The 63,952-nt window shown below is 41.1% G+C and overlaps 1 protein-coding gene across 1 annotated transcript; it reads left to right on the top strand.

The window, feature by feature from the left end:
* Positions 1–3,915: 3,915 nt before the first annotated feature.
* CPE (carboxypeptidase E) lies at positions 3,916–59,003 on the top strand. Its single transcript, XM_033159975.1, has 9 exons — positions 3,916–4,252; positions 45,339–45,535; positions 47,740–47,907; positions 49,378–49,495; positions 51,087–51,269; positions 54,302–54,441; positions 56,957–57,056; positions 57,698–57,816; positions 58,245–59,003. Exons 1-9 carry the CDS (start codon positions 3,931–3,933, stop codon positions 58,341–58,343), a joined length of 1,446 nt encoding a protein of 481 aa, XP_033015866.1. The 5' UTR covers positions 3,916–3,930; the 3' UTR covers positions 58,344–59,003.
* Positions 59,004–63,952: the final 4,949 nt, after the last annotated feature.

Here is a 63,952-nt window from a genome sequence, read left to right as displayed (position 1 = left end):
TGAATGATAACATTAGGCAGGTTGGCCACTTCTGATTTAATGATCATAATCTTTAAACACACACACACACACACACACACACACACACACACACACGAAAAACAAGGGAGAAATAATGTTTGGAAAGACAACAGGAAAATAAAACACAAACACGTGTCAATATCAAAATTTAAACTTGGAAAATTACAACCTATGTTTAAACCAAATTACAACAAGCAGTTTCTCTCTACTGCAGAAGTACTAGCAGGAAAGTATGCTTTAGGGAGCTTAAATCTAAAGGTTCAAGAAGGTCTGGTGTACCTCATGTTCCAGAAGATGATTTGCTCTTGTGGCAGGTAGAAGTCTGGCAACTGCTTCAAGTAGCTGATCTGTTGTGGAGGCTGTGAACGCCGCATGGCTGCACATCTCCTACCTGCCCCGCAGAATCCTACTGTTTGTGAAATGAGTAGTGGCTCTACTTAGCATAAGTGATGGCTTCATTCCATCTGAGTCATGGTTGCCAGTAAAAGCTGAAAATCATTAGTTCCAATCTGAAATCAGGGTGGGTGTGTGATCCTTTGCCTCGTTACAGTCCAGATATATTAAACCACTAAATGCTGCTGTATGTTGGAATAAATACTAGTGGTCATGGAAAACCAATACCATGTGGCTGAAAGCATGCATTTAGCTTCATCTCCTTAAAAAAAACACACAAAAAACTAACTACAACACAAGTGATACTGCCTGCTTGTAGACTGGAGTGTGTGGTTTCTAACAGCTTGGTTATGCCTTGCACGCCTCGAATAGCCCTGTGTAAGCCAGGCTCTCACATTTGAGAAGTCTGAAGGTTGTCATGAGGAACAACTAGTCCATCATCAGTGCCAGATTTACGTATAAGCTGAACAAGCTATAGTTTAGGGCCCCACTCTCTTGGGGGCTTCCCACAAAACTAAAAGAAAAAACAACTGGATGTACATTTCCAAAATATAAGATAAAAAAACAAATAAAATAAAACCTACATAAAGCAACAGTGTTTTGTGTTGTGTAGGCTCCTATGATGTAAGTAATGGTCTCTGCCTGCTCGCCTGCTCCCTAAAATATCACTGGTTTACTCATTTCTATATCAATTACTTTTATAAAATATATATTTTGTTATGTGCAAATGGCGTTAGATACCTATTAGTTCCATAAATTACCATATAGGATATATTCAACACAAAAAAACAGTGACAATTTTTCTTTTTGTTGTTGTTGTTGTTTTACAAGTTTCCTACATGTCTGGAATTTTATTACTTGGAAAAAATTTCCCAGGTAGGACCGAGGCATCTAGTCAACTGCAAAGACAATATTTACTCAACAACTGAGAGCTGCAAACATGCTTCAGTTACTGCGCCTTGGACCATTAAGTAGTCTTTCATGTCAAAAGTCACTTCTGCAGTAACTCAGACCAAACCTAGTTATGACAATTTGTTGTTGACAAAGAACAGCTAGACATATAAAGGGCCCCATTACCTTCAGTAGCTTAGGGCCTCATCAAACCTAAATCCAGCCCTGTCCATCATCCTGTTCTCACGCTGGCCAACCAGATGTCTGTGGGAAACCCACAAGCAGGAAGCAAGCACAAGATTGCTCTCCCCTCCTGAGGTTTCCAGAAACGGGTTTTCAGAAGCATTACTGCCTCTGAAAGAAAGGCAAAGCAAGCATGAGGGGATTGTGGTCTCCATCTACATTTCATAACACAAGCACCGGAAAGACCCACAAATAAATAAAAAAGAGGCAATGAACAATACGCAAAGGACCTCTTTGTTCCTCTTTAATATGTTTTTAGAGTATTTTTCATATTTTCTGTGGTCTGTGTTCTGATACATAAGGGTCCCTTATTGCTCATTGTATGGCATTAAATGCTTTGCTTTAGCTACCTCAGGGTTTCTGTTTTTAATGAAAGCCAAGCACAGGAGCAGCCTAATCTAGATTAGGACCACATTCCACAGGAAGGAGAAGTTTAGCTCTTCCTTCTCCCACCGCAATCCCTATATTGACCTTTTAGGTTGCAAACCTGTACCTGCTTACCAGGGAATAAGCACCATTAATCTCTGTGAAATGTATAGAATTGTGCTGTTTTTAAAGATGGTTGCTGGTTCACTGATATCTTACAATTATTTATTAAAATTGTGAACTGCTGTTCATATTTTATAGAAACAGAGCGATTGAGTGCCTGCCTTGCATGTAGAACGCTCCACATTCAATAGTTGTCATTGTGTAGACAGTAATGAGATTGATGGACTAGTTTTTCCAGTCCATTAATATTTCTGGGTGGGAAATTCAGCTTTGCTTTGCTACAGTTGCTTTGAAGCTCTTGCACAACAAACCACCTTTCCCCGCAAAATTGAATATGTATGTATGTATATATGTATGTATGTATATGTGTGTATATATATATATATATATATATATATATATGTATGAATATGCTTGTGTGTGTGTGTGTGTGTGTGTGTGTGTATTCAATAAGGATGGGAAAATGCAGCAGAAAGGGCAGGATAACGCAATGTCATCTCATTTGTTTTAACTCTTCGAAATATTGCATTTTTAAAATTGTTGAAACTTGCCCTGAAACTGCATGGCAAAGGATGGGCAACAATTCAAGTAAGTAATAACAAACAAAAAAACCCTGCAAACTTCCTATGAACAAACCAGAATGCTCAGTAACCAGGTAGTCTGGGAGTGACCTTGGAGAGTAGGGCAGTTTCCTATGGGTGTAAATATAGGCTGAATTGACACATGTATAAAAAAGCTGTGAAAATGCTTTTTTAAAAAAAGTTTTAAAATATACCGGTATATGTAACCTTGTGGGATATTAAAGCCCAGTTGCACCCTGATTGTGGCCCGCATGGCCAACTTGAATAAAAAAAATTTTTTTGGGGGGGGGGTCTGCATAATCGATCACATGATGCAGTGCATTTGAATAGCAATGGTTATTAACTGGGGGGGGGGGGCAGATCTCCTCAAATATATTTGGGGAAGTTGCAAAGTGACCTCTGCCTCTAGGAGTTGGCTCCTATGGTGACACGCGTTTTGGCAGGCAGGCATACACTCAGTGCCAGATTTACGTATAAGCTAAACAAGCTATAGCTTAGGGCCCCACTCTCTTGGGGCCCCCCAAAAAATGTAAAGGGGGAAAAAACTGGATGTACACTTTCAAAATATATAATAAAAAACAAATAAAATAAAACCTACATACAGCAAGTGTTTTGTGTTGTGTAGGCTCCTATGATGTAAGTAATGGGCCCCACCTGCTAGCCTGCTCCCTAAAATATCACTGGTTTGCTCATTTCTATATATAGGGTTCCTACATTCTGCATGTGCTTTAGATACCTATTAGGTCCATAAATTGCCATATATTCAACACAAAAAAAACAGAGACAATTTGTTGTTGACAAAGGACAGCTGGACATATAAAGGGCCCCATTACCTTCAGTAGCTTAGGGCCTCATCAAACCTAAATCCAGCCCTGCATACACTTCATGCTAAGGAGAGTGTTGGGGCATGTGCAGAGTGTCCTGAGAGGCACCCTCCCTCAACTGATGGCACCTGCGCTCGAAGGGACAGGCCAACCTTCCTCTTGGAGCGAAGCCCCCCGGGCGCCTCCACGGCGCTACCAGGTCGACGGGGCGGCGCGCGCGTGGCGGAACGTCACACCTTCGCATCCCCCGCCCGCGCGCGGCAGTGGTACATCCTGCGTCTCCCCCCGGCGGCTGCGGCGCGAGTAGTGCAGTCTGCGGAGCGAGCACTCTTCCTGGACAGAGCAGGTTTCTCCGCCTGCGGGAGGTGGAGGCGAGCGCAGAGGGAGCGCAGCCCGCGTCGACGCAGCACGTCAAGGCAGCAGCTGAGCGAAGAAGAAGAAGCCCGCATTGCCACCCGCCGCTCGCCCGTCGTTCTTCTTCGTGAGGCATGGCGCGGCGAGGTGGGCTCTGGGCGCTGCTGCTGGCGGCGCTCTGCGGCGCGCTGGGCGCCTTCGCCTTGCGGCAGGGCTCCGAGGCGGAGCAGCCCGAAGCGGTGGCGGGCGGCGGCTCGGCGAACCGGCGGCGCCGCCTCAGCCAGGAGGACGGCATCTCCTTCGAGTACCACCGCTACCCGGAGATGCGCGAGGCGATGGTGTCGGTGTGGCTGCAGTGCTCGTCCATCAGCAGGATCTACACCGTGGGCCGCAGCTCCGAGGGCAGGGAGCTGCTGGTCATCGAGCTCTCCGACAACCCGGGCGAGCACGAGCCTGGTAAGGGAAGCCCCCCTGGCCCCTGACGCAGCCCCCCGGTAGTGCTGGGGTGGGGGTGTCCTGGGTGCCTCCTCTTTTCTCCACTCCACCGTCCCCATTTTTTCCTTTGCTTTCTCAGGTGGAATAAACAACCTCTCTCCCTTGCAAATTCACACTCGGCATTGAGGTCAGCGTGACCCCCTTGGGTCTATTTCGGGGATCATGACCTCATGCAGGAAGGAGAGTTAGGAGACCTTTGAAATCCCGGCCATGGTGACCCCCTTTTATGGCAGCGAGGGTACAATGTGCTGTGTTCCCAGTACGGTTACGTGTGTGCGCAGACCTGGAAACGCAGAGCATGCAACGGATGCTATGGTGATAATGATAATCTTTCCTGGTAACCGGGCTTTGAGGATCTCTGCCTACACCTTCACAGCCATGATTTTGACTCGGCTTAGTGGGCTGGCTGAGCTGCTTGTGTGATGGCAGAGGCCACGTGCAGCGCATTTCACCGTACAATGGCTTTGGACGGACAACTGAAACCTTCCTGGTTTAAGGGAATTAGTTGGGAAAAGGATTCATCTGTGCGGGCCTTATTGGAGTGGGAAGAGAAGCAGGTAGAGAGCCATTTGGCGGGATGGTTTCTTATAGACTTGACTCTCCAGATGCCATTGAAGTGCAGCTCCCATAATCTTCCACCACTGGCCATGCTAGTTGGGATTGGTGGGAACTGGAGTCTTAACTGCACCTGGATAGCCACAGGTTCCCCATCACTGTTATAGATCAAGGTACCAGCCACATGTCAGGTTGCATAGGAAGGCCTCTGTCTTCAATCTTTAAAGAGCCAGTAGCCATTGATGGAAAGCCATATATGTACCATGACTTGTTGGAGACTAGCTCCATCTCTTTCTGTCTCTCTCTTCACACACACACACACACACACACACACACAATGTTAAAAGTGTAACACAGGTCCTCCTATTCAGAGAAATGCTTCTCCACTGCAGCTGCTTGATGCAATAACAGTAGTAGCTAAAATTTCTCTGAATACATGAATCGGTCAAATAATACCCATGCTGGTGCTGCCAGGTTCCATGGTGGCGCACACAGTGGCTAACAATATTTACCATACAGTCTGGCTGGTAAGGAAATAAGGTAAAGGGACCCCTGACCATTAGGTCCAGTCATGAACGACTCTGGGGTTGCGGCACTCATCTCACTTTACTGGCCGAGGGAGCCGGTGTACAGCTTCCGGGTCATGTGGCCAGCATGACTAAGCCACTTCTGGCGAACCAGAGCAACGCACGGAAACGCCGTTTACCTTCCCACCGGAGCGGTACCTATTTATCTACTTGCACTTTGACGTCCTTTCAAACTGCTAGGTTGGCAGGAGCAGGGACCGAGCAATGGGAGCTCACCCCATCGCGGGGATTCGAACTGCCGACCTTCTGATCAGCAAGCCTTAGGCTCTGTGGTTTAACCCACAGCGCCACCCGCATCCCATCACTCCACAGTAATGGCTCCCAAATGCATCCTTAGCAGTCTTCCAAATCAAAGCCTCACATTTGTGCATTCCAACCAAGCATACAGATAATTAATCCCCAGTCAAACAGTTATTAAAAAGTGAATGTTTGGTCTACAAAAATATATGGCAGCATTAAGCCTAATTTACAACCGGCTCATTCATTCTAGGGCAATGTGGTGTCATAACCAGCAACAAAACTACTTCCATCTAGACTCTCACCCTCATAGGGTTGTATTCTATACCGGTTCAGTCAGTGTCTCACACTGAGTGGTACTGAACACCTTTGAAACGAACAAAAACATTACAACTCAGATTCTCACTTCGGACAGCAAAAACTACCCAACAAGGCTGCTCAAGACATTTTGGTGTTTGGGGAAAACCACAAAATGGCACCTCCCTCCCCACAGGGAAGAAGTGGGGAGTAAAGATCTACATCTGAATCTGCTACCCCTATGGGTCCTGCCACTCACCTCACCTTGCCTCATGGGTGGGCCAATCCTGCTACCCAATATTATATCACTTATTTCTCCTACTTGGATAATACATCCCACAGCACAAACTTAAAAGAGGTTGGTGCCCTCATGCAAACTCCAAAAGGTTTGCACTCTAGTGTGGCAGCAAGCCAGATAGCCATAGATGTTTCTACTATCCTTCTTCTGGAATCAGCAATGAAGTGTTGGCTGGTTGGCATCTAGGAACAGAGTGGGCAAGCAGATGGAATGGCCTACAAGCTCTCACTAGCAGCAGCAGTAAAAAAAAAATCAGGAAAAAAATCAGAGCAGGTCAGCATCCTATTGTTGAAAACAGAGATCCCTGCAAATATCAAAGCTGCATGAATCAACACATTGGGCAACAGGCACGATAAACAGGAAGCCAGTTTTTGTTTTAGGTGAATCTCGTAGTAATTCTCATTGATATAGCAATAGAAATATAATGATGAGATACCATTTGAATGAAAACATTTCCATTCACCATAGCCTTTGCTGTCTATTACTGTCTGCCACAGTAGAATGTGGACTTTTTGACCACTTGATTGTTATTTATTGTATTTAATGTTTTCAGTGGTGTTACATATTCTGCATTGTATTTTATTATTTGCTTTGAGGTGCCAGCATAACAGGTGGGATATAATTATTTAATCAGTAAATAATGAACATAAGATTGTCATAAGTCAGATCTGCCAAACGAATATCTAGACCTTTGACAGTAGATTCTGATGATAGATGCATATACCAGGCAACAGTGATGATGAATTCTAGAATATCTCTCTTACTGCAAGATAGGACAAATGATAGAATGACACACAGGATTATACATTGACTGATGAGCACCAGTTGTATAAGAATAAATCGAGTTAATTAGGAAATTATTGAATAATAATGGCACTAGTTTGCATAAATTAGAGCAAGACTCAGAGGTTGCTCTGCTGCTTTTTGTGTGTGGTAAAGCTGCAGAATGTACCAATTGTCCTTCATTGCCTGGAGAACCCAAGTCTTCAAAAGTTTTCTTTTTGTTCTTCCTAGGAAAACTCTGGCTTGCCTTAAGATTCAGCCACATGTTCTGTCAAGCCAAAATAGTTCTTAGCTGCTAGCACAGCTTAATCTTTGTTTGGTTGTGTGTGTCTTTGAAAATTCCCAAAGCTGTACCCCTTCTAAGCTGAGCAAGAGAATGATTTGACTTTTTAATTTGCCAAAGCTTTATTTTTATTAGAAACTCAATGTCTTTATACCAAGAGATCAGTGAATTAACCTTGGGTTTTGTGAATAGAGGCTTGATTGTGAGAACTCCAGAATCTATTGGGAGAACAGTGTGGGAGTGATGAATACTGCAAGTGTCAAGAGCTGAGGAAGACACTGAAGGGAAGGAAAAGATCAGGAAGAAAACCTGTTTGGGACTATATGTTTGTTTAACATGCACACCATGTAAGGACGAAAGGGGGTGGGGAGCCAGTTTCAAGTATGTGTTTATTTGCACACACATATTTAAAGGGAAATATTCCACAAAACAGCTTATAACACGTTTAAAAATACAAATCCAGGCTTATAAAACTGTTTAAAAACATACAGCAAAACTAAAATCAAAGTTCAGCAACAGCAGCAATGACTCATCCACACTCCACTAAACAGCCTCCATTTAGGATCCTTCCCTGCCCATTTTATCTCCCTCCCCCCCAAAAAATTCATTAGTATTTCAAATATACATTCCAAGATGTCACTGGTATCTAGTCTGGATGTTATACAAAACAGAAAAGGCAGTGGTCTGTGACTCATATTTCTGCTATTCCCATCCCTGCTGAAATTATATGAAGCATGAACTTGTGGGTCTTGTCTCCGAGGAGTTCTATAGGGGCTGGACCCATGAAGGTTGGAGCTCCCCCCCCAAAAAATAATAATAATTGAGAAAGGTATCATAACAAGGCACTACTTCATTACAGGCTGAATGCAGTTTATGCATTGGACTTAGCTGCATTGAAATAGGTTTTGTACATTAAAGTGTTTCAGCTTGTAAATGAACCACCATACAATCATATTAAAAACCTGTGTCGTTTTGGGTTGCTCATTCTACTCAACATTTCCAGGTTTCTTGTTCTACATGATTTTGCAATTTAGGGGTATCGCGCCATATTTTGGAGCTTAAGAAGTGGCTGAGAATTATGTTACATGGTAAGAGCCTAGCAATCTCTTTGCTAGCACAAACCATGGCAGTTTCAATAGATTTCTGGCAGCACAAGAACTGGGTCAGCCTAGGTCTCCATCCAAAACCATGGAAATGGCATTTGAACCTGTGGGGAAATTGCCACTTTGAAGGTAAGATTTGAACTTGGGACTGTCACTTACCAGAAAAGATAGCTTGTAGATGCAGCTATGGATGTTTTTAGATTCTTGCACCAGGCTCAGCTATTTCAAGAGATGCTGAAGTCAGATTAGAAGGTCAGTTTCCACAAAGCTTCTTCTAGTTGCGTTTTTAAAAGTGGTTTTAAAAAGCAGTTACTTCCCACCTTGTTCCTAGAATAACAATAGCCACACTTAGAACATACATTTAAAGCATTGTGATACCACTTTAAACATTCATGGCTTCCCCCAAAGGATTCTGAGTGTTTGCTAAGGGTGCTGAGAGTTGTTAGGAAACCATCTATTCCCTTAGAGTTCCCTGTGAAGTGGGACTGGTCATTATACCACTCTGGGAATTGCATTTCTGTGAGGGGAACAGGGGTCTTCCACCAGCCCTCAGCACCCTTATCAAACTAAAGCTCCCGTAATTCTTTGGGGGAACCAATGACTATTTAAATGGTACCATAGTGCTTTCAGTGTTTGATGTAAATATGGCCAATAGGTTAAGTACTCTGTGGAAGGCCGGTAAGTTTGTTAGACTGATAAGATAACAAATCTGGCCAGCTGTTGCAGTCATATATAATGCACATGTCTTCTGTCTGAGTGCGTACTTCAGGGAGCTTAGATTTCATAAATAAGCTACACACACACACACACATATGGGTTTATGTTGTTGCAAAACTTAGAAAGCACAAATTAATACAGTTGTTGCTCTTCTGTTTGATTTATTGAATGACACTGAATAAGAATGCTGCTTGTTAAATATTGTGACCTATGCTGATTTTTGGAGGAGGTCTGGAAAAGGAAGAGGCTCAGCCTGCCTGCTAAAACATATTTCGTATGGATCTATGCCTCACTTTGTGAATATGCACACGAGCATATTTTGTATCATGTATATCAAGCTGAACTTCGAGAGGATCATTTAGGCACCAGAAGCTTGCTATCACTGTGCCAAGCAGCTGATTGCACTACAAAGTTCCCCAGTAGGGACTCCATTGTGCAGCCAACCTCCCACCAAAAGCAGATCTTGAAGTCGGCATGAATCAGTTGGTTGGCGGTGACTTCAAGCAACACTTGAATCAGCGTGGCTCTTCCTTTCGTGCAAGGGAAAAATGAATCACCTCACATCATGGTGAAGTCTGACAGGTGGGTGCCTACCCCCACCCCACCTGAAAGAGGGGTCCACTGTGGGTGAAGGAACCCAGGAACTCAGGAACCCATGATCTGGCTGCTGGATGGAAAAGGTTCAAAGATAAAAATTGCACTGCATTGAGCTGCAGTTTATACGTGGGATTTTTTTTTTAAAAAAAGAAGCAATCTTTGACATATATGAAAGGTAATATTGCATCATATTATAGTGTGACCAAGAAATTGAACCCTGAATGAGACTGTGCAAATGAAAGGGCAGGACCATACATATAGGGCCATAGAGTAAATTTCAGTGACTGCAGTCACTAGGGGTGAAGAAAGCAGATGGAGAGAAACATGTTGAGGTATTGATTAGATTGCACAAGCAACTAATCTGATTTCCAGAAGGCATCCCAATCCCAGGAAAACAAGAAATTGCCTTATACAGACCACTGGACTATCTAGCTCAGAGTTGTCAATATTATAGTAATTGTCAGCAGCTCTCAAGGGTTGCAGGCAGGAGTCTCTCCCAGCTACACCCAGAGATGCTGGGGATTGAACCTTGGACATTCTGCATGTAAAGCCGATGCTCTGCTACTGAACCATGGCCCTTCCCTAAACATTTCTACCAGTGGTTTGTGTGCCAGCATTAAGTCACTTTAGGGTTGGCACATTTGGACGTATTGTCACATGGCTCTAGAATATTGCTGTTGAAACACCATATTCTCCTGAGGACTAATAGACTGGTGTCATTCATGTGTGTGTGTGTGTGTGTGTGTGTGTGTATCTGCTACCAACATGAGTCTGACCAAACTGTGGGAGGCAGTGGAAGACAGGAGTGCCTGGCGTGCTCTGGTCCATGGGGTTACGAATAGTCGGACACGACTAAATGACTAAACAACAACAACATCATATATATTTCTCACATTTTCCATAACATCTATATTTTGTATCTTTTTTTTTTTTACAACATCAATTTAACCTTCAGACCTCCTCCCTTCCCTCCATGGATTTCTAAAATAATGGGGTCAAGTACGCTTCCCAACTTTAATTCTGACCACCCTTTTAATATACTCCATGGTGGTCTTTTAGCTCGCCACTGCTTGTTAGTTAATAGAAGTTAACTCAGCAGATATTAAAATAAAATACAGTGTATTCACATTCTTTGTAGCTTGTAGAAAACTTCCTGCAGATCAGCTCACCACAGCCGGGACGGACCTAATGGACTGGTGTCTTGAATTAGTTATAAGAAAAGTTTCTATTTCTAAAACAAAACAAAAACAAACAAACCAACAACATAAAACCCTTTATTTAAATACCCTACAATGTATACATTAGATACAAGAATAGTTCTCCAGGAACAGATCTGGCTTATTGTGTCATTCTTTTAAAAGTATCTTGGCAAATCTTGAAAACCAATTATGCACTTTAAAAAAACATACAGAGTGGCTTTTTTCCTAGACTCTTCTCCTAGAGCTGCTAAATGTTAAAAATGGGAGAGTGCCAGCTTTTGCTTGGCCAAAAGTCTTTGATGGTTTATTGAATGCTAGCAAAGGATAATAGATTTTTTGTGTGTGAAAAATGTAACTGGAGTACAGAGTTCCTATTTAAAACCTATTTACTGTGCCCTTTCTCAGAGATAAGTAAAACAAAAATGTAGACCTCAGGAACAAGTTGCCCCACAACACCTTGTCTGAAGAACTTACACGATCACAGGCTATATCTTGATTGGAATTTGCTAAATGTAGTTTTGATGCTGCAGCTCATTTTGACCAATGATATAAAGGGGTCATATAAGATGTAGTTTCCATTGCCTCACAAAAAAGTAATAAGTAATAAGCTGCCTTACTCCTATGTATCGATGTTGCTTTTCTGTAATAAATGGTTTGTGTCTTCCTTTTGCTAATTGGATCAAAGCATGACTGATGACTTAAATTATCTCATCTGGATTCTTCACAGCATTGCATTTCACACCAGCAACATGAATCACAGCAATTCAGGCAGATGTGCAAGAAAAGAGGAGAGTGACTTATCTATAGCATACTGCATTGCCTAGATAATGTAAGGCTCCTCATGGCAGACGACCCAGAAATTGTAGGGATATGCATCTAGGGACTTTCCATGTCCTAGTGCTTCAAAAGTCAAATGCTGCCTTAGTTTGGGGGGGGGGGTTGTTATTTTTGGCAGTTTTCCATGGGATGCCTGGATTAAGTTATGATTCTGAAAACCTACAACATAAAGTGGCTTGGGACTATTTTGTCTGAAACAATTGCATCTTCTCTGTGGCCTTTCCTTGGCATCATTCTCACATACTGAAGTACTATGCTGAAATTATATTAAGTTGTCATGCACAAGGCACGAGAGGCTCAAGGCAATTTATTTATTTTAAAATTATTTTTATTTGCCATTCTCTGGAGGTTTGTGGTACCACTACATTTTCCATGTTGTTCATTATTGTTATCTCTGATTACTTTTTATTCCGACTTCCTCTAGTGGTAATTGACAAGAGCCCTGTTGGATCAGTCCAGCATCCTGTTTCATACTGTAGCCAACCAGAGGCCTTTGGGAAGCCCATATAAAACAGAACATGAAAGCAATAGCTCTTGCCTGGTGTTCCCAGCAAATAGTAATTTGTAGGCATACTGCCCAGGAATCAGAGCCAGGCATTGACTTTAACTAGAGTTGTAGAATCTGATTACATTTAGGTCAGTCCTGGCCCTTGTACCATGGATGGTTCCATCCTGAGTTGCTTTTTTTGGTGAGAAAACAGAGGTGATGACTGTATACACATTCTCCTTCTTTTGACAGATTCTGCTGTAATCTACAGCCTTCTCCCACTCCAAAGCCCAAGCGTGGGGGAATGGAACATAGCAGCAGTCAAACAGCATCATTCCTGATACAGCTGTTGTGGCTCAGATATTTCTTGGTACTTATAAATAGTGGCATTCAGTTGAATGTCATTTTTCTTCACCTAGCTACAGAAATTCCATGTGCATACAACAATGTTTCGTTCTGCTGTAGTTATCTGGCTTGCACATCAGTGAAAATTAAACATGCCTGAAGCTAGTGTGTGTTTTAAAAACTAGAATCTAGTTACTAGGTGTTGGCTTATTTAGCATTCTTCAGTGTTTGAAATGAGTTGATCTCACTTGGTGCAGAGCACAAGGGGTCGGCTTTCTATTAAATGTAGCACTTAAGCATGGGGCTAAAGTTAACTTTGGCATAAATATAGGACAAATACAATTTCACTGAAAACCGGAACCCAAGTAAAATGCTTTGGAGGATCTTCAGCAAAGGGGGGTGGGGGGGGGGAGAGAGATTCTGCAGGCTGAAAGCCACATGCTTTGCAATTGGTTGATCAACATGTCCACCAGTAGTTTTTCATCATCATCTTCTACTTTTAACATGTCGGCACTGTCTGACTTCCCCATCATAATTCTGAGCACCTTACCTGACTTGCATTTGTATTGCTCTATCTCTAGCTGAACCAATCACTGGAATGTGGCCCTCAAGCTAAAAAAGGTCCCCCCCCCCAGTATGTGATGGAAGGCATTTCCATATCAACATATCTTCATTGTAAGGGTAGCTGCATGCAAGGTTTTTGAAATAAAGGATCTGTATGTGCTGTGGAGCTTTAATGCCAAAAGAGGCACCTAAAGTAAGGAACACTTGGCAACTCTCTTAGTAAGTCAGCTGGTGCAGGAGGACAAAGAATGAGTCCTTTGGGGATATCTTAAAATGTCTGAAAATTACATGTGAGTAAAATTTAAACATGACTCAAGAAGATATATTCCAAAGGTCTATATGGGATGTTACAACAGCTGAGGGGCTTGAATATTCATGCACTATTATTGTGCTCTCCATTGTGGGCTTTGGGGCTGCACTTTGACCGTTTCTGCTACAATACCCAATCAAAGCACTTAAGCAAACTCACTTTCCCCCAAATCTCTTGTAATATCTAAATAATCTTTTACTCACTTAAACTCCCCAGCGATTCAAAGGGCCTTGTTGAGTTCAGCTTACAGCAACATTTTCCTTTCTCTCTGGTGAAGCCATAAAAATGTACACCCTGAGTACTTTTTAATGAAGTTTTTTTTTTAAGGGAATGGGTGTATTTCCTGCATTTGGCAATAAATGCCAGTTTAATTTACAAAAAGTTGTAAAATGTTTTGGAAGTGAACTGGAATCTCTATCTTTAATAGGTGCTTTTTCAAAACATAAAAGATGTTAGCAAATAATTGGCTCGAAGAAGAAGAAAGGCTGCCATTTTAAGAAAGTGCTTTAACATCATTTTTAAAGATGCTTGTGGGTTCATCCAAAGGTTTTATCTTTTGCGGTTATTTTTTAAATTGATGGAAAACAGAGATACTTGGATCTGTGAAAATTCCAAGGCTAAAGCATGTATACAGATGTTCACGCAAACGTTTTCATTAAACAAGACAAGATATAGTGAACATATTTCTTGTTTATAGTGGCTTCAAAAAGCAGTGCTTCAAATATGACCATGTTGCTATTTTACAGACTACCATTCACGCTAACAGAAGAGGTAAGCATGGTTATATGCATCCATTTGAGTTGACTTCTGTGGCCTCTTGTAATTGTAGGAATGTTGATGCTACAGTGTAATATCTTGTTTTGGTGTGTTACAATATGCTGGATTGTTCCTCCAATAGATAGTAAACTTAATAGAGGCTAATAAAGGAATCACTTTAAATTAAAAGAAATCTGTGCCAAAGAGAGATAAGTACCTTACTTGGAAAATTCCTCCTTGTGTGCTAAATGCCACCCATGCAGAGCTACACTAGACCTATACAGAAAGTAATCATTTGTTCTAGTGAAGCACTTGGCTCTTAGGCTAAGCTTGTTGCACTGGAGAGATTCTCTAGAGAAGTTTCTGACCTTGCCAGAAGGATTGGATTCAAAGACCTTATAATATATACTCTTTTCATATTTCCTATGGTTTCCCCAAGCAGCATGTTGTAAAAACATTATTGAACCTCTTCAAACATTGCGAGTATCAGTGCTAGAAGGAAACGGGTGGGATTAAGAGAAGACGGAGAGCAACATGAAGGGTTGTGTGTGTGTGTGTGTGTGTGTGTGTGTGTGTGCACGCACACGCGTTCAGGTGAAGGTGAAAGGAGAGGACTGGAAATTTTCCTGTTGAAAGCTTTCACACTTTCCCAAGAATCCTGGAGCCTTTCTCCTTCAAACTGATAGCGAAATGAGAGCCTTGGAAGGTGGTAGATGACAGAGATGGGTGGCCACCTCTCAGGGGTGATGTAGTTGTGGATTTTGTCCTTTGGCACAGGTTTGACTAGATTGGGTTCCCAAGCTATGGTCTCATAGCTTATGCGTTAAGTATTCACATATATTTTTAACTGTATTTTTATTACTTCTTTGATTTATTATATTGTATTTTATTGCATTATAATTTGAATTCTATGGGATTGTGATACAATAAAATACAATATGTAAGAAATAAAAGAAGCAATAAAACCATTAACAATCATAAAGCATACAGCACAGTACACTACAATGTTCATTTCCCTGAGGCTTCTAAGGCTGCAGCTCAAAAAGATGTAAAAGATGGTTTCATAATAATAGTTAAACTTGGTGGATTGTGTCCAGTGTTTACTCACTGACTTTTCACTTTTGCAACTCCATTCCAGTTGCATTTAATAAAATTTGAGGCTCCGCTAATTTGGGAGAATGTGGTTGTACTTGTATACTATAATATGTTGTGGGACTTTTGTCCAGGTAATAAAGGTGAGCTATTTCCAGATGGACCTAGGGGCCAAATGAGACATGACATTACAGTTTTGTGACTGGATCCTCTCATGTTGTGAGGCTTTGCTTCTGTAACTCCTAGTAATTGAATGTGCACCCTTCCAAGTTTAATTTTTGTTTTAGCTTTTCTGTACCTCTGGTGTGTTGCTGGAGAGCAATATTCTGCCACTATTTTATGTGTTCCCTAGCATCTTGACTCTAAAACAGGAGTGGGAACTCTGTAGCCCTCCAGATGTAGTTTGACTCTTAACTTCCATCTGCTGCAACCAACATGACCAATAGCCAGGGTTGGGAGTTGTAGTCCTGCAGCATATGAAGGGCCAAAGTTTCACTACTCCTGCTGTAAAGGTTTCCTTTTGCCTGAGAAAAGGAGCAAGTGTGGATTAAGAGCACAGGGCAGATCAGCTTGTAAGCGTCTCACCAAAACTCTCTCTTGGAAATGGACATGGGAGTAGCCCTTGATCGCTATTCAACTGGCATGGGATCTTATATAAGCATGCAACCTTCCTCAGGCTCTCTATTCAGCTGTATATATTGTGGACATTTTGTTCTTTGTTAACGGCATTAGTTGTGAGATTTTCATACCTGGGAGTAGGTGTTCTTGGAGCCAAGTCATGGAGGGTTAGGAGTCTGATTTCTTTGTATGGTGTACTGTGTTGCTGCCTGCGTTTCCCTCTGCAAACAGACTCTTTCTGTCTCTTTCTGATAGATGGAGCAAATAGTTTTTTTTCCCTGTGGAAAAATTGTGGCACTTGCAGAATCCTTCTCTTCTTCCGCTGCCCTCCCAAGTTTGAGAAGCCCCATTTAAGCCACTCAGAATGTTCTTTCCCTGATTTATGATTTTGCAACAGCTGATATCATTTCAGCCTCATGTCATAAGGCGTGCCATGTGGAAACTGATAACTGCATAAATCTGCATATGGAAAAACGAATTCAGGCTTTCCTCTGAGTAAAATCTCCTGAAATGTAGTTTCCTAACACAGGAGAAAATATACCTAGTTGCATTAGTAGTGTTGGAAAAGAGGTACTTGGACTCACGCAGGCCCATATGACTTGAAAATCGTGGAACTGTCTGAAATAGAAGTTGCTATGGTTACAGAGAGGATTAGCCGGCTGAGGCTGCTTCCATTGGTCTGCGACTAGCACAAGTTGCTTGTTCGAGTAGCATTAAAATGTTGTCTCCTGCTGCTTTTATGTCGAGACCATCTGGTGTAGGCAGTAGTTAAAGGTGCAGCCCTGCTCTGAAAAATGCTGGGCAGCATGTTGTCGTTGTTGTTTTTAATTTGTTGTAAATGGAGCTTATGAGGTTCACAGGTTTTCAGAAGAGGGCAATGGCACCTTAAAAGATTCTCAGTGCATGTATAATAGCAAAACATGCTATTGGCACAGCAAGCTGCCACAGTGCCTATTATATTGATTGCACATATATGTACTCCTGTTTATTTCTTGGAGGTGCCACCTGTTTAATAACCAGTATTTAAAATGCCTTTACATGTCGGAAATCTCTGTATATAAATTATTCTGGTACGTGAAATTTGCTGACAGTTGAGGAGACAATTTTCACTGTTGGAGGCAGTATATCTCTGAATGCCAGTTGCTAGAAATAGCAGGTTGGGAGTGTGCTGTGGTGCTTAGATTCTGCTTGCAGGCTTCCCATGGGCAAATGGCTGGTGTGAACAGAACGCCAGAGTAGGTGGGCTCTTCTTATAGTTTCAGGATTTTGCTTTAACTGATTCCTTTAGTGTGAGAGATGTTACCTCTTCGTGTTTATTTATAAAGGTCATGCAATTCTTCAACTCTGATTTGCATCAGGTGCTTTTGGATTTCCACAGATTCCACCCCCCCCTTGCTTTAGTGATTTATGCTATAGCATTTCATTATTCCCAAGTATGTAAAAATAGACGATTGGTTCCAGTAATATCCCATTCTAAACAAAAGCAGATCCCATCAGATTGCACAGAAGAAATGTGCTCTTGGGGCCAAACATTGTGTTATATCTCTTGCACTAGGTGATTTTCAGGAGGTTAGCATGAGTGTAAGACAATAGAGAATTCAGCCCTCTGCATTGAAATTCAGCCAATTTAAATTCAAATCTTGATGAGAGCAGTACTAGGAAACTGTTATGTAGGGAAGCAGGAATGTGCTTCTTATTTTAATTTTGCTAATGCTATACATTGCACATGCACACAAGATTTTGTCCTAGGTGGTTCAAGTGCGTTGCAGAATGTAAAGTGTTTTCCTGCAGAGGATAAGCTGCAGCATTGAACAATATCAGATCATGAGCTGGGGGTGGGGGGAGAGATGGTTTTCTTCTGGGCACTTCTTCTCTCCTTCATACCTACTTCATTTATATGCTTTCATGGTTGCCAGGCCCATTTATTTTTGTTAAACTTTTTTTTTTTGGCTTGGGCAGTTGTGCAAATGAAGAGGAAAGGGGGTTCCCCTCCCACAAGGGCAACCCACTCTTTAACTGAATAATCCTGCCCGGTGTGGGTGGCAACCCATCCTAGGACCCACTCCATCTCCTGCAGAAAAAAACACACCTTATCATGGGTTAGTTCAACATTCCGTTTAACTATGTGACAGGGCAGTTGCGTAATGAAGAGGGGTTTTTATCTGCTAAACTAATCCACAGATTTCTAAGCCTTCCTATTAGAGCTTTGGCTTCAGTGCAGTTTTATTTTTAATTATTTAGAAACACAAGAGTTGCATTCAACACTGTATGAGCAGCATTCCACTCATGCAATGGGACTTCCTCTTCCTTACCCTTAACACCCCTAAGATCTGCTGCAGAGGGTCTCCCGCAGCAGACTTTGAAGGTGTACAGAAGGCTGCAGAGGAGTGTTGTGCAAGCAGAACAGCAGTGTTGGATGCAACTCATGATTTTTAGTCTGCCCATTATCTTCATTGTGAAGATGATTGCATGAAGAAAATAAACTTGTTTGTATGTATACACCAGGGGTAGGAAACCTAAAGCCCGTGGGCCGGATGTGGCCCAATCCGGCCCATGGACGGTCCGGGAATCAGCATGTTTTTACATGAGTAAAATGTGTTCTTTTATTTACAACGCATCTCTGGGTTATTTGTGGGGCATATAGTCTAGTTGTGGGGCATATATGGTCTGAGGGATGGTAGACCGGCCCACGACTGAAAAAGGTTGCTGACCCCATACACTCTTTAGGAAGGAGGGGACCCTCTTGAACAAGTTGGTCCTGGACCCAATGGATTGTGACAACTATTGCCCATTTGAAACAACTGCAGACATTCAAGGATAAAATTGAAAATCTGGATTCATTGCAGCCTTGGGACTCAGCTACATTAGTAAAGAAAAAGTATTGTACAGTATATGCGTTATAACACTGTGACAACAGATGACGCTGCGGAGTCCCGACTTTAGCCAGCATGTTTTCCCATTATGAAGTTTACAATGCGTTTTCCTGAAATGCTTTTTTGATGTGTCTAGATCCAGCCTTGGTCACCTTGATGGATGACCTTTATAAAGAGCAGCTTAGGGAGAATGCAGCCCTCCTCCTTTTGCTCAATGTCTTAGTCACTTTTGGTCCCATTAGTCATGGTATCCTTCTGAAATGATTTTGCGGGATGGGTATTGGTGGCAATGTTTTTCAGTGGCTGTATTCCTACCTGCTATCTCCAAATAACAGCATTGTGAGTGTTCTTCAGCTGCTTGACATTTGTGCTGTGGAGCGCAGTGGGGCACTTTATTGTCCCTAGTGCTGTTCAACATTCTATATGAACCTGTTGGGAGGAGTTATTGTGAGTTTTGGAGTGAGAAGACATCAGTGTACTGATGATACCAAACTCCATTTGCACATTACATCTGAGTCAGGCTGTGCAAGCCCTGGACTGATGACTGGATGCAGTGTGTGTAATTCCTGTTTCTGGGAGATATGTCAGCTACCTTTTCTGTATGGGGTTGCAGGTGTGCAGCTTAAAGATACCCCTTGATTCATCTTTGTCACTAGAGGCCCAAATGACCTTTGTGGCTAAGAATACATTTTACTAGCTTCTTCATCCACGCCAGCTGCTCACTTCCATCTCTAGACTGGAATAGAGAGACCACAGTGGTCCATGCATTGGTAACTGCCCTGGACTCATTTTGGAGGATGGGTGGGATAGAAATTTAATTTTAAAAAATAAAATAAATTTCAAGACTTAATTACTGTAATGTCCTTCATATATGAGACTGCTCTTGTATCTGGGCCAAAAGTTGTGGCTACTGGCAACAGGCTACTCCTTGGCTAAGAGAACTGCTCTGATTGCCAATTTGCTACTCAGCCAGGTTCAAGGTTATTGTGTTAATTCACAAAACTCAACACAACCTGGGCCCAAAGAACCTTAAGGACCTCATATTTAACCTCAGATCTTCTGGTAGGGCACTTTTTGCAGTCCCCAGTCAGTCTTCATGATGGACTACTGGTAATCCTTTAGTGTGAAGCTCTTTTCAAATATAAGGAGTCATCCCTGGTTTCTTTTAGATGCCTTTCAGAAGCTGAATTGTTCAAATTGGTCTTTGTAATTTGAAGTTTTGCACCCACCAATGTATTGACATGCTGTTGATGTTTTTTTTGAGATATTACAATAGCCTTGTATTTTTTGAGTCTGTTCTGTACTCTTTTATGTTATATACCGCCTTGTTATATTTCTAATGAGAAGGCAGTCTATAAATATTTTAAGGAATAAAAATAAACATAAAGTATCCTGTTGCACAGAAAATACAAGTGCCAGATGCAGAAGTATATAAAGTGGGCGAGTGGGGGGGGTGTCCTTGGCTATGCAGGAATAAATGTAAGAACAGTACAGAGTTCATAGTGCTCTTTCTATTTCAGCTGGCATCTTCATCTGCAGGCTATGAATTTGCTGTGGATGAAGGAAGAATGCCAGAGTGCTGTGTAAAAAAATAACCTTGATATTTGATTAAACCACATAATTGCATCAACTTGTCAACAAGTAAATTGGGCCAAGTGAACTGGAAAAGTAGGGGCAGGAACTGCAGTTTGCCTGGAACTGTAGACATAATCCACAGAGAATATCACTTCTGTGATTTAACAAGGCCATTTCTCTTTACTTTGTATGGGGTGGCTGTCTTTTAAGTTATGAAAATACATGTGAAAATGTTTATATGCAAGTGCCTATTTAACCAGTATAACCCCCTTTCTCTCTCTTACATGTCCATATCCCCCCTCCCCTGCAATTTTGATCTGTCTGTATTGCCCAAGGGCTCTTAGTCTTGATGAGACTTGCCTTCCTGATGCTTTTAAGCAACATGCTGGTCCATCAACCTCATATAGATGCCCCTTAAGCCCTTAAAATTACCTCCTAGATAAGACTAAGACTTCAGTCCTATATCCACTGCCTGTGAGTAAGTCCCATTGAACTCTGTGGGATTTACTGCTGAGCAGACAGTGTAGGCTTGTGCTGTAAGTAGGATTTGAAGCCAGGCTTGATTGATTGAATGATTAAGCAGCACACTGCGTACTTGAGCAGACTCAGTAAATCTAGCTGCACTACTCATGCCATGTCCTTATTTATAGACATAGATATATACAGACATAGATAAATAGACTCTATTTATTAATGAAGGCCCCACTGGGGGATGAAGCCATGGCTCAGTGCTAGAGCCCATTGCTTTCATGTAGATTCAGCCTGCAGTCCTACACACACATAGGAATACGTCCCATCAGTCTCAAGTAAACGTACATAGGGGTGTACTGTAAATTTCTAGCATCTCCAAGTAGAGTTGTGGAAGACTCCAGTGTGTCTTGCAGCATATCTCCAGCATTTCAGCATAAGTAATACAGAACTATGGGAACCAAAGATCCAATTTCATACGTTCAAATAAATGTCCCAACAAATAACTTTTAGTCAAATATTGATTTCAATTTGCATCATTTTCTGTACAGGTAAAATCAATACAACTGAAGAAAGGAAGTATTGTCTTTGTTTTTAAATGATGCACAAATGTGTCTATAAGAGGCGTCATCTTATTGTTGTTCAGTCGTTCAGTCATGTCCGACTCTTCGTGACCCCATGGACCAGAGCACACCAGGCATGCCTATCCTTCACTGCCTCCCGCAGTTTGGCCAAACTCATGTTAGTAGCTTCAAGAACACTGTCCAACCATCTCATCCTCTGTCATCCCCTTCTCCTTGTGCCCCCCATCTTTCCCAACATCAGGGTCTTTTCCAGGGAGTCTTCTCTTCTCATGAGGTGGCCAAAGTACTGGAGCCTCAACTCATCTTAGGAGAGACAATATTCCTGTGTGCAGCAGCAGAAGAACAAAGGTATCTTTCAAGATGATGCTTGCCCATCTGCAGCTTTTACAAGAGCCAGTGTGGTGTAGTGGTTAAGAGCGGTAGACTCGTAATCTGGTGAACCAGGTTCGATTCCCCGCTCCTCCACATGCAGCTGCTGGGTGACCTTGGGTCAGTCACACTTCTCTGAAGTCTCTCAGCCCCACTCACCTCACAGAGTGTTTGTTGTGGGGGAGGAAGGGAAAGGAGAATGTTAGCCGCTTTGAGACTCCTTCGGGTAGTGATAAAGCGGGATATCAAATCCAAACTCTTCTTCTCTTCTTCTTCTCTTCTTCTTGTATTAAAACATACTATCTGAAAACAAAAATCGAGGACACCTCTACCATTGATTTGAAGAGGATTCCTATGGCCAAGAAATTCTGCAGTGGAGCAATAGCCATAGCAGAAGCCTTGCCAGCTGGCAGAAGGTTTGGTGGTGATGGAGGTGGGGAGTTTTGATTCCAACAGGAAGGAAATTACTCACCAGCTCCAGGGCTGACATTGTACTGTGCCCTTTGGGGGTCATGTCCAGGCAATGAAGGTCCTTAGGATCCTATATATCCATGCCCTCCCCTGACATTCCACTCCTCCCACCAATGTTTGGTGCACACATAGCTTTCTGTGGATATTCAGCGGTGCATGTTCTGGCATCATGAGGGCTTCCCACTGATAGGCTTCTCTCTCCTGCAGAGTGGCATTTATGCTGCAGTCAGAGGAAGCATACTTCTGAATATCAGTTCTGGAAACCACAAGAGAGAGAGTGGCTGTTTTACTCAGATTCGCCTTGTATGCTTTCTCAAGGCATCTGGTTGGCCACTGTGAGAACAGATGCTGGATCAGATGGATCACTGGCATCCTCCTGGTTCTTATGCACCAACAGCCTCTCAGCTGCCCTTTGGTCAGCTTTAGGATTGCTCTGCCCAAAGTTGTTTTTTTTACAAAATAATTTGTGGAGAACCTTTGACCCCTCCCAAGATGTTGAAATACAATTCCTATAATCCCTGGCTATTCACTCTGCTTGCTACAGCTGATGGGAGCTGTAGTTCAACAACCTCACCTTATTTAATGTAACCAAATAGACAGTTAACTTGCAACTTTTATCTATAGCTATGTCTCTGGTGCCAAGATCCAAAAACTAAGCAATTTGTTTAGAGAGCTCAAGGGGAAGATGTGTTTTCTCTTTCTGTAGCATTTGCCCTTCTCTGCCCTGCAGAAGTAAGGAGAATGACTTTTCTCTGTGTGTGGTCAGACTACAGAACTGTCTGCTGACAGAAACTCCCTTTTTCTACTGTGTATAGATGCTGAGTGAAGTCTGTTCTCTGATTCTTGTGTTTTGAGTTCTTGGCCATTGTGATTATTTAACTGCTGCATCTTCTGTCCTGATACTTTTATCTGCTGCTTTGGATTTTTATTATGACTGATTGTTAAGCTACCTTGAATGCCATTTATAGCAGAAAGGCAGCATGCTGCATTTTCAAAATCAATCGGTCACATCGCTTTTAACTGTTAGTATTGAATGATAATAAACACATGACTTTCCTGCTACTTTACTAACTTCCCCTTCTTGAAGAAAATTGCTTTAGGAGCTGTCTCTCCTTCCTGGATTCCTGCCAGTCTGGACAAATCCTAAGGGTAGACTTGGGCCACAGTCTTTTATGCAGGCCACTTAAACCCCATTAGTGTGTAGCGAAGTATTTGCATAGCAAAGCAAATTATCATTTCTTTTGATGGCTTCCTAAGTCTTGATTTTCAGTGCTGACAAGCATTTTTAACGTGCCACAGCACAACATCTTTGAGTAGAAATACCTGCCAGCATTTAATAAAACAGGGGATTTGAGCAAGGAACAGAGCAACTGCACAAACTGTTTCCCTGTGCACCCAAGCAATTAACATGTCATCTTTCCTGTGGCAACGCCCCAAGAAAGGAGGCAGCAATGTCTGGACTCATTGCAGCTAACCTAGCTGAGTCTCAGTCCCAAGTATACAGACATCCTGCTAGAACTACTAAATCAGAAGCACTGCTGTAGTATGGTAAAATACCAGTAGCAGGGTGAACCCAAAGGAGTGAAACTCATTTAGGGAGCAATAAGGGTGTGGGTGCCATCCTTTGACATGTCATTCCTGAGTGAGAGGCAGGACCACAGCAACCCATTCTGTTCATGATGTCAGAGGGATCCTGGTCAGGGATAGTTAGCCACTATGACTCACGCACTGGTAACCTGACATTTAGATTACTGCAATGTGCTTGATGTGTGGCTTCCTTTATGGATGGTCTGGAGGCTGTAGCTGGTGCAGAATCCCACAGCCTGGGCAGTGAGTGATGCCCTTTACTGGGTACATATCATGCCACCAACCTTCTCTTGCCGGGTAACCACAAGGAGCTTAAGGAGTAGGAATAGGAATAATTTTATTGGCCAAGTATCAATCATACTTGGAATTTTGCTTCAACTACATTGCAATGTAAAGAAAACGTACCCCATACAAACACTATTCCCTTCACGATACAACAGCCCAACAAAGGAACCCCATACCACCAACTGACCTCCCTTCCGCACACAAATTCAACAGTTTAATGGCACAAGGAAAAAAAGTATTCCTGTGCCTAGACATTTTTGTGTATAGTCTCATCATTGTTCCTTTGGAGCAATTCTATTTACCTGCCCTATACCTGATGCCACATACAACATCAGGTGTGGGCAGGAGGGCATTGTTTAGGGAAAACTTCTTCATGGGTGGGCCAAATTAGGATTCTTGTTGGGCCTAATTTGGCCTGCAGGTAGGAGGTTGGCTTACACTTTTCATTGGGAGTGGAGCATGACAGATTGGATACGGAAATTTCAAGCAGTTTGTTTCCTTTTGTAGGAACTGCAAAAAAGAAGAAGCAAAAAGCAAAAAAACACCTGCATCTTCCCTTGACCTGAATATGAGGCATTCATAATGTGCAAGATAAAATGCATGAACTCTAAGGTGCAAATTGTGGAAGAAAGGACAGCCTAGTTACTATTGATTTAGCATTTTTAAATGTCAGTAAAATGACACTGATTTGTGTGTGTTTGTGAATCTCAGAGGGAATGTGAAATGAGAGGGAACCGAACCACTTTGATCTTTTGTAAATGAGGAGCTGTGTGATGTTGCATACAGTGATCCTAGTCCCCTTTCATCCTTCCTCAACTTTCAATAGGGAACTTCTCCCATCAGATCTAAAGTTAGACTGTCACGGAATCCTGAGATTCTTCCCCCCAGCCCTGCCTCTCAGTTCAGAACCAGGATTTTGGGGCTAAAGCAAAATTGGCAGGGGAGGAGGGAGAGAAAGGGAGTGAAGAAGAAATCTAACAACTCTCCTGGGACTGCTCCACCCCAAAATGCATGTGAATGACCACATTTCATTTCTTCACTGCAAAACTCCCTGTATATGGAAAGCTAATGGATTAGGCAGAAGCATGGGTGTAGCCAGGATTTTTGTTAGAGGGGCAGGCCTTTTGTTGGGCGGGGGGCAGAACCTCTGTTACCTATGTATTTTTATTGAGTTTTGTTGCTGGGGGGGGGGCTGCTGCCCTTCCCTGCCCCCCTTGGCTACGCCCATGGGCAGAAGGCTTGGGTAGAACTCTTCTTCCTGAATTGTTAGCTTTCCACAGGCAAAAAGTCTAGACTGGATGCAGTCCCAAGATCCTCTCACGTGCATTCTAAGGTAGCACAGTCCCATGAGGTCTGAGCCATATGTTTAACTTTCTCATGATGAAATGCTTGATTTCCACAATAATCTTTAACCTGCTAAATTTTCTATTTAACTTCCAAATGGACTAAAATAATAATTTTGCTCGAGACTGGAAGGAAAACTAAACGATCATTTAGACGAAGGCAGAGGACTGACCTGGAATGGTTAAAATTATTGATCGTGCAAGGGGTGTGTGAGAATTGGATTGACATAGAGTGGTACTTACTAGAAATATTATGGAAATCTTTATTCAAAGTAATGTAAGTATCTCTTCTCACATGAAGAGGTCTTTCTGAGCAATAGCAGATGGATGGTTTTTAATTAGAGAAGAAAATGGAATATCCTGTGCTAACCAAACTGAAGTTTGCCAAATAAATAGCTTGCTGACCTTGAGATACAGTACATCAAAACCTGATAAGGAGAGGCCATATCTGAGACTCTGCCAGACAGAGTAGACGATGATAGATCAATGTATGAGGAAGCTTTGTATGTTCATACTGTGGGTGTGCTCAACACAGTGGAGAAGATAGCCATATATAGTGGAATTCTAAGAAGCACTTCAAAGTAGTGAAATGAGGTGCTTACCTGAGTGACTCAGTAGAAGGATGACATTTACTGTCTGTTATATGCCTTGGGAAATGAGCTCATGCAAAAATATGCTCAGCTGATTGACTGGATAAAACATGAAGAGCTTCTGATTCAGAGATCTTGAAAGTGGTTATATGAATAAAAATCAGCGTGTTTTCTACAACTTTAAAGCATTTTTTTTAATGACAGTGCTTTAAATGTGAGAAGACTTCTTTTTTATCTTGCTAAAAAGCAACATGCATTAAAGGCTTAGTAAAGTTTAAGGTTTCTGGAGTGAGTTTTTGATTCAAGATTGATTCTTTAGACTATGCTGATAATCAAAATGCCACTGTGAATCATTATAACCTTCAGAAGCACTATTATTCTGGGTCTGCACTTCTCAGCAGTTCATTTCGAATAAGGAAAGAAAAAGCCAGACACAACGTTTCTCCCTCACCCCCTTCATCTGTGAACCCCCTTTGTATTGCAGAATATTATGGAGAATAGTCTAGGAGGCATTTTCAGTTCAAATTTTTCATTATTTCATTAGATTCATTTCCTTCCCTTCTCCATGAGATCCCAGAACAAATTACAACAATTCAACAATATGGGATTTGCTGGGCCACTGTTTATGGAGAGTGAGATCTTGCAGCGTGGATCGCAGAAAAAGAAGCTTCACTGCCATTAGAGGTCTTACTTATGAATGAAGACATGTTTCTCGCGAAGCAGGAAAATGTTACTATGGTTTGAAGAAGACTAGAGCTGCAAAATTAGGAACTTGGAGATATTGGGGCCAGGCAGACCACAGAGGCTGGGAATCTAGAGAAATCAATAAAACTGAAGCAATGCATCAATTTAATTACACCTAAAAAAACCAAAAACAACAAACTGTTGCATATGGAACAGGTATTAACTAAAGGTTTTGTAAGGCTCATACGCAAAATGAATTCTATCCTACACACAGCTTTTGTGTCTGATCTTTGTTAGGACTAGCGGAAAGAAGAACAAAAATGATCCAAATCTTTCCACAGTAAAACAAACAAGCAACAAACAAACAAACAAAAATAATAAACTGAATACTTCAGCAGGAGGATATGCACTTAGTTGATTTTCAAAGGAGGACTGTGACTAATTGCTGGAAAATAACAAAATAGTCACCTCTCTTGAGAAACAGAATGCCAGGTCTGTTTCTAAAGCTTTCTTGTATATTGAGACACAAAGTGTGGAAATCTTAAAGGCTTGCTGTGCATCTTAAATACGTCTTACTGCAAAATGAATGGCCACACAACTTTAGCTCTGTGAAAAATCTCTTGGATTAAAATAAAAGAGAGAGGAGGAATTCTGAAAAGAGTGTTAATGTGTTGCTATGAGTACAGTTGTAATTTAAGTGATTGGAAGTGTTTACGAAGTACTTTCTATCATAATAGGTGTTTTCTGAAAGGAGGATCAGGGGACTCCAAATGTTTTCTGTCTGTCTTGGGAAAAGAGCTGCCTTCTGAAGAATATGTTGTCTAGCGTTTGCTTCAAAGGAAAAAAGAATGTGTACATGGCCTCTAAACAGTCTTTCAGCTGTGTGGGTGCCATTTGTCCATGAGCAGCTCCTGAGCTGCTGGGAGAACTTTAAAATGAACCCCCTCCCCAGGAGTTTGTAGGGCTTCACCAGTGTTGGCATTCTCTTCCTTAGTGCAGTGCTGATTTTGTAGGAAATACACAGTCATTCATTCATTCATTCATTCATTCATTCATTCATTCATTCATTCAGTATCCCACATTTATCCCTGACAAGGACTCCTGATCACTTGGCTGGGGAATTTATTTATTATTTTATATTTATTTAATTGATTTGGATGCCATAGGTCAGGGGTCAGCAACCTTTTTCAGCCGTGGGTCAGTCCACCATCCCTCAGACCATGTGGTGGGCCAGAATATATATATATATGTGTGTGTGTGTGTGTGTGTGTGTGTGTGTATTTGGGGGGGATGAATGAATTCCTATGCCCCACAAATAACCCAGAGATGTATTTTAAATAAAAGCACACAATTTACTCATGTAAAAACATGCTGATTCGCGGACCGTCCGTGGGCCGGATTGAGAAGGCGATTGGGCCGGATTGAGAAGGCGATTGGGCCGTATCTGGCCCACGGGCCTTAGGTTGCCTACCCCTGCCATAGGTAAAGGTAAAGGGACCCCTGTCCATTAAGTCCAGTCACAGATGACTCTGGGGTTGTGGCGCTCATCTCGCTTTACTGGCCTTCCGGGTCATGGGGCCAGCATGACTAGGCTGTTTCTGGCGAGCCAGAGCAGCACACGGAAACGCCATTTACCTTCCCGCCGGAGCGGTACCTATTTATCTACTTGCACTTTGACTTGCTTTCAAACTGATAGGTTGGCAGGAGCAGGGACTGAGCAATGGGGGCTCACCCCGTCGCAGGGATTCGTACCACTGACCTTTATTTATTATTTTATATTTATTTAATTAATTTTGATGCCGCACATGACCCCAAAAAGGGATATATATCCCTACCCTCAGATTTACAATGTAAAAAGACATGGCACAAAAGGAGAATGGGTTGGGACTGAGGAGGAAATAAGCACTCTCAGGCACCAATTATTAGTTGCAGATTCTTCTAATGACCAGCTGTGGAGGAAAATTTCAATGAGAGGAGGAGATAAATGTTGCTGGTCTCTCAGTTATGATGACTGAGTTTTCCTGCATCCCATCGGCTGCTACCAGGTGACATTTACTTGTTCTCCTAGCCATGCAGCAGGTACTGATGGTGCAGTAAGCAGGGAGTTTTGACTAGATGACATCCAGGGTCCCTTCCAATCCATGATTCTGTGGTTCTAAATTTGAATTGATTTATTAAACTTGTACTTCACTTTGTATGAAAGAAGTCTCAAAGAGATTTACAACATGTATTAGGCAACAAAACGCATCGAAACAACGACCAGTATCAGTATAGTAACAATGATAAGAACACATCCTGATGCTCAGTCACCTGGGGAGGCTTATGGCCAAATGGAGCTGGGCTTCTGTATCCATGTCTAACCACTACACCATACTACCTGCTGTCTTCTAGAAGGCATAGCCAAACAAAACGCAAAAAATGTGTCGTGCAGATGGGATACTTATCTGAAGGTGATGATGTTTACCCAAAACGACTGGAGTATTGTCCGCCTTTAAAATTACGTAATACTTTTATTTCATTACTGGGGGAAATTGCTAAAAGAGAGAACAGAAATTGCTAAAAGAGAGTGGCAGCTAAAAGTTCACATCACCTTTATTTCCCCAAGGAGCCAGAATTCAGAAGCTGCATTTGTACTTGATGCTCCAGGGAATAGCAGTTGCCTGACAAGTTGGTTTTATATGGTGAATTACTGAGTTTGCGGTTTATTGTTAGCCATTCTGCACTATGCCTAATACATTGGAATGTCCTATAAATGTACCTCGTAGGCTAGAAGTAAACCAGCTTCTTTCTTTGGGGGGGGGGAGCAAATCTGAGAAATTTGTTAATATAAACCGAGTTTATACATTTTGAAAGTTGCGTTCCTTGGCCCCATGAACAAATTTGTGGAATCTTAACCTATATGGATGTGCAGCAAGGAGATGCAAATGATAGGACTAAGCTGAGGATTCTTTTGAGAGCCTCTTGGTGCTATAAAGTGTTGTGTGTCCTCTAACACATTTCCCACCTGGAGTGTCTACATGCACAAATCTAGTTTACTAATAGAGGAAATGAGAGAATGTTCACCCTTGTACTGTAATAAGGCCCACTAATTTCAATGTGTAAATGTAAAATACGTTTCAAGGGTAACTTGTCCCGTTCATCATCATTTTGAAATATTAATGTAACTAGAGATGAGGAGCTTAGTTTTTCAATAAATTATTCATGTAGAAAACACCATCTACGCTGTGTTAATTTTAGTACATTAGCAAACCAGCCTGAATTAGCATCGGTTGTCCCTTGGGCTATTACTTCACATTTCTCTTGTGATATAATAGAAGGTAGGGTGAAATTTCTAGAATGAATGTAGCCCATACATTTTTTGTTACCAATGCCGAAAAATTGGAAATTGCCATTTTTGTTGGTTTCTTCTTTTTTTACATTGTTCTGCTTTGCACTTTACACCTTTATACTGAAATGAATGGTGTGGAGGTAATTACGTCATTAATTCGTAGCTTACATAAGTAATGCTAAGTAGTGGACAGGAAACATATAATGTAATATTTGGGGAAAACCAAATTGCAGCAGAACAGAGACCATGCTGATTGTGACAAAGACATGTTGGAATATTGAATTCATTCTATGTTGATTGAATTGTTTATTGTCTTGTTGAACGTGAGCCATTTTGGACACAGTTCCCTGTAGAAAATGTGACACACACACACACACACACACAAAAAAAAAAAAATACACAAGAACGTGGTTTGACTTTGCATTATGAACATAGGTACCATGAAAGATACTGTGTATTGTGTGCAGCCGAGATCCCAATAAAGCAAAGCAATCATGTTTCCTGGTTTAGCTCGAATGCAAATTATACTACAATATTTTAAGTTCATTGGTGCCCATTACACGGAGCCTCGGCCAACTGGAAGTTTACTGTAGCAGGTACCACTGTCAAATTAGTATCAAAAACATGTTTAAACCCATAAATTCAACGTACTTAATGTTTAGCATATAGGCTTGTGGTATAAATTATAAATACCACATTGTGGTCCTCATTCTGTTACTTTTGATTGAAAGCCATTATTTCTCACATTTCCTCTCCGGTGCCCTGTGGGTACAGTTGTGTGGCAATCCTAAAATAACCTTACTTGGGATAACACCTTTTGCTGTTTTCCTTACAGAGCATTGCTATTTCAGTTTGGAACTGTAATTGCAAGTAACAAAGACGTACATGCTTTCTATATATATCACTCACCACCCCAGCTGCATAGCTCAATTGGTTAGAGTGTGGTGCTGATAATGCCAAGGTTGTGAGTTCGACCCCCATAAGGGACAGCTGCATATTCCTACTTTGTAGGGGGTTGGAATTGATGATCCTCAGGGTCCCTTTCCATTCTATGATTCTATGAATCTATGTGAGCACCTGCACACTCTCTTTGCCCCAAAGAAGCAGCAACTGAATTATCATATGCTATTTTCTCCCTCACCCTGCCTGTTATTCATAGAAAAATATATTGCTATTGATTTTTGCAAATATGTAATGAACCTTTGTCAATTACAATGTGGACTGAGGGGGCTTAGTAGGTCTTGTACTTTCTGTGAGCATGACTAAATATCTCCCTGGGGTGCTTTAGGTTTTTGGTGATTACTTCTGCGTTGCAGAGGAAAACAGGGGTGAGGAAGAGAGATGTGAAGGCCCTGGGGCAGGAGGAAATCTGGGGGAAATGTGTTTTCCCCCTGAAAATTTTGGCTTATGGGGTTTGTTTGTTTTTTTGGAGAATGATGAGTGGAATGTTTAAGACAAGGTGTTCATATATTTACGGTACTTCGCCAAGATAACTTCTAAAACTTTTATGTTAGACTGTGTACGGTATTAGATCATTACAATTCCAAACCAAGTTATACAAAATCCACTTTATGCTTCTAAAGTAACAAAGTGACTTTTGATCTGTAAAGGGTACTAAAATAAATTGCCCATTTTTCACATTTCCCCATATTCACATATTGTTTTGGCAAGTGCAAATTAAACAGATTCAGCTTTAAATGTGTACTGGATCAAAAAAAAATTAAATGTTTTTTATTGCTTTTGTTTGTTACAGCAACGAATCCACATATAGATAAGAAAAATGATTCCAAAACTTATTACAAATTACTGTACATCCATATATTTTCTTTATGTATCCCTATACTCTGCCGAGTATTATGACTTCCCTCCCTTCCATCACTGGTTTTCAATCTTCTCATCATTCTCTCGCTTTAATTATTGTCCATTTACCTTTAACATGTACATTCTTATTTTGTTCTTGTCTAAATCTATTATCTAATATTCTCACATTGCAAGTATTTTGTCAAATCCTGTTGGTGTTATCATTTTGTTACCATACTTTTTAAAATACTCAATAAATTTACTCCAATCTGTTATAACCTTTTGATCTCTCTGGTTTCTTATCCTTCCTGTTAATCTAGCCAGTGTACTGGATCAAATTTATCCTCCATCTATAGTCTGTACCCTCCCTAAGGCTCACATCAGAAATATGAAGGGCTGCCCCACCCAATATGAGCCACCATGGAAAAAAAAAGAAGCTAGACCAGTTTATAGGTGTAATTCAGAGGCACAATTCTATTTCTCTTCCAGCCCATCAGTGATTTCCTCCCTGCTCATTCATGTGCTGCTCTCATATGGTAATGTGTTCTAATATCTGAATAAAGAGCTCTGCAGAGGAAAGGCAGGTGTAGTGTGCCAGCTTTGTACTGCCTATGTAGGACACAGACTATGTACGAAAATGAAAATCTCAATTTACACTAGCCTTGCAAACCTCTCATATTCATACGGTGCTCCCAGTAATCTCTTTCTTTTACTTAGTCACAAAGCACAACCAAGGAGCAGCAATATGCACTCCTTTTAAGTTAATAAGAAAAAAAGAAATGTGGAATTTACGATTTCGCCTTTGAAGCCAACCTAGGATTTGAACCAAACTTCTTTAGATAACATATTTCCTTAGATATGGGACATTAATCCCTAAAACAGGCATTTTTTTGAAACCTCTCCTCCTTGTTCTTTAATTGAATATGTACGTTCTATGAAACCAACTCCCCCACCCCATATAATCTGACAGTCAGTGAGAAGGAAAGCATACCCTTTTAAACATTATTTTTGGCAGCTGTTATAGAACAGACCGTAAAATATAATCTTGAATTGTCATTCATTTAGCCTGTATGCCTGAACTGGGAAAGGTGTAAGGCCACATGAAGAATAACATTCCGTTTTTATTTGAAAACTAAAAATGTGTCACTCACTAAAACTGTAGGTTGATTTTTAGTGTGGCCTCTATACTCATCGCTTACAAAAATGCATCACCGAAAAGAGAACGGAGGAGGACTTGCATATGCTAATGCATATGTGCAGATGCAAATTGAGAAGTAATGACTCTAATTTCAACAGCTTACCAAAGTGGGGAACACTGTGACCTTGTAACTTGCTCAGGTTGCTGTCCAGGTGCTGGCCTTTGACAGACAAATTCAGGGTGTCCCTTGCTCTCACCTTTTGTGGTTCTTTAAACTGGACTTGGACCAGACAGGTAGAGGACTGTCCTCTGTAAAGTAGTCCACATATCCACATTTTATGATTTTGAGATGTTTCTTTGGGAGGGGTTTGAATGCGTGTTTAGTAAAAATGTTCCTGGATCAGAAGGCATTGGAACCTTGGCGAAGCTGACTTCTGTTGCTTCAGTAGCCTCTCCCCTCTGAACAAGCCACTGGTTTTCATTTGTAATTTTTGAATCCTTGTCAGAATTCAGTGAATCCATTTAATTATTTGAGCGTTTGTTGCCAGGGCATATTACAACTGTAATTTGTAGTGTTCACAGGGCATAACCAATTGAACTATGAGGGGGTATTCATTTCATGTATTTCTGTGCAACATGGGATTTTTATTTAGGAATGTAAATACGGCTTGATAAGAAAGGCGATATGAAGGGACTTAGTGAGATGATGGGATAGTTATAAAATACATTAGATAATGACAAGAGCACAGATATCATGACACTGTATAGGTCCAAGGAAATTCCCCCCCAAAGAGAGAAAGGGATAGGCCCCAGAATGAACAAAGGGGAACTGAGCTTTTGGGACTATACTGTACAACCACCCCCCCCCCAAAAAAATGGGAAATTTTGATAGCAAGACTAGTTCTACTTTATAAGAAAATAAAACAAATGAAGGCCAGTTAATTGTTAGAGGCAAAAGCTCACAAGGTGAGTAGAAATAGGGCAGGTAGATCTTCGAGTTTGAAAGCTTTGGTACCATGACAGAAAAGGCCTGTGTCAGTATTACCCCCACCCTTAGATGGTGAGGGAACACAAACCAGAACTCAGTGTTTGGTTGGTTTTATATGATGCCACAATGGTTCTGTACATTTCTGATAATGATGAACAGATGTGATGGAAGAGGAATAAAGTGCTTAATGCAGGAAGCAGACAATTAAAAAAGCAGGGGGGTGGGATTTCAGAGGGAATAAGAAGAGGCAGGTGAGAAGTTCAGTAAACCTGAAGATGGATGTGACATGACATGCAAATACATAAACAGCAGCTGACTTTTAGGCTCCAGGTTCCCTGAGCAACAGGTATGGGAGAAGGTAAACTAGGAATTCCTGTGCAATGTGGCTTCCTGACCGTAGGGATGGAGACGCAGGGGTAAGGAAGTTCTTGAGTCTGTGGGATTGATGAGGCACAACTGAAAACCAAAAATCCTTTGGGATCAGAAAGCTGGGGAGCGGAGGGGTGCCACTTTAATATTTCACTTAGTCATAGAGAAATGTTATTTGTGGCCTTTTATGTTTCTAAGTTGGTTCTATCTCTTTCAATTACCTTTGACCTGAACGTTGTTAGTTTGTTACTGAATTCAGCTGTTTGGTAAATAATGACTTGGGGTTGCTATTATTGTTATTATTATTATTTGGTTGTGGGTGGTTGTGTTGCACAACCTTCAAATCTTATAATTTGTCTTCTGCTGGTTATGTCTTCTGTATTGCTTGAGAAAACAGTAATAAAGTGTATGGAAACATGCTACTAGTAAAAAAATGTATAATACCAATCAGATATTCACATATATAATTTTCCAACCCTTCAAAATGTTTCCTTCAGAATCTTTTTTGGGCAGCAACCATGTTACTTACAAAGAAGTTCAACATACACTGCTCTGCACCCATACATTATCTGGTCATGGCATACACAGAAGTTTACACTTCTGTGGTCTTTGCCTTCTGGTCCTGTTTTCCACCCACACAGTCTCCGGAGATGAGTCACACAGATTAGCTCTCTGCTTCTGTTCTGTGCTAAAGTATAATCGACAAAATTCTGTTCAGAAGGGGCTGAACTTTGATGGATTTTTCTTCTCTAGCAATAAAATGTATCTTATTGATCTTGTTATATCTTCTAAATGTCTCTTTAAAATCAGGTGGGGTGGGGAACCTTTGACCTGAGTGCCTTCTTAGCACTTGCACATACAGCTGCCTTTGCTGATGTCCCCCTTTCAGGTGAGGGCAGGAGAGTTTTTATAGCCAAAGAAGGAGACGAGGAAGATGAGATGAGAATGCACACTGAATGTGCACCAAGTACAGCAGCTTCCACCTTCCCTTCTCCTTGCTCTGCTGAGCAAGGAGGAGCAGCTGCATCTGCTTCTGCACCCAGAGAAAGCAGTTTTGCCAATTCCTACCCATGCCAGTCCCCCCCAATCCAGAATTCCCCTGCAGTGTAAGGACAACAGAATTTCTTTCCTGGGGGGTGGGGGTGGGGTATGGCTTCCAGCAAAGAATGGCATAGGCTAAGCAGTAAGTCAAGAAAGATGGGGTGAAGGGAAAGGGGGAGCTTTGTGTTAGTGGCATTTTGAAGGTCTTGGCCCCAAGAAGCTGAGAAAGCTGAGAGGTACTCAAGCAAGATCAATTTCACCTAGCGATTGGAGCTTTATCAGCCAAATCTTTGGCTACAGGCCACTAGTTCTTAAGTCAACACACATCCTTCACAATTATGCTCCAGCCATGATGATGTTTGCTTTTGCTCTGACTACTTTTTTTGCACGCTTAGCAACTCTGGGTGGGGAATGTCATTTCATTTTTGCTCTTGTTAATTAGGAAGTAGGCTACCAATTGTAAGAAAGATGTCATGATAGCTGACATGTACATTCCTGGCATTTCTTTCTTCTTTTTAAAGGCAGGAGGTCCAAGACTTCTCATTATCTTAAACTTGCCTTTTCTGACCCAGAATCCCTGCTTCCTAAACCAAGCATTATGGGTTGGAAGTGGGTTAAAGTTACTTAGCACTGGGTGGGGAAATACACTGAGTTGCGCTTTCCTGCTTTACTTCAATAGATGTTTCCATCCTGAGTCCTAGCATCAGCATGCTAAAAGGGTTTTGGAGTTGGACACTAAGCCTCCACAGCAGAGAGATTTTTACAGTGTTTTGTTTCTGGTCTTCATGTTGGCTTCCCATGTTGTCTGCTTCCTAGCTATCCATTCTTAACAGCTGCTATTTTGGGAACTGTTCATTGGAAGCCAGTGTTTCACATTTCCTGAGGCTTTCTAGCACCCATCTTTCAAGCATCATAGCAGCCTACATAAAAGTTGTGAATGTTAACTGAAGCCATCATGACGCAGCTGCAACTGAAGTGAAGAGAAAAAGGCAAGAACGTGACAACAGTCTGATGTTTAGAAGAGGGAGGGAAGGAGGGAGTGGCTTTTTGGGTGTTGGCTTAACTTTTTACTGTGTTCTCCTGCAGATGGTTTGATTCCATCTATATATGGAAGACTGAATTAACAGTTGCAAATATCCTTTAGCATTTTAAAAGAGAAGTTGGGGGAGTGGCAGTGGGTATGTTGTGAGGGGAAAGATGACAAAGTTGAAAATGCACTTACTAAAATGCTCGAAAGCTAGAAACTTGCTTAAGAGCAAGTGTTCCTTGCTCCATAATACATGTTTCCTGTTCCAGACTTGCACATGCCACATTGAGGTATAGCTGATCAGAAGTCCCCTGCAGAACAGAGACACCCAACTTTTGGGGACCAGTGGGAACATTTAGAATATTGAGAAAGGGTTATGGGTGCCAATAACAAAATGGCTGCCAAGGGATGTGGCATAACACAAAATGGCTGCCTCATCTAAAAGAGCAGAAGAGACAGGACCACAGAATGGTGCAGGTATATAGGCATCCCCCATCAGCAGGAAAAAGGTGCCTACATCAGCCACTAATGCACTCGCCCTTCATACCTCTGTTCAGAACAGAAGGAGGGGAGGGTGTCCACTTCTGGCATCCAGGGACAGGTCAGCATAAGTATGTGTCCAGTGCAGAGAGAAATTGAACAGGAAGAGCAAACAGCCTCATGGCATGCTGCTTTGGGGTCACTGCTGTGTTGTCTATGTGTGTGTGTGTACACACACACACACACACACACACACACACACACTATTCTCTTAAGAAATTTCCTCAACTTTCTTGCAGGCAGTGTTAAATAGTGCAGCTTTTAATCTTTTCTCTCTTTCTCACTCACTGTGATCATCAAATTGCATTTCATCCCCCTAACATATTTATCTTCACCTGTTTATTTTGGCAAGACTGCATAAGGGGATAAAGTGATGCATCAGTGTTAATCTGCTGTGTTCTTCCTGTGTTTGTTTTTCCTTGAATCAATCAAACAAAAAGTCACATGTTACGTTATGGAAGTCTTCTGTGAGCACCGTGTTTATCCATAAAGGGCAATGGCTAAAGCTAATGAGCATTAAGTATTAGTCATTCTTACCTTTGATAATGGGCATATAATATTATTAAAAGAAAACATCACACCCTATTGAACAAGGGAGGGCAGCTCATATTTAGCCTGTTTATACAACGTTGTCTTCTTACTATAGTTCTGATACTAATCATATGCTTCTGGTGGTGTTCATTGCTGTTGGAACTACACCCACTACAGTATTCATTCAAGATAGTTTTAAATGCTGCTCCGGGTTGCTAAAAGAGGCTTAGCGAAGGCCTGAAGGTGTTCTGGCGGGGAGTAGGTTGAAGAAGCTGGGCAGCATCTTCAGCCACACATGGGACCTGCTATGTTCAGGGGTTATTCCTGAAGCCAAGAAACCCATCTGGTTCGATGTTTACTTTGCTTTTCCTCCACTGAGGGAGCCTCTCTATCGGGAACTTTGTCCACAATATGACAAGATCCAAGATGTGGTCCCCCCCCCCATCCTGTGCAAAGAGGACGAGATTAGAGCAAAATTTTATAAATCATATGGAAATGGTCCAAGAGCCTTTGAACTGTCCAGATTAAACTTCAAATCCACCTGCCAAAGGTTTGTTGAGAAATACATTGAACTGCAGAAACACGGAGAAATAGATGACAACAAACTGTTTGAAGAAACAGGGAAAGCAGTCTTGGCCGAGGGACTTCTCTTACGCAGAAAGGTGACAGAGAATGTAGCCCAGCAGGCTTCTCCAGAAGCCAGAACCAGGGACCCGATGTTAGAGATGTGACTCCAGAGTATGCTGCAGGAGATGCAGGATTGCAAGCAGGAGCAAATACGACGAACCTGAACTATTTTAAGGGGAAATATTTGGATAGAGAAAGGAGAAATGAAACCAAGTTATGAAAGTAATGCCACTATCATATTTTTCCTCTACACTGAGCTTATGTTTGTTCACCTAGTTCCTGATTGTTTCTGGGCCCCTGCAGTCTTACTAGTGCCAAAGTGACATTTTCACTGTGGGCCTCCCCAGACATCCTTTTATTGTTCATTCATGATGATTTGTGCTCATGGTGGTATTGGGGTGGTTGTATGCAATCCTGCTTTCAATACGTGGCACCTGCAAATGTTTTGGGGCAGACATTTCCAGTAAGTGTGTTTCCTGTAACTTTCTCAAATTTTCTAACTTTCTTGGACCTGCTTTTTTTGCACTAAGGCACAAGGGTGCCCCTCCAGGTGGCAATAATGTGCTAACAGTAGAGTGATGTGTGGATGGTCCATTATAAATCCACCACTAATACACTATTTTTGTGTCAATAACATGTTGCAGAATACATCTGCAACAAGCAAGAGGCTCCAGTACTTTGGCCACCTCATGAGAAGGGAAGACTCCCTGGAAAAGACCCTGATGTTGGGAAAGATGGAGGGCACAAGGAGAAGGGGACGACAGAGGATGAGATGGTTGGACAGTGTTCTCGAAGCATGAGTTTGGCCAAACTGCGAGAGGCAGTGAAGGATAGGCGTGCCTGGCATGCTCTGGTCCATGGGGTCACGAAGAGTCGGACACGACTGAACGACTGAACAACAACAACAACAACAACATAAAGTGTTGAATGCATTTCTTATTGGGAGCAGCTGCACTGTCATCTGCTATGTGCTGCTGGAATTTCAATTTCCCATTTATTCATATAGTAAACAAAGAATGAAATGGAATTGTCAAACCGAATCCTATTGACTTGATGGCAGTTGGCAGAAATAAAACGACACATCTTCTGCAGTCTGCAAAAGATATTTTAAAAATGTCAAATATACCTCACAATGCCTCACAATGAACTATCTTACACAGATTACAAATAGCATAATTATTATCATAGCATACATATATGATATGCTAGCTGGTCAGAGAACTATATTTGCTCATAATGCACAAAACAAACAGAGGAATCTACTCAGCCCATTGCTGTATATGAATAAAGCAGCTGTAACCAACCTGGTGTCCTACTGACGTATTGAAATGCAACTCCCATCAGCCCAGTCAGCATAGGCGATGGTCAGGGCTGAGGAAAGTTGTAGTCCAGCAACATCAAAAGGGCACTAGATTGGGAAGGCTGTAATATCTAAGTCAGGCATAGGAGGACACCTTGAACAACAATGAAAGTCACTTCCCCAGGATGACAGGGGCAGGAACAAAGATGCTGCTTTCTCTCCTGGAAGAGCACTTCTACTTTCAGATTGGTTTGTTTGCTGCATTTTTGGAGATAACAAGTTCCATCTTCAGCTCTCATTGAGCCAAGTCTTGTGATACAAAAGGAGAAGAGCTAAAGAACAGCAGTGAATATATAACCTCTCCCTAAACCATGTGATAGTGGATGAGAAGGCTAGGCTTGTTGCAGAGGAGTTATGCCATTCTTTACACCCCCTTAAAAAGGAAATGAACTAATGGCTAAGTCGGAGAAGTGAAATGCATAGTTTCAAAGAATTAAATGGTCCTCAAAGGAAAGTTCCAAAAGTAACTCAACCATATTGGGGAGGAGGGGTTATGTCACTGAATTGCATAAGAGACCCAGTCAGTATATGTGACAATGGTGTGAATCCATTCCATGCTGTGTGTTCACTGTTAGTATGCTTTCTGTTCCAGTTACAGGTGGGTAGCCGTGTTGGTCTGCCATAGTCGAAACAAAATAGAAAATTCTTTCCAGTAGCACCTTAGAGACCAACTGAGTTTGTTCTTGGTATGAGCTTTCGTGTGCATGCACACTTCTTCAGATACATATATACATATATGCTTTCTGTATCAGGGAAAAGTATGAAATTATGTGCTTTAAATGCATGGGAAATGCAATATCCTCACAATGGAAGGAAAGACATGTGCACTGTGTTCAAAATCCTCTGAAGCTTGGTATAAGCCATCTGGTATGAAATTTGTCCCACTTACTGGCCAAGAAATTGCAAGAAGGAAAACGATAACTGTTCATGGCCCGTTATTTGGGAGAAAGCATTAACACTAGCTTTGATCGCCGCTCCAACAGACTGAGTGAGTTCTGGCATGAGTAGCTTTCCACAAAAACACTTAAATACTTCAGAGCCCCTGCAGCATCATTAACAAGCCTGCTCGAGTAACAGCCAGCAAGTAAAGGAAAGTGAACAAAAGAGCCAAATAATTCTTAGGTCAAGGAAGATCTAATGGGGCAGGGAAGACCACTGTGAAAACTCACAGTGTTCCAAAAAAGTGCAATGGCAACATTCAGCCAAGAACCTCGGTGACCTTGACATTGAAGCCTAACACTCTCTGTCTCCCTAGTTTGGCCATAAAATTTGTTGATATCAGGTCTGGAAGCCTTCAAGCTGAGCTCATCATGTTCATCACACGGTTATCTCCTTTTCCCCAACCCCAATGGAAAGTTCACAGCTTTTAAGGAGCAGTTTGGTAGAGGAGTAGAGAAAACGACTCTATTTGAATTCAAGACTGCTCCGTGGTTGCAGTAACTTGTGCATCAGACAATAGTGCGAATTAGACAGCTTTCCGGTCAAACAAATACATCTTATATGGCTTACAGTAGTTGATGGTTCCCAGATGAAGAACTCAACACTTTGTAGCACTTATCTGACAAAGGACATGAACAAGATGTTCAAGTGTTAGGGAAGCAAGGCCTATGGTCTATTGTCTCAATGGAAGAGGTCTAGGACTGTGACTTTTTTGCTGTGTAGATTCTTGCAGCCCAGCTTCATTCTTTTGTTCCTGCTGTTTTTGTCCTTGGAATAGTTCCTTCCAGGATAGTACAAAGGTTTTGAGGAATGAATTCCAAAAAGCTCTCACACCCACCTTCTGCTGCCATTAAAGTAAATACTGATGTAATGCTCCAGTTAACATTAGTGGAAATAGCTCTGGAATTGTCCTGAATGCTTCTGGAAATTGTTGCATGGAATGCTAATATATAACCAGGTACATAGTTGATTAAACCTAATTTAACCCAGCAGATGTCGCTGAGACCACATTAGACTTAAGGAGAAGCTGTTCTGTCTCACTTGATTGTGAACTAAGCTGTGTACAAGCTGCATGACTTCTCCTCCTACACATTCAGTATTAAAACTGCACAAATCACAGATTTCCTGTATGGCAGATAATACTTTAAAAACCTGTTCCCCAGATGCCTTGAAAACAGACTGAGCTTTACTTTTCCCATAATTGTCATTTTCCTGTGAGCAGAATGATCAATTTCTTTATTGCAAAATTGTCTTTTAAAGTGATTTCTGGATAATTTCACTGTAATTGAAGGCAAAAACATGACAGAATTCTGACTTCAAATACATTTAGATTATTTAATTTCCAGTTTCTTACGGTGTTTATATTTCAAAAAATGTATGGCTGCAAAAATTGTGTACATGTTTTAATATTTAAAGCTGACAGGCAAATAGATATAATCAGAAACACCAAGCTTAGTAACACACAAGTCACACTGGATTTTCCCTAATGTTTAGTAGAGAATGGAAATAAAATTAGAAAGTACAATTTTATTCTAAGTTTTGGACAAAATGCTGCTCACAAAGACGTCTAAGCCTCAAATTTTACTCTGTAGTCTGTGAGGTTCTATTTACATAAAATTGTTAGAAAAACTGTTCAGGATTTGTTTCTGATATTGAGATAAGAAGTAAACTTGTATCTTCCTCCATGCCCTGTATTTTTTGGACTTTCTATGAGTCTATTTATAATTTTAAACAATTAAAAGATCCAGGAATCTTATAGAAGGTTCTCATGCTTCTTCCTTTACAAACATGCTTTCTATGTAGCCGTAATATAAGGCCCGAGCTTTCAAAAGCAGATTCTAACCTTTGGTTGTATCAAAAACAAATGTAGATCAAAGAGCATTTTTCCAAGTAATTTGTCACTCTACTCTAGCCTTCTCCAACCAGATGATGTTGGACTCCCAATTCCAGTCAGTCCCAAACAGCATAGCACAATGAACTGGGAAGATCAGAATTGTGGACCAAAACATCTGGAGGGAACCAGGTTGGGGAAGGCCACTCTTCTCTACTATGAGGTTGCTAGTGTTATGGGGAGCCCACAAGCTCCAAATCAGAGATATGTTGCTAGCAGCCTTCTGTTGCCTCTAAGGTGAGGTGAGGTCAATTCCCATGGCTATGAGATAGCACTAGGCTCACACCAGGACTTATCAGATACGAAGTAGTTGCTATTATTGCAGACACATATAGCTGACAGATTAATAGAACTTCCCAACATTAATTTATGGAGATTATGATCTTGTATCACCAAAATTATATTTTAGGGCACTTGTCAGATGGGATTCCTGCATTGGAGGAGGTTGGATTTGGGTTCCTTCTGTTATCCTATTATTCTTTTTTCCCTTGTTCCAAATGTCAACTAACTTACTATTTATTATTCTGGTACTTAGAAAACTGCATTTCTTAATAGACTGAATGAAGGGGAAAGGCATTTGCAATGGGCAAAACAAAACATTAGATGCTATTGTGGTTTGAGGGGATTAGAGACAGATTGAAAAGCATTTTTTGTAATCTCAACATAAAGCTCCTTTTTTGGACAAAAGTGAAGCCTTGTTTACTAAAACTGTGACCACATAAATGGAACACAAACATTTTTCAATTACTTAGTTATCTTTATTAGTTAATTATTTAGCTATTTTAAAATGGGAGGCTGTATGCAGGTACCAGCCCTTAGAAACCTTGGTGTTAAGCAGTATATATATTGTTGAGATAAATATTAAGATGCTTCCAGTGAAAACCTTCTGATTAATCATTTCACTAAGAGCTAATTAATCAGCTCACTAAGAGGTACACCATCTCTGTAATGCATGTTTGATTGTCACCAGGGAGCAATGCAATCTCTATGGTGCCCGGGAAGGCCCAACTCACCTCACGTTTCCACTGGAAAGCAAGAGCTTTTAGCAGGAACACTTGCTCTATCCAATGGAAAATCCCCCAGAGCCACCAGAAATACCTCAGAATCCATCAGCTTCTGATGGCGGACCATCCAGCTTGTTCCCCCAATCCTGCAGACAGGAGTAGTTGATGCTAGATTAAACTTCACCAGAAAGTGGACCATAACAATGGGATAATATCTACCCTGTCTACTTCCAGACCACTCCCCTCCTCACAAATGCGCAAAGATCAAATCAAGGGTATGTCCTGCTCTGTGTGTCAGGTGAGTGACCATCTGAGACAGTCCCATGGTCACCAGACTATGAAATCCCAAGTCATGGATGTTGAAGTCACTCAGAGAGGCTGTTGGGCAGCAGGGTGGATGGTACACCAACAGCATTCCTAGTCTGCCTCTTTGTCCCAGCACCAGATGCAGCCCCCCAAGTCCTGTTCCAAGGATGAGAGGGTTCCTGGCAGTGGAGAAAGAACTTCATTGGCCCACCGCAGTTCCCCCACCTTGTCCCTGCAGTCTGGCTCGGTACCTTACCAAATACCCAGGCAGGCAGAACTGTGTTACGCCTGGCCCATCTTGCTCCCCCACCTAGGTTTTAATAATAAGTGCCTGGTCATACCATGTTTGTTTAAATATAACTCATATTATGGTTTTCTCATATGCCTAATGTATTTTGACTCTTGGTCTGAATTAATGTTTAGAATGATACTTTCTGGTGCAATCTTGAAGCGTATTTTAATATTGAAAATGGTTGTTATCCAACTCTTTTGCCCTTTAGACAAAACAGCTTATATGAATCAGAGACTATATTATGATTTTGTTGCCAGACATTAAAAGAAAAGTCACATTACCAGATGCTCAGATTGTATTTCTCAGCACCAGCATTGCAGCTGTAGATGTTGAAGAGACCCATTATAGGGTTTTAATAGCTCTACTTGCTGCTCCAGCAAAGTAATGGAACAATATTGTTAATATTGACAATTTGTTTATGTATATGTATAATGTATATAAATTAGTGTACACTTATATATTCAAAGACTGTGGATTGGTTCCGCTGGATTGGTGGCACAGAGCCCCAGCCCTGGTGCCACCTCACCCTTCTCCCTCCCAGTAAATGCCAGATATGCCTCTGGAAAGCTAGCATTGCATATCCCACCCCACCAGGTGAGTCATTTTGAAGTATAGTCATACCTTGGATCTTGAACGCCTTGGTACTCAGACGTTTTGGCTCATGAACGCCGCAAACCCGGAAGTGAGTGTTCCAGTTTGTGAACGTTCTTTGGAACCCAAACGTCCGATGGGGCTTCCGTGACTTCCGATTGGCTGCAGGAGGTTCCTGCAGCCAATGAGAAGCTGTACTTTGGTTTCTGAATGTTTTGAAAGTTGAATGGACTTCCAGAACAGATTCTGTTCGACTTCTAAGGTACGACTGTATAGCATACATGCCAGTTTTACAGAGTTCACTGGAAATTCTGTTACTGTAGACAAAGGCAAGCGCTTTCCCAAATAACTGCATTTTTTAAAATAAGAAGTCTGAATTGGAATCTTAGAAAATCAAATACAACAACAACAATAATCCAGAATGCAAGACATGCTTGCATTATTATTTCAATTGGACATCACTCCTTGTTACACTGTACAGGACTTTAGCCCGTAAGTGTGATCTGATACATGTTGGCTTGGATCCTAGGTTGTCATGATCTGGTATGCATTAACTTGAGTCCTGACTTTCCTTACATGAATACAAGAAGGGGAGCCTTAGATGTAGGTGGGAGATGATGGAAATCACCCCCTGAATTGAGAAGCAAACTAGGATCTGGGTGATTTTATTACTGTATATGATTGTATGATCTCTCTCTGCGTGTGATCTGATGCGTACATTATTCATTTTGATTATTGTTATGTGTATATGCCCAACACCACATTTTCCTTTGTGTTTTAGGGGAGCCAGAATTCAAATACGTTGGCAACATGCATGGAAATGAAGCCGTGGGAAGGGAGCTCCTCATCTTCTTAGCTCAGTACCTCTGCAACGAATATCAGAAAGGCAATGAGACTATCATCAACTTGATTCACAGCACACGTATCCATATCATGCCATCGCTGAATCCAGATGGCTTTGAGAAGGCAGCTTCACAGGTATGCAAGCAGTAGCCACATAAGCAAATATTTGCATTAATAGAATTTGTCGAATGCATTTACCAGTGGTATTATTGCTCAGTGCAGCAGGTTTGAAATGAGGAGTTTACAATGGTAGCTAAAATCATCATTTATATTTATATTACGTCCTTGTGGATGACATACAGGATGGAGTGATGGCCACCAACATGGCCTCAGCTCAGTATACCTGAAGGAGTGTCTCCACCCCCATCGTTCAGCCTGGACACTGAGGTCCAGCTTTAAGGGCCTTCTGGCAGTTCCCTCACTGCGAGAAGCCAAGTTACAGGGAACCAGGCAGATGGCTTTCTCGGTAGTGACGCCTGCCCTGTGGAATGCCCTCCCATCAGATGTCAAGGAAATAAACAACTTTTAGAAGCCATCTGAAGGCAGCTCTGTTTAGGGAAGTTTTTAATATTTTGTTGGAAGCCGCCCAGAGTGGCTGGGGAAACCCAGCCAGATTGGCAGGGTATAAATTATTATTATTATTATTATTATTAAGGATTGGACCAGGGGTCAGCAAACTTTTTCAGGGCTGGTCCACCGTCCCTCAGACCATGTGGTGGGCCGAACTATTTTTTTTTGGGGGGGGGGGAGGAAATGAACGAATTCCTATGCCCCCAAAATAACCCAGAGATGCATTTTAAATAAAAGCACACATTCTACTCATGTAAAAACACGCTGATTCCTGGACCATCCACGTTCCGGATTGAGAAGGTGATTGGGCCGCATCTGGCCCCCAGGCCTTAGTTTGGGGACCCCTGGATTAGACAAATCCATGTAGGATGAGGCTGTCCATTGCTACTAGCCACATAGGCTATGTTCTAGCTCCATTGCCTGTGGCAATATGGTGTGGTTAAGGTTCCCAATCATAAGTACAGATCCAGAACAGCATGTACAGTTGTACATATGCAAAGTCATTTTTGTACATTCCTCCCAGTGTTCAGAAATTGCAGGCCAGTGTTTAATAAAATCTCTAAGTGGCTTAGCTTACATAATGTGTGTCATCCATGCCTGGTGTTATCTCACTCCCTCTCACTGGCATCCTACATGTAATAGTATCCATGGAGCATTTTGCAGATTTCACCTAGCTTCTTTCAGTTTCAGATACATTGTACATGCAATTAGAGCTATCCTAAAGTTACTTGCTGATAAGTGAGTCATGGTTGCCTTGAAACACCAATAAATTATAGATTAGGGCTGTTCAGTGTGGGAGCACCCTCTGGTGGCTCCATGTCACATTTTCTCATGAACACCTTGCATTTAAACACAAATTGGCCCAAAGGAAAGCTTTTCTTTTTTCATATTTGTCCTGCATTTCTTATTCCAAGAACCAGCATTGCTACTAATACTTTGATCAATACATAGTAGATGTGTGCATTTATCTCACATTGAATTATTATTTCTAAATTTCAAGGACTCCTAATTTTATACAGCTGTGAGGAAGTGGATATTAGAATGTCTACTCGGTTTTTTAACCCATGTAATTTTCAATATCTACTATGTATTTTGGAAATTTGTTTGCTCACTGTACATTTGGAAACCTTAAAATATCATAACCAAATTTTGTATGATGGTTCCTGAGATTGAGTAGCAGGTCTCTCTCTCTCTCTCTCTCTCTCTCTCTCTCTCTCTCTCTCTCTCTCTCTCTCTCTCTGGATACAGTTAGCCTTTTGACTGGAGATGACTGGTGGAACTTTTCAAAACTGCACTGATTTTAATCACTATTTTCAAATGATTTTTTAAAAAGAATTTTTTAAAAAAGAATTCCTAAGCAGTGTCAGGTATGAGGCTGCTAGTTAGCTATATTTTTGGGTTAGTTTTGGGTTAATTCACAGTACATTTGTGAATTAGTGCTCACAGGCTAAGCACCACAGAACTTGTGTATCAACTCAAATACAATTCTGTCAATGGAGATAATGAGTGTCAGTCATCAAGTGAAGAATATGCATGTGTTAAATCAGCCACGAGAATCGGTATGCTTCTGAGGACTAGATGCAGATACTGGCGAATGTTTCCAGAATGCCATGCTTTTGAATTTTTCTGAGAATCTTTCAAGTCACCACTAGACAACACAGTGATGAGCTAAATGGGCCATTTCTCATGGAAACTATTAAATGATACTATTAAATGATAGCATCAGTGCTATTTTCTAATAATCCCTCTTGATTACTTCTTCTTTTTAGCCTGGTGAACTCAAAGACTGGTTTGTTGGCCGAAGTAATGCCCAGGGAATAGACCTAAACCGAAATTTCCCTGACCTGGATAGAATAGTTTATGTCCATGAGAAAGAAGGTGGTCCAAATAATCACTTACTGAAAAGCCTGAAGAAAGCTGTGGATCAGAACCCAAAGGTAAATAATTGTAGTTTACCATCAACGTTATAGACTGTCACCTGTTCCTCTTCAGAGAGTTCTATATGCCATTTCAATCAGGGGACTCAGCTACATTAATCAAAATACAGTGATTTGAATGCGTTATAAATATGCAACACCAGATGGAGCCAGATAGAGCAAAACCTTTCTATAATGATTTAATTTCTGAAATATTTATAGCGGTTTCTTTCTTGTGTGTAGATCCACCCAGGCATTTAAAAAAGAATCAATCCAGGGGTGTCTGAAAATTTAATAAATAAATAAATAAAGCAGAATTGGGACAGAAAGTTGTATTGATTCAACCATTTCAGCACATGATAAATCTTTCTAGATTTCCATAGCATGTTTCTTTCAGATGACTAGTTTTACTCTACAGAGCAAATACCATTTTTTGTCTTTTGGTACTCCTTTTTTCTATGTAGTTGCAGATGGATGTGGACAGATGGCCAGAACCTATGTATAATATGGTCGAGAGCAAGGTGAAAACCAAAGGGTGTGCAAAATCCAGAGGAGTATTTTTTTTAGGTTTCATCTTGAGGTCTTCTCTGGACCAGGAATGCTGAAGGCAAGCAGACAGGATCAGAACTAGGAATTCAAGATAAGATGGACAAGGGCTTCAGGACAGGACATGCTAGTGTTTTTAAGAGCATGATGCTAGAACATTTTTTTAAAGAGCATCCTTTTTCCTTGCTAGAGTAGAACAGAAGGGCATACTTGACCTCAAATGTATTCTCAGCACTTACTTATTTGTTCATTTGTTTTAGTATTTACACAGGCCATTTTCCCATTGGAAGGCCCTCAAAGTGGCTTACGGTACAAACAAATACAACAAAAGTCCAATGATCGCAATAATCAAACATTAAAAACAGAGAATACAAAGAACAGTAAAGTTAGGCAACAAAGAATATCAAAGAGGCCATAACAAAGCATAAAATTCCTTAAGGCTAAGGGTCTGACAAAAGAAAAGTCTAGGCCACCCGATGACATGCTTCTAGAGTGGCATCTTTTCTCCCCTCCAAATTCAACCTGCTGCTGCTTAGACATTCCCCGGAGATCCAAATCTCTCCTGAATATTCAGTTGGACCCAAGGCCAGAAATGAGTTAAGGCAGCAGGGGACCTCTGTGGGCTTCTTTACATACACATATTGTATGACTCTGAGGCCTAAATCCAACAGAGAGTTAAGATGGCTGAAGCCCATTAATGTTAAGATGGCTGAAGCCCATTACACTCAACTTGTGTAATGCACATATTAGTAAACTTGTGTACATAAATCAACACCTTTTATTGGTACATCCCGAAGATATAATGTAATTCTAATTCAATTGTCAGAAGTCATGGCATTTCACAGGACTCTAAATAAAGCATATGTGATAGCACTTATTACACAGTATTAACCTATTTACTGGCTTTGAAATGCTGGTGAATAATACATGTTTCTTCTTCAATAGCTTGCGCCTGAAACAAAAAGTGTAATTCATTGGATTATGGATATTCCCTTTGTGCTGTCTGCCAACCTCCATGGTGGGGACCTTGTAGCAAACTACCCTTATGATGAGACTCGAACTGGTATGTACAATACACTTGAATGTGAAATCTATTCATTTCAAAGGCATGTGAAATGTGCCATCATTTTGGAGCTGTAGAAAGTTCAGTTTCCATAATTCTGTGGCAGTATGTAATGTCTTCAGAAAATTAAAGTATTTCTGCATGCCACTGGCAGCTGATAGAATTACTGATCGCTGCTACAGTATAAGAGAGTAAGGTTTAGAACATGGGTAGGCAAACTAAGGCCTGGGGGCCAGATCCGGCCTAATCGCTTTCTAGATCCGGCCCGCAAACGGTCCAGGAATCAGCGTGTTTTTACATGAGTAGAATGTGTGCTTTTATTTAAAATGCATCTCTGGGTTATTTGTGAGGCATAGGAATTCATTCGTTTTTTTCCTTCAAAATATGGTCCGCCGTGCCCCCCCCCAAGGTCTGAGGGACAGTGGACCGGCCCCCTGCTGAAAAAGTTTGCTGACCCCTGGTTTAGAATTACTGTAGACACCAGAAGTCAGTAGTGGGAGAAAGGTGGCCTCATTCAGCACCCTGCAAGGGCATGGTTGCTTACTAAAATGAGCCAGTTTCAAACTATGGTTTATGAAACTGGCTTGTTTCAACATTAACCACAGGTGAGAATTTAGTCATAATGCTAAACTATGGTTAATTTTTATCTTGTCCACACTGGGGGAAAGGGGCGGGGGAAGTGCACAAGCGAGAGGCTCATGCAAAAAAACCATAGTTTATCATTATGGCCAAATCAGGTCTTCTGATAGTTACCCTTTAAACTTTCTGTTACCACAGGCATTGTTTCAGAAAACCTAGCTTTGTTTTCTAGATCTATAATTAATAGGGAGCTGCAGCCAATGCTTGTTCTCTGGTGCAAATGTCTACAGATATATCACATTCACACCCTACATCTTAAGTATACTTTAAAATATCTTATATGTAATCTTTATAAAATGTAAATGTGTAAATGTGTCTCTAAATGTTGGTGGCTAAATGACATGTGTGAGATGAATGCACTCTGCTTTTGCCCTGTAACTTGAAACGACATCCACAGTATGAAGACTACATTGTGACCAACTGATCCATGCCATTGTGCATCAATTAAAAATCCTAAAATTAAAATAAAAGTTGTGGAAATAACAATCTTATTTCTTTTTGGTGAGCATCGGGTAGTTGATCTCACAGTATATTATTTTTTAAAGAAATATCTGCAGATTAAAATGCATTGTTCTTGCTCAGATAATTTTAACTGCAACATGGCTGCCTGATTTTTATGTGTAATTTTATGTGTAATTTAAATAAATTTAAATGAATACAAATAAGGCCAGTTTTAGCTACCTTTGTTTTTGTATTCATGATAGATTTATTGTTCTGAGCTCTTTTATTGAACTTGGATTTATTGTTTTAAATGGCTCTGATAATTTTTTAAAAATGGAAAGCAGTCTAAAAATGATTTTAAATTAATAAAGTGCATCCAGCCTTTTTCCTATGAGACTCTCCCCCCCACCCCATAGTAAATACTTTGGGCAAAAGCAACAGACACAGAACAACATAGAAAAAAAAATATGTCTATCTGTTCCTCTACATGTTTTTGGTTTTATTTCCTCAGGTAGTGCACATGAATACAGCTCCTGCCCAGATGATGCTATTTTCCAAAGCTTAGCTCGAAGCTATTCATCCTTTAATCCCGCCATGTCTGATCCAAACAGGCCACCGTGTCGCAAGAATGATGACGACAGCAGTTTCATAGATGGAACAACCAATGGTGGGGCTTGGTACAGTGTTCCAGGAGGTTTGTGTCAATGCGTTACGATACTTCAGACATTCGTTTATTGTAGAGAATAACAGTTGCTAGTGTATACACATACACCAACACACGTGAATGGACAGTGGCTCTCAGCAGCAAATCAACTTCTGCTTCCCTTTATTGTAGCTAAAACTTGCAACTTCTAAAAAATTGCCTTCACTTACACAAGTCTAACTTGGCAAAATGTATTACTGTCCCGTCAACACCTTTGCACATCTCTATAGAGATAAATGAAAGCTCATCTCTCAAATGTGATGAGAAAAGTGGCCCTCTGTTAATAAATGATTTGTACTCACAACAGTCAGTGACAGTCATACGGACTGTTGCCTGACTTACTATTTCTTGTATCTACTACAAAAGTATCCTGATATGGTAGAGGCTAACCACCAAGTAATTTGGAGGGATAATCCCTGCTACGCAAAAAGCTTAATATGTGACCAGACAGAGGATGTAAGAGGCAGATATAGAATACAGTGGAGGAGAGGGGGGAAACAGCTATGCATATACCGTAAAACTCGGAAGCTTTTTTTGTTCAATTGTACAGGATGATAAGGTACAAAGAAGGACAGGCTTCATGTGTCTTGAAAATAGTTAAGCAGAACGACAAATTTCAAGAAGAGCAGCTTTTCTCAGCACTGCTTGCAGCTGTTGAATAAACTATTGAAGACATAGAAGTACCTGGTCACCTTGCATGTATAGATAAATATGAGTAAAATAGTCAATTTTCCCTAAGACACATAATAGCCAGACATTGGAGGGTTTTCCTCTGCATTTAAGCACCCCTGAGCATTGCTAGTCTGTATTCCTAAAAGAGCTCCCAAAGTGCAGGATTAAGGGACTCTAATCTGATTCTCCTGCACAGAAATAGCACCAGCAAGAAGATTACCTTGTCCTGCAGCCAGACTGCGTTTTCAGTGCTGATGGATATATTCCTGTACATTAGCTGCTTAAGGCCCATTGATGTCAATAGGAGCAAAGTAACTTTACAGGCTGCAGGACTGCAGCCTTCGCTTTTAAGGTGTTGGCAGCCTAGTTTGCAACTCTTGCAGCTGTTACTCATTTTAATTAAATTATTATTGTTGGGCACATGATGAACATTCATGGCATAGGTTTTACTATAGCAAATTTAGGCTTTGTATAGCAAATATAAAGGGGAACAAGATTTCCTGCATGCAATGCTGTGACATGTTATGAAATTAGCAGACTTTTGTAATGTAGGGCTGACTTAAAAATGTGGAGTTGTAGTCAACTAAGTCCCACAGAGTAGTCTCAGTAAAAGTAATGCCTCTAAGTTAGTCATATCCATCAATGGGTCTACTCTAAGTAGGACTAATCTAGAATACCACCCTCAATGTCTAAGGCTGGAATCCTAACCCTGCTTACCTGGGAGTATGCCCCACTGAATACAATAAGACTTAATTCTGAGTAGGCATGGTTAGGATTTCACTGTCACTTGCATTGAACATTCATCTTAACATTTATGCAAAATGTATTTGCAGTGAATTGCATCAATATCACATTTTTCTTAAGCTTTATTTTTTTTAATGGAGCACTGTTGATTTGTTTATTTATTTGATTGATTGATTGATTTACCCAGAGGTTTCAGGGCAGTTCACAGAAAAGATCAACGTAAAAACCACAATATATATAATCAAAATAAAAACAACAACCCAATAACAGTGTTTAACAGTCTTTATTGTGAAAATAACCTTCTGGTACACTGCCTAGAGTTTGCTGGAGATATCAATCTTCAAGTGTCACAGAGTATTTAGTTGCCATGTTTAAAATATTTGGTATATATGAAAAACAAAATGTAGCCAAAATCTGGAGACTTGAATGCACCGTTGTCAGGTTGGACACCACTGACAATCTTTTCAAGGAAGCCTAAACTCAGGCGTACTTTCCTTTGTCTCCTGTTCTCAACCCTGAGGATAAGACAGAACCTACATTCAGGTCTACACCTCACCATTCAGGTGATCAGTGCTGACTGTGGTGAGCTCTATGTAGGGCATTCCTACTATGTTGGCATTAGAACATTCTGTATATTTAGTTCTTGATCCAGAAGGAGATGCATGTACAGAAGCCTGCTCCCTCCTATATATATATTCATTCACTCACTCACTCACTCACTCACTCATCCATCACCCCACTCCTTCCTTCCTTTTTTATTGGTGAGCATATGTCTTTGATTGGTTCATAATGTCTTAAACATGTGCAGCTGGTGATGTGTACTGTCGACACACATTTTAAAATTGGCTCCAACATTTTTAAGTCTCCTCCACATCATTAGCACTGGTACATTGCCTTTGGTTTTTCTTTTTGGTGAATTGCAGAATTAGGAAGAAACCCGTTTCAAATTATTTCTTGAGGCTTCATTGGCTGTGCCACTATCTGTCATTTGCATGTTTTATTGTACACATAATAACATGTTTCCTTGCTCATCTGGAATTAATTGAAGTATACCTGGAAACTGTTTTTTTGGCTTCCGAAAATGGAACTTTTCGAGCCAAATGTATCCCAGTGGAATATACGCACCAGATGCAATATTAGGCTTCATACAATCATTACACAGAGCTGTGACTGCCAGGATATTCATTGCACAAAGTTAGCAATTTCTGCGCATTATGTATCTGACTTGAGTTCAAGAATCACATATTGAGTGAATTGTTAGCTGCCCAGGGAGTTTTATATACTGAAGGGCAGCGTGAATACTTCAAGTAAATAAGAAATAAACGTTAGCCCTGATTCTCCTACATTATACATCTGCTTATAACTGGGTCGCCTTTAGGTAATTTACATTAATTTGAGAGGGCAACAATTTTGACTCCATGGAGAAAACCATTCTTAAAATTGGAAAAAAACAGCCCTGAAATATATGTGTGAGACTTTTAAAAACAGATTGTAGGGCTGGAGACCTGCTTTGGAGATTACACAGAGACATCTTTAAAGTCCTGTTTTCATTGCATAGAACTCAGTGCTTGTCCAAATGTCAACCTGTCTGTATGCTTATAATGCAGGCATGCAGGACTTCAACTACCTCAGCAGCAATTGTTTTGAAATCACTGTGGAGCTTAGCTGTGAAAAATTCCCTCCAGAGGAAACACTGAAGAGTTACTGGGAGGACAACAAGAATTCACTTATCAATTATATTGAGCAGGTAAAAGAAGTAGGAAGGACAAGTCATGGCATGAGTGGGGCAGGAATCAACCCCAGATCAATTATATCCAATTGTTCATCAATAGTTAAACAGCCTTCTGCTTAGTTGCACTTCATATATGCTCAGACTGGGGATTTAATCACATATTGATCTATGTTCAAACCACTTCAAAACATGATTATGAATCTGACCACACGAGGCTACCTTTTTACATGAAAGCTTAACCACAGTAGAATGGCAAGGAAAGATTACCATGTGGTAATGGTTTTCTCTCAGAAACAATTGCATAAATTCTCTCCCCGCTTGGGGATTTGAGAAGAGAATGTGTTCTTGCACTGAAATGTCAGTCCTGTTTACAAAAGATTTATTAAAAGTTGGTAACTTTTAGCCGAGAGCACTAGTTTTCTGAATCACCAGCACTGTATTACAGGTCAAACAAAAGGCCCATTCAGGCTTTCTAATCCATCACACAACTGCAATAGCAAGAGAGGGGATGAGTGTACACACTCTTCCATGAATTGGAGGCAGACATCTGAATTGGGGAGTCTGCTCTACTCATGTACCCTCCCCATGCAGTGAGAGTTCTTGGGAGATCAGGACTCCAAATTGTATGGGAGTCTACACGAGTTCAAAAGTCTACCTATTTCAGTAGCTATTCCTCTGCCTTGTGGAGGGAAGTGGGGTGAAGCTAGAGTTTTGGCTTTGTTGCATGAGGAATCTGAATGCCTGACTGAGTCTAATGCACCAGATCCCTGAGAATATCTGCTATTGTTTCTAAAAAGTGCCTAATGGTTGTCACTTGTACTGTTCCCTGGTATGGTCATCTCACTGTGGTGGGAAAAGTATACAGGGTGGCATCTGACCAAGTCAGAGTAGTCTCATTTAAATTAATTGGCTTAGGGTCTACTCTGCATACTACTTAGTTGCAGTCTATAAAGACTAACAACACAGTAAGGTAAAAAGGTAAAGGACCCCTGGATGGTTAAGTCCAGTCAAAGGCTACTATGGGATGTGGTGCTCATCTCGCTTTCAGGCCAAGGGAGCCAGTGTTTGTCCACAGACAGCTTTCCAGGTCATGTGGTCAGCATGACTAAACCGCTTCTGGCACAATGGAACACCATGACGGAAGCCAGAGCGCATGGAAACGCCGTTTACTTTTCTGCCGCAGTGGTACCTATTTATCTACTTGCACTGGTGTGCTTTTGAACTGCTAGGTTGGCAGAAGCTGGGACAGAGAAATGGGAGCTCACCTGGTCATGGGGTTTCGAACTGCCAACCTTCTGATCGGCGAGCCCAAGAGGCTCAGTGGCTTAGACCACAGCTCCACCCGCAACACAGTGCCATGCATATGCACTCAGAAGCAAACCTTGTTGCCCTGTGAGGTTTACTCACCAAGAGTATCTGCATAGGAATTGCAATTTAAATGTCATATTGTTCTTGCAACAGGGTATTCTTATTCGCTGTAACTATGAGAAATAATAGATTGTAAAACTGCAAAGGGTGATCACTTCCCAGTATGGCCATCATAATCACATATTACAGGATTTGATTAGAGATCAATCAAAACACTGTACTCAGCACCCAGAAATCTTCTGTTTCGTAAATGGTTTCTCCAAGGGGCGGAAAAAATCCATATAGAAGAATTACTGGTTTGTTATGCTTTGTCGTTTAATCCCAAACTAGAGGAAATTCTGTAACTGGTACTATGATTCACTCAGTGTAGTTTAGTAGTAAAACTAGAGACAAATAAAAGCACATTTAAAACTAGTTTTTCTAAGGAGGAAATGCCCAGTTTGCCAAATAAAATATTCCCAAGGACTGACTCCTTCAGTCATGCCTATTTAATTCTTTGTAAAATGTATACAGAGGGCATTGCAGGCTTTCACCCTTCGCTACAAGATAACTTTGTTAACTGTTAGGCACTTACTATTTCACATATGAATCATCTGCAAAGATTCTGCAAACTAGAACGGCCTTATGTAGACAATATGTTTTTATTTTGTTTTGCTGCTGCGAAGTTACCTTCTGTGTTTCTGGAGTTTATGAACTTCCAGCTAGTGGAGAAGGTGTCCCAACATAAGACGTGTCATGTCTGGACTCAGCGTCCTGCACTCTTTTGCTTAGAAGCCCCTGGTTAAAAGCCCAGGCATTAATGCACCAAATGGCTTTAGTCAAGCCACTGGCTGCATCCAGATAACCATATCTCAGCTTATTTGAGTAAGCCAAAGTATGAATGGCTCTTTTGCTCACACATACAGCCACTTCACTCAGACATCTCTATTTAACCATAGTTAACTGATTTGTTGAAACCATGAAACAAGGATCAACCACTTTGGAACAAGCCAGGGTATCAACCTGCAGTTTTGAAGGGCTGTCTCTGACTGAATGCACCATATTTAACACGAGGGCAATATTGCCCTACCTCACAGGGCTCAAAAGATTCTTTAACAGATGTAACAGAGAGCACATAAGAAAATACAGACTATTGATAACAAAGAAATATTAATTTTTTCAGATCCATCGTGGGGTTAAAGGATTTGTTAGAGATCTTCAGGGCAATCCTATTGCTAATGCCACCATTTCTGTAGAGGGATTGAACCATGATATTACTTCAGGTAAGTTATGTCATTTGTGATACATTTAAACAGGTGATGACAGGAGCTTATATAACGGGTGCATGTCAAGAATAGAATCACATTCTCTCTCCCCACCACTCCCAATTCCACATATACTATCAGTCAAACTCAGAACAGCTCCCACAGCTCCTGCCTCTTTCAAGTCGTTGAGGCACCTGAGCTCCAATTCCGGCGCCAACAGGATGTTCGTCAGAACCCCGCCTTTTGCTTCCTTGATTGACGCCTTTCGCTAACCCTTGTTAACCTACAAGCACAGGGACATTCTGTCTGTCGTCCTACCTCTTCCTCTGACAAATCACCCACCCACCCCAGTGTTATTGTTAGAGACCGCTTATCAGCGACTTGGCCTCTCTTCAGCCTCCTTTCACTTTCATGAGAGTTTATCTCTTCTTCTCCTGCTGAGGAGAAAAGGGGGGTTGCTGGTGACCGGTTTCAAACTGCTGAGAAGGAAGCAAAACTACTTCCTCCTCCTCTGACTCTCTGTTCCCCTCATCGTCGCTCTGGGGAGCCCTTTCCCTGACATGCAGTAAAGAAACCCAAGTAGACCCTCCATATCTGAACGTTCCCCCTGCTGGTTCTAAAATATTTCTGGAAGTGGTAACATACTGCTTTTTCCACAGCTAAGGATGGTGATTACTGGAGATTGCTTGTACCTGGAAACTATAAAGTGACTGGCTCTGCACCAGGTTATCTAGCAATAACTAAAAAAGTGGCTGTTCCCTTCAGTCCTGCCGTTAGGGTAAGTACCGCCTGGTTGGCATAGCCTTGTATTGCATGCCAGTGACTTCGTATTGGTTAGATGTATATTATGCAATAATATGATGCCCACAAGGTGACCTCATAGGCTCTCTGTGTAATATTCAAGGCCTTTTAACATTCCTGGTGTGGGAGCATAGAAGGTGAACATTTGATTTGTTATTATTTATTCAATTTATATCCCATCATTCCTCTTAAATCGGAGAAAGCATCTTTATGTTTCTTCAGAAGTAAGACCCACTGTGTTCAGGGAAGCTTGCTTTAAAGTTAACAGGCATAAGACTGCAGCCCCTACCATGAAAGCCATTTCATGGATTTCTGAGGTCCTAAATTTCAGGATGTTACTTCAATTAAAAGTCCAATGTGCATAAAAAATCTTGTTTTTTATTTTATTATTTTTCTCACGCCTAGGTTGATTTTGACCTGGAATCTCTGTCTGAAAGAAAAGAAGAAGAAAAGGAAGAGTTAATGGAATGGTGGAAGATGATGTCAGAAACTTTAAATTTTTAAAGCAGAAGCTCTGAATTTACAGCTTTTAATCTATTACGTGTTGACTTAGTATACTGTACTGTGGAAAGTCCCTATATTTTAGATTTTGTGTAGCTCACAATATTTAACTTGAGTTTTTTGAGTATTTTTTTTAAAAAACCAGTAATCTGCTCTACATAAAAACAAATTACTAGATACTTTCATGCCATTATTTGCAATCCTACATATTCAACATGGGGGAAGAATATCTGAATGAATGTCCCATCTACCTAACTTGAATACAAATCCTGACTGTGTAGGGTAAGCACAATGATGATAATAATACTAAACACACTATAGTAATTAGCAGTCACTTGCACTTCTGCTGCTGATATGTGGCAGTGCAGGTGAGCAGATGATGTTTTCTAATGTCTCATGAAATAATGGCACTGCAAATGTATGCAGTAAAAACTTGGTGTTGTAAGTAATGCTTTACTACAATTAAAGTTTGTTTATGTCTCTGTGGAAGAGCCATGTAAAATAAGTATAATGACTTGGGTTTCATCTACTCACATGGAAATAACTTTCACCATTCTTATTTAAAAGCAAAGAGGAATAGTACAACTTTTCCCTTACTCTGTCCAATAATGTTCCCAAGTAACTTGGTAATCAGATTAAAATTTCTGGATGGATAAAGAATAACCCTATAGTGACTGCATGTTGTTTTCTCTGCTTGCAGTGTATTCTGCTATCCCGTTTGTCAGCAGTTGTTTGTGCATTAAGTAGACATGAGTTTCATGAAATGGTGTCCATATAATTTGCACAAAGAGCAAAATATTAACCCAAAAGCTGCCTGACCCACTGGGCTGGAAATTCAATACATGCCGTGTGCTCCTAAAAGCCTAACCCCAAACAAATTCACTCAAAAGCACCCAGTTTAGTGGGACATGCTTCTCATAAGCTGAAATGAATAGCTTGGATTCTAAGGGTGTGTCTACTCAAATGAGTTTGCAGATGATCAGTATTTTGCAGGTCAATGCTTGCAGTTCAGGGGAGCAATCCCTGTTTTGATCAGTGCTGGTCCACACAAACAAGCCAGATCGACATATAACACAAAACCAACATCTTGCTATAACAGACTGGTAGGTCAGTATCTGCAACAGCACGAATAGCAGCCATGATGGTTTCTGTGCTGCACTTCCCAGTATATCACTCCCGTTGCTGGTCAGCAGTGACATCTGAAGTGCTCTTAGTGAAACAGATGGCATTGTTAATGAGGATCATTGGGCTATACATTGGACCATACTTCAAATCCTTGAAAACTTCTATCCGGCTAAAGAGACAACGATGAGCTTGCAGAACTTCAATTAATATTTAAGAACTGTACTGCAACAAAGAAACACGCTGTGTGGGATCAAGCAATCATTTTCTTTCCCTAACTATGTGCCTCTAGAACAGTGTTTTTCAACCTTTTTTGGGCAAAGGCACACTTGTTTCATGAAAAAAATCACGAGGCACACCACCATTAGAAAATGTTAAAAAATTTAACTCTGTGCCTATATTGACTATATATAAAGTAATTCTTTTGAATTTTTCAATTTTTCCCACGGCACACCAGGCAACATCTCGCGGCACACTAGTGTGCCGCGGAACAGTGGTTGAAAAACACTGCTCTAGAACTCTATCAACATATCCCACTAGTTTGTATATAACTCACTATAAAACAACCCAAATATGAGAAACAATAAATGCAAATACATTTTAATCATGAAGATAAGCATATTTTGTTCAAACACAGCTGGATAAATTATTCTGACATTTATTGCAAAAGATCTTGACACCTGGTGAATGGTGATGAAGACGCTATGAATTTGAACCTTGTTAGTCATTGTACTTAACTCTACTAATTTTCCCATTTTGAATCAAAGCCAGAAAATGCAGCCATACTCCTGTCATGCAGCTGTATAGTAGACTCTGTGTCTAATGCTAGCACAGATGTTACATCCTGCTGAACTTCAAAATGGGTTTCTAGTCTAACTTATAACATGTGTATATAATATATTCTTTTCATGTTGAAATAATGAAACATAACTGTCTTATAAACTGTCTCTTTGGTTTTCCTTTGGTACTAACTGTACCAAAAGATTTTTAAATGGTAGACCACTTTGCTATGAGAATCCATGGAGACAAGGAGGCAAGAACTCAATGCTAAACAACTTTCTCTCCACGCAGTGGGTTCCAATTTCACTCCCTGTCGTCTCCTGTTATAGTATATCACCTAGCAAGGGGACCTCTTCCTGTGACCTTGGAGGGCCACTGTGAGTCATTGTCCCAGTTTGCTCAACTTCTAAAGCATGGTGCCTTGGACAAAACTTAGTTTCACTTTCCACAAAATGTGCCTTGTCATTATATATACACAGCATCATAGTTTAAAGCAAACAATAGTTAGTTAAGCATGCCAGCTTCATAAACCCTGGTTTGAACTCTGACCAAAGTTTCTTTTAGAAATACAAGAATACCTTGCTGGATCAGGCCAGTGGTCCACCTATTGCAGCATCCTATTCTCACAGTTGCCAACCAGATGCTTATGGGAAACCTGGAAGCAGGACCCATGTTCAACAAGCATCTCCCCTCCTGCACATTCAGAAGCTTATTGCCTCCAATAGTGAAGACAGTTTTAAACAATGACCTCTCATTTATACCTAATGCTGGTCCAGAATTCCTTGAAAGAAAAACTGAAGTGAAAAGTTTTCTCCCAGCTGCATGGGAGGAGATGGGGTTTGGGAGTGCATAAAGTCAAGATTCAGTGGCTCATTCCTGCTTGTTTACATGGTACTAAACCATTGGTTGTACATCATACAGTATATGAATTTGGCCAGGGTGGACAGCACTGGTCTAGATGTGCCACTGGCCTTTGAGCCCTTCCAGAAGGCCTTTTTATTATTGTGCATTCGTGATGATTTGTGTTCATGATGGCATAGGGCTGGTTATACACAACCCTACTTTCAATGCTGTTTGCGCCCACAAATGTTTCAGGACAGACGTACTGCTTCGTTTCCTATCAGTGCGCAGCCCAGAACTTCCTGCTTAAATCTTGTGACTCTTCATAGCACAAGAGTTCAGGTGAGTGGGTGTTGCCCCACTTTTGCTTATTTATTTATAAAAGCATTTCTTTATCGCCATATGAAGAACAGATACAATGTCAAAACATAAAACACCATCAAATGGTTGTGCTAAAGCTGGAGCGTCCCCTTCCAGATGACAATAATGCCGTATCATTGGGGAGGCACAGCAGAACAATCCATAATGCAGAATATTGTGTGAATGGTCCAGTATAAATCCTCCACTAATACACTCTTATTGCATCAGCGAAATGCTACAGAATACACTACAAAAAGGAAAAAGAAAAACTAGAACCAACACCAGGCCTATAGAGAGTCCCTCCTCCTGCTTCCAGTCCTTGCTCTCTTTTCAACAAGGATGCCAAGGTAGCAGGAGAAAGAGCTCAGCTGCTGCCATCATACAGCATGCTTGGGAGATGGTATCACAAGAGTCTACAAGCAGCTGGGCTGATATGTGCAGGTCCCTGAAATATATAGGGCATTTCTACATGGTGACCATGTCTAACAGGAACAAAAACCACAATGAGCATATATAACTCTACAAATATTGGATTGAATGGGGAATGATCCGCTGCAATCACTTGGAGTTCTGGTGCAGTGCATTTCTTCCATGGTCCATTCAGGATAATGCCACCATTCCTCCTAACCATACCTGCTTTTGAAGATCAGAGTGAGAATGAAGACAGCTGAAGCAATAGTGGCCACATCAATGACTGGCACCAGTGCAGGCAGCATATGCTACCCTTCCTTGCCCTTCTCCTTTGATGCTTCGCATAGCCTGAGGCTTATAGTGAGTGAGCCACTATGTGTTCCCTGAATGGCATCAGCTACAAACACAAGTTCCTTAATTCACAAAAAGCCCTTTGCTAAAAGGGAACCATAAGTTATGAAAAAAATAAAATAAAATGCAGAATTGGAGTGTAGGCCTTTGATCAGGCTTATTTTTCATTGTTTCTGTATTTCTCTAGTGTAGGGATGGGGAACCTGTGATCCTCCAGATATTGCTGGACTATAACTCCCATGCTGGCCATGGTGGTTGAGGCTGATGGCAGCTGGAGTCTCAACAACATCTAGAAGACCACAGGTTCCTGACTTGAGAAATGCAGAAGCAATGGAAAATAAGCCTCTTCAAATGCTTGAACTCCAACTTTAGTGGCTAGAAACACAAACAATGAAAAACAAGACTCATCCAACGCTAGCAGTAAAAAATAGAGCCTGTCATGTTGTCTTTTGCATGTGGACCAGCTATAATATACAGTAAAGCTTAGGCAATGAATATTCATAGGATAGTTTATAATACACTATCTTATTTTAGGATACCAGACATTTGCATAATGTTCTGATCAGTATTTATTTGTGCTTTTCGTTTTTAAAACCCACTAAGATGTAGCTTGAAATACTTTTTTTTCTGAGCTAAGGGAAAATAGAAACATGGAAGGCATCTTGAACTAGGTCACTAGCTGTTTGTTTACTAGTGAGGTGGGTACTGTTAAAAGGTGCCAATGCAAATCCAAATTCACAAGGAAAGTATTCATTGCTTCATATTATCTAAATTCCTGGAACTGTACCCTGCCAAATAGCTAGGTCTAGACAGAGAAATCCACGTACACACTAAGACTGGCCAGTCTGGGTATAAGCAGAATTTGATCTGACCAAGGAAGTACGTATGCAAGAAAATATTGGCATTTAGACATCTGAAATGAATTGGCACCAGAAAGTCGTACCAATGCAATCGAGATAGGAAATGAAAAGACTGCACTTTCAACAACACCATTTCCTCACTAGCAGATATACACTCATATTTGCTGTGTGGCAAGACTCTTCCTCATGGTAAGATAGACCCATTGCCAGTGCAGCAAGCATCTGAAAATGGGGACCATGGGACAGGGCCAAGTGTATGAGCCCTTCTTTTTTGGCTGGGTGACAACGAGGGAGGAGATAGAGGCAGAAAGACTTAGAATGTAACTCTGTGTACCTTTATTGGGGTTTAGAAAGCTGGGGCTCGGTTAATGCTTAGAAATAAACGTGAGAGCACTGGGCTGCACCCAGTTACATTCTACTCAGAGTAGAGCGACTGAAATTAATGGATCCAAGTTAGTCATGTCCGTAAGTTTTAATGGGTCTGTTAGCATGACACAACTCACAGTTTGGCATTAATAACAACAGGTGGTTGAAATTAATGGACCTAACTTTGTTGTTGTTGTTGTTGTTGTTGTTCAGTCGTTCAGTCGTGTCCGACTCTTCGTGACCCCATGGACCAGAGCACGCCAGGCACGCCTATCCTTCACTGCCTCTCGTAGTTTGGCCAAACTCATGTTAGTAGCTTCGAGAACACTGTCCAACCATCTCATCCTCTGCAGTTCCCTTCTCCTTGTGCCCTCCATCTTTCCCAACATCAGGGTCTTTTCTAGGGAGTCTTCTCTTCTCATGAGGTGGCCAAAGTACTGGAGCCTCAACTTCAGGATCTGTCCTTCTAGTGAGCACTCAGGGCTGATTTCTTTAAGAATGGATAGGTTTGATCTTCTTGCA

Source organism: Lacerta agilis, chromosome 9 (genome assembly GCF_009819535.1).
Source record: "Lacerta agilis isolate rLacAgi1 chromosome 9, rLacAgi1.pri, whole genome shotgun sequence".
NCBI lineage: Eukaryota > Metazoa > Chordata > Lepidosauria > Squamata > Lacertidae > Lacerta > Lacerta agilis.
The sequence above is the reverse complement of the archived record's forward strand: the minus strand, read 5'-3'. Positions and strand labels throughout refer to the sequence as shown.

Coding starts and splice junctions, on each gene's coding strand:
- CPE (XM_033159975.1), top strand. CDS start 3,931: ATGGCGCGGCGAGGTGGGCTCTGGGCGCTGCTGCTGGCGGCGCTCTGC. Junction 45,536..47,739: donor TTGAGAAGGCAGCTTCACAG/GTATGCAAGCAG, acceptor TCTTCTTTTTAG/CCTGGTGAACTCAAAGACTG. Junction 49,496..51,086: donor TTATGATGAGACTCGAACTG/GTATGTACAATA, acceptor TTATTTCCTCAG/GTAGTGCACATGAATACAGC.